The sequence below is a fragment of the Talpa europaea genome (genome assembly GCF_964194135.1).
Source record: "Talpa europaea genome assembly, chromosome: 7".
Classification (NCBI taxonomy): domain Eukaryota; kingdom Metazoa; phylum Chordata; class Mammalia; order Eulipotyphla; family Talpidae; genus Talpa; species Talpa europaea.
In genome coordinates this window covers 128,902,925-128,975,013 of record NC_140074.1, presented here as the reverse complement: position 1 = coordinate 128,975,013, position 72,089 = coordinate 128,902,925, and positions in this window count along the sequence as shown.

Genomic DNA, 72,089 nt, shown 5'->3' with positions numbered 1-72,089 from the left:
TTCCCCATAAAGAGACCTCACCCTGCAAATAAGCTTAATTCCCAGTACCCTTTCTGCTTCTTCATGTTTCATCATGAAACTGCCAGACAATTCACAAGGGCAACAGGTAAAAAAAAAAATATATTTCATAAATATTTCTACTATGAGATTTGTTCTACTTGGCCCCTTCTTCCTGGATTGCTTAGTTTCCCAGAGCCGCTTGGCTTTCTCCAACCAAGCCCCAAGGCGCTGGCAATGAAGAAGGTGCCCTGCCCTTGTTCTTGCTGGGCTGGTTGTGGGCTCAGTCCTGCCAATTCAAATCCCAGAAGCTATGTCTTTCTCTCGTTCTTATCTGTCTTATTTTTGCAGAGATTTCCTCAATTGACCTTCGTTTTCTTGGCCTTAGCATCATCTCCATGTCTACTTCTAACTCATCTTCCTCTTGCTCCCGTCAGCTCTATCACTCTGATCTCCCTGCTCCAGCAGAAACAGGATTTTGTCTTTACACCAAGCCCCAGTCCAAGAGGACAATTACTTCTTAACTATGTGATCTTGGATAAGTCATTAACATCGCTCATCTTCCTAAAGTCTCATTTGTAAAATGAAGATTCTTATTCCTCCTCTGATACAGGGTAATGATAATGACGAATGAACTGGCTTGGAAGCAAGCTTCTCCTGGGAAAAGTAAAAACAAAACACAAACACAAAATCCTAGCAAATATCATTATGATTTATCAAATGTGTGTTCCACGCCAGGCACCAGAGAAAGTGCTCTGTCATAATATATAACCTCCAGTAGACATTCCAAGGAACTAGATGAGAACAAGTTATGCCAGTTGGTACTCAAAATGTGATTTAGCTTTTGCACTTCTGACTCTATCCCAGCAGTTAGTTGGAAATGCTTCCTGTCCATTCTTGCACACACGCATCTGTCTGTTCCCTTTCTTTTCCATTGTTACTCCTGCTCCATTCTCGGGTAAACCCTACAAGTTTACAACTCATTTTAAATGCTGCCTGTTCTAATCAAATCTATCTGCACTATTCCCCTGCCCTGGCTGGCTGAGAGCCAGGTAAAGAAAGGCTTAGGCTAGGATGGGGGATCTTGTTATCCACAATAGAACTGACAAAAAGATCTGTCCTGGAGCAAGGCCACTATCAAAGCCATGATAAAAAACAGGGTTGCTAATCCAAAGTGGACATGAACTGTAGACCACGGCTTGAGCAACTAAATGAAAACACAGTTCAAAAACTCGGAGGACTCGTGGACAAGTACTATCTAAATACATCTGAGAAAAATTCAGTTGGAACAATTTTTAAAACAGGGAAGGAAATCTGACTTTTAAAAATGTATTTTTTCTAATTACTATGTAATTCACATACTATAAAACTCACCATCTCAAAATATGCAATTAAGTGGTTCAGTATATTTGAAGTTGTGCAACCGTCGTCACTATCTAATTGCAGAACATTTCATCACCACGAAAGGAAACCCCATACCCATTAGCACCCACTTCCCATTTCCTGCTCACCCCAGCTCCTGACAACACTAATTTACTTTCTGTCCTGATGGTTTTGTTTATTCTGGACACTGAGCTTCAACCTGCAGTTGGCTTTGTCCTGTGGGATATATTTAGACTCTGAGATGTAGTTAGGCCTTCCTGGACATCAGCACTGATGAATTCCCTTCATCTGTTACACTGATTTTGCTGTTCCTTCCATCAAGATTTTATCATCTGTTTCTCTTCCTTTTCCTTCTCAGATGACTGTCTGCCTAGTAGAGGCCAAACTCCTTCACTTAAGATCCTATGACACAAATTCCACCCTCTCAACAATTCTGCACTTCCTCTCCCCCACAGTTTTGTTCATAGGTACCCTTCAGTAGTTATCCAATGTCGTAAGATCAACTCCAACGCCTCCTCATCCATTACATTTCTTAGAGGAATCCAAGAAGTGAACTCTTCACCTCTGACAGTCCGGCCCCGGGTGTGCTCTGCACTGCTCTATGAAACTTACAACTGTGTGTACCCCAGTTGGCTGTGCTCATTTCTCCCCCATGAACTCTAAGTGTCCTGGCTGGCAAGACCATGTCTCCCTGTAACTCACAGGCCTGGAGCATACAGTGAGTTCCTGCTGCATGTACCTACTGATGAGGGGAAATTGGATGAAATGTCCAAAGCAAACCCAACTCAGAAAACCATTACATACAGTTCTGGAATTAAAAACCCCAATTATACTGCCTACAATATTACAATATTACAAATGCAATAATGGGACTCAAATGCAATAATTCTAAAGTCTGGATATAATAACAAATGCTAGAAGTTCTAGAAATTAGTAGAAATATACTTAAAGACACTTAAGTTATTAGAGAACTTCTAATTAAAAATGAATGTAGCCACTGATTTTAAAGCAAATGCAGATCGCTTGCCCAGTGAAGTAAGATTGTCATCTTCTTGAGATTCAGAGGTTGATTCATCTTTGGAATGAAGAATTTGGATTCAATAATTTCTTTCTTCTGGGCAAGCCACTATCTTCAGCACCATCATTCTTATTCCCTCTTGTGAAAGTGATAATAAATCACCACAGTAATTATTTCTATACACACAGGGAGATGTACTTATAACTTTAACTTTCCCCAACAGTTCCCCAACAGCCTGCTCTGTCAGCCAGTTTGTTTTGAAAGCAGAAGTTCACTTGGAGATTTCTTTTGACATAGTAATGTTCCATTAACTAATTCACTGTGCCAATGTCCTACCAGGTATGTGACAGAGATTTATAAAAATATTAATATACCACAGTCTCTCTCTATCCTCATGGATCTTATGAATTAGTGATGGGTAAAGAAAACTAAGAAATAATTTTAAAAGATACATGCAAAAAAAGAGGTTTAGATAAGACATCTGTGATTTCAAAGAATGGCAAGAGGGTTAAAATAATGGGAAAAAGTGTTGTTGTTTCTGACATGCTTGTTTTTATGTAATGGACCCTAATAATACCAGACCTGATCACTCTTTCTTCTTTGGTCTGTTTGCTAGAATGATGAGAACCAATTTCTTTGGTCTACCTCTAGCCATATTATGACACCCTTCAATATGAATTTGATGTATCTATGGAACCTCTGAATTTTCCTTATTTTGTCACCTTTATCTTCCCTTCATCTGTTCTTTTTTACTTTACCTTTACATTTTTTTCACTGATCTCTTCCAGACATCCAAAACATATTTTAAATGCAGTGAGACATAAATAATAAAGTTAAAAATAATGCTGAGAAAGCCGTACTAAAAAAAAAAAGAAAAAACTTTGGAATTTCTTGCACCTGTTCACTTGAAGCAATTACATTCTTTTAAGTGTCATCATACCATTTAGCTAAAAATTGCCAAAAATGCTAATTAGAGAGGGTGTGTGTGTGTGTGTGCGTGTGTGTGTATTCATTTCATACTGATTCACACACCCTAACATGAACTGTTGGGTGTGAAAAATTCATGTGAATGAAAAGCAAAATATTTAATTACAGGATTTGAAAACACTAAATGTGTGATTTATGCACACTTCATAGCTACCACTCAGATCCTAGCGCCTATAAAGTTAAGTTCGCTGACAGAGAGGCAAAGGCAGTTTGCATACGAGGAAAGGTCACCTGCATACAAGGAATCTACACTAATGTCTTTCAAATCAATGAGTAGCCATGTTTTCTGAGGCCACACCACCAGCTGAAGTTCACAGACTGATGTTTTACATGCAGTCTTCATGTTGAACCTCAGACATGCTAAGGGCTTATCCTATTCTCCCCAATGCACAGAGAATAAAAGGAGGCACAATGAGGCTAAGCATGAGTGGTATAGTAGCTGTCTTCAGTGCTGGGCATGCAGCATAGGATGTAGTAATGCTCTCCCAAAGCCTCTGTGTGATAGGGTCAGTTTGTTTTTACCCTCATTTTATATGTAAGAAATAATAGTCATGTCACATAAACTATCCAAGGTCACAGAGTTAGTGACGAAGCTGGGACTCAAATCCCAGCCCTCTAATTCTGGAGTCCTCAACCACCAAACTAAGTAATTCTCCAAATTTGGCCAAATCAATGGCCAACATTCATGTACTACACCAAAGTCCAAAGTCTCTATCATGTGCCTTAGGATTCAGCTCAAATAACATGTACTGTGTACTTCATTTTTGTTGAATTTAGGGCAGAATTAGTTATTCCTTCCCCTGGGTCTTCCTACCTCTCTCTGTCTCTGTCAGTCTGTCTTTCTCTTTGTCTCCATAATCACACACACACATATGCATATATATATTAATAAATAGTACTTTTAATATTTTAAATAATCTTTTAATGTGTGTATTTACTTTTAAACAAGTATTTCTTAAATGTGATTAAGAATGAAATAACTATTTTGATTAAATATACCTTGAGAACATAAGTGAATCAAGGAATGAATAAATGAAAAATCCCGCAAGATACACCTATAGCCTTTTAAAATTTCATCAGTGCCTGAAATTCTGCAATTTAAGATGGATTATCTTGGCATAAATCCTTTCATATCTTGACAACAAAGCGTTGATAGGCTGATTCATGTGTCTTTAATGTGTAAACACATCTATAAGACCCTTCCCTGAGAACATTTTTGATGGTACACAGCACAACTAGAACAAGAAGACACTAGCTCTTTGAGAGTTACTGCATGACCTCCGAAGGAAGCTGAGCTTGGTTGAGGCGGGTGCTAGAAAATGAATTTTATGATTGTGCATATTTCTTTTTTTGACCTGGCCTTTATTGACATTCACAAATCCCACCTAACAAAGTATCATTCACAAATAAAATCCTTTCATGAATAATAGAAGTGGAGGATGACAAATGGAGTTTTAAAGAGATTGAAGTTAGGCCATAAGACTTTTAAGTTGTTGGGATGTGATTCTGTTGCCTGGCGTCCAAAACTGGTTGGATCACATGGGGCTGGGTGAGGGAGGGGGAATTGGGCAACTGTATCTGTGTCCTAATCCTGAAAAATTTCATCTGAATCTCTACAGGTTTCACACATACACACAACCATGATTGGTTATAAAAAGCACATCAAGATTTTACATTTTTTATTCAAGGAGCACCATTTATTCAACATGGGATTGGGTGGACTAGCTCTTAAAATCTCTCCCTGCCCTTTAATGTCAACTCAAGCCATCACTACCCCTATTTGTGGCAGTGCTGGTGGTGTGGATGGCACCAGGGCCTGCTTCCTGGGCACGCCACCTGTGCAGTTAGCCAGAGTCCACAGTTACGACCCTGAGCTTGTCTTAATTTCCTGCTGTCACCTTCCTGAGATACTTCTTAATATTTTTACTCACATATTTATTTTGTACTGAGTCTAGCAAATTAGGTAGCTTATCTATGGTAGCATTTATTAAATGGCAGAGTTTTGTGAAACAGTCATTAACAAAAAGTTAAGCTCCAACTAACTAGATTAAAATGAATGAATTAGTATTTATAATAGCCAAGAGTTGGAGAAAATCTATGTGCCCTTCAACAGGTGAATAGATGAAGATGTGGTATGTATGCCCAATGGAATACTACCTAGCTATAAAGATGAAATTCTGCCATTTGCAACAACATGGATGGATTCAGTGGGTGTTATGCTGAGTGAAATAAGTCAGAGAAGGAAAAACATCGCATGATTTCACTTAAGTGAAACAGCTGATATATTGAGTATTAAGGCATCAACATACACATTTGGGTGGGAGTAGGGGGTATAATTCAGCCCTTAAGGACATGTGGTGGAATTCTGATGGATAAGGGTGATCATGGAGGTCACTTTTATGTCAGTTATAGATACTTTCATATCAATTATATAGAGATCTTGCTTAAACAGTCTTCCATACCCTTTTGCCCTTCCAATAGAGACCACCCTCTGGGCAACAATGAAAGTCTGTGCTGAGCACCAAGGGTCTCCACTGAAAGAAGAGCCAGTCCACCAGAAATGCCCACAAGGACACGTGACATGAATAAGAAATAAGCTGTTACTATATGAGGCTCATGATCTACCTGCTTTATAGGTTTATCTGTTGCAGCCACTTGTGCTGTCATAACAAACATTCAATGAAGATTATGGAAAATTGAGATATCATGTATACGTCACACCTCACTTAAGCAACTGCTAAATACTACGCACCAATTCGGTGATTGAGTCACACTAGGTGCTATGGGACCCAAATGGCATGGTGCTGGTCTTCAATATGGCTGGTGAGTCATTGAATATAAACCACCACTAAGAGCCAAAGGATAGAGTAATACCTCCCAATTCAAGATCTAAAACTTGATCTATCTATGAAGGCTGATGGAGTCAAAAGGACCTCCCCTGGATGTGTTGGACATTGACCTTGGCTTGAAGACCGGGAGGAATGCCGATAATTGATAGGTGACCCAGGAAGGAACAGAATCATGCAGGAAATCACAGGGGAAAAGAAGCCAGACGTTAAGTGAGAAATGGTGAGTGCTCTGCCCAACAGAAGCAGAGAGTCCTGCTGGGAAGTGCGGGTAATAAAGCAAAGCACCAAGTCTGAGCCAGACTCAGAGAAGCCCTGGGAGCTAGGCATTACTTTAAAAACTGGCTTACTTCTGTACAGTAGTCCAGCTTCAAACCTGGTTGAGAAAATGCTGCAGAAAATCTCCTTTGTGTATTTCTTTGTACACCTGCCTTCTATTTGTGATCTTTCGCTGTGAACAGGGATGTCTAGAGCTTGTCAACAGATGCTAGGAGAGACCCCTACAATACACCCCCATGGCTTACAATCTCTCTTTTGTTTCTATTATTTCCACTCTACTGTTCATGTGTCTTATTTCTAACCCCCATTTTAGTTTTTTAGACAAAAATGGCCTGGTTATAATAGAATTTTCTTCTTTCCTTCTCTAAAATGTCACAGGGACTTAATTTTGGATTTCCAAATAAAATAGCATCATCATAATCATCACCCTTAACCCCTTGCTTCTAATTGTTGCTGTGATATTTAACTTTCTTGTTCGGCATCTCTATTTTGCCTTGGCCATTTGTTATAAGACTTCAACCAGCATTTCCTGCAGCACTCAGAAATGCCCCACTAATAGTTTTTCCATTGAAAAATACCACAAGTACAATATTTCCAATGGAAATACCACAAGAACAGTATTTCCACTGAGCACACCACAACGAGAGTGCTTTTGTGGGATCTACATTCTGAGATGAACTCATAACGTTCATCTTGGTTTCATTATAACTAGAGCCCCTACTTTCTGGAAAGCACAGAATCAGGGATGGAATTTTTATTTGTAGTTAAAAAAATACAATAAAAATAAAAGTTGGATGATGCCAAGACAATTTTGCACTTGCTTTTGTGAGTAAAATATAAATAGATTTAGCAAGTAAAAGAATGAGGAAAAACTTCATAAAGATGTACAGAGAGACTTAACAGCTGGAAAAGCTAGGGGTGCGTGCATGCGTGTGCATGTGCGTGTGCGTGTGTGTGTGTTAACATTTAAGCAGCTCAGCAGCTGGGAGAGCAACAACCTGTAAAAACACTTAACATTTACAGCCACTCAGTGGCTGGAAAACCAACTTCTCATAAAATCGATTTAACATTCTAGTTGCTGTTGAAGGCATTTAATGCATGCATGTTTATATATCTGTGTTTATACTGTAGCCCCATGGATTTCAGTGGGTTTTAACGGTCGTAAGCTGGAAGAGACCATCTGAAATTGTTGCGGGTATATAACATTTCTTTACCACTGGCCAGGATGATGTTCACCAACGTGCACAAGTTGCTGCCAGATGCAATGGTGAGTGTTACTGGAGTCTGATTAGTTACGGCCACTTTATTAACTTCTGTATTTTTACCATCTCCCTGATCTGCAGTGTCCTACTTTTGAAAGCCATTTCTTTTTAATTTCCAATTGGAGTTATTCTCTTATTTTCCAGGAGTTTAAGACTAAGCTTCTTAAATCCTGATCTGCCTGTAGTTTGGCAAACAAAGTCATCTGTCAGGATAGTCCAATTTTTTCCACTTCCCTTGTAATGTCTTAAATCAGTTCAGTTAAAGAGGAAAACATTTTGCTTTTTTCTTAAGTCTTTCAATTTTTTTTTTCCTAGGTAGCTCCACAAAATGAACTCAATTACCAACTGAGTTAAAGAAAATTCCATTTTGGGGGGTGGGGTGGTGGTGGTGAGGGTTTAGCACAAGTGGAATTGAAAAAAGTGAAATTTTAAAATATTTTATTAGATGTTCAAGAGTTAATAATACCACAGCAAGTTATACTGGAAAGAGTTCAAACTCTAACACACAGCCCATCATTTTATAGATGAGACCTAGGAGATAAAATGTCCTATTTTGAAGCTTCCAGGTTCTATTAGTGAAATATGGACAATTGCACTTGCTTTAGCCACCTCCTCTGACAGTTTTGAGGCTCAAATGATACACTATAAGTGATGTGTTTAGGGCTATCTAAGCACTAAACATAAAATGCTGTTCTAAGACTTAATGATACAACTATAATTCTCATGAAAATGTTAGTGCATTACAAGTAAAAATTTAATCATAATTATAATGATGCAAATGTTCCCAGGCTCATTCCCATTAAGTGGACTTTTTTTTTTTTTTTTAAAGAGGCACGTATTTTATTTATTTATTTGTTTGTTTTTTTTTGTTTGTTTATACATGCACTGGGTACAGTCAGAAGCGTGGGAGGGTGAGAGAATTCACCAGAGCCAGAGCGGGGAGCAGAACAGGCAGAAGGACCGAAGCACACTGCTGAGGGGAGCAGCGGGTGGCAGGAGAGGTCTGCGCGCCATGTGGGACCCTCCTCCGGTGGGCGGGGAGCAGCCGGGGATCGAACCGGCGCCGCAGAGGCTGCAGGGAGCTTCACAACCCAGCGCTCAACCGCTGCGCCACCGGGGAGGCCCAGCCATTAAGTGGACTTTTAAAAAAATCTTTTCTCTTTGGAAGATGGGGAATTGGTGAAACAGAAAAATGGACAGACAGGGCCTCCAAAAGATGGTGAAATTGCCCACTCTAAATCTAGGTGGTTAATTTCATGTGCCTCCTTCTCTAATCAAGTCCACCTCTGAGCAGATAATGCAAACGAACTAATCATTCTTCACCTATTTTCTTTCACTCAAGGTTTGAATCCCTTTTTTTTTTTTTCCTGTTTGGACAAAGTTTTCATGGTTATTTATCTCAGTGTTTTCTCAAAGCAACTCAGAGAAGAGTAAAGTTTTCGGCTTCTAGTGTAATATTGCACTACAGCAGAGCAAGTATAATGTAGGTCTGCATCTTTTCCTCCCTTTTTCTTTTTCTTCTTTGTATTTCAATGACAGATTCTGCCAGATTCTTCCAGAAAAATGGACTGAAACCACCTCCTTCCTATATGATATTTTCATGCTGCAGAACCCACAGGACATTCTACTTGGTGTCATGGTCTCAGAAAGATTTCTTCTCCCTTCTCCTCCCCAGCAATGAACAGAAAACCCTTCACATACAGATGGGGACTGAGGATTGAAATTGCCACAATTCTAACAGTTTGCTGAATGTCAAGTCCACTGATTTTTCAGATCAAAAATGTGTAGGTTGATAACTAGCTGTGTATGAAATAAAACAGACAATAACTCTGGAAACTTTCTAGCAGGAGCACCAAAATTCACCCCCCTTTCATTTGCTTAAAATGGTAGCATCAAGTAGTACTAGATATACATGACAGGAAATAAAGTTGCCCGATGTTGCTCATTTGAAAGATCTTCATAGAAGACTCATGGTCAGAAGACAGTGCAAATAAAAGCAGGATTTGGAGAGGGGTATTACTGAACTTACCCAAAACTTAATAAGATGCTAATTTTGCACTCAATTTAAGACACTGTGGTAAGGAAGGGCCAAGCAACAGTAAGCTTTAGTGGTGAGGCACATATATTTCAACTTTATAGAAATCCAAAAGAAGGAAAAGATAATACATTTAAAAAAAAAAAAAAAAGTTGAACCACAGAGTCTGAGCTAATGCCACAAAAAGTCTCAACTAACGCCCTGGCTTCCAGGTCACCAGTCAGGGTTTCCATGGGGCTCAAACCGCTGTGCTTGCTCCCTCCCTGGAGAAATCCAAACAGTGCAGGTTAACCACAGACACCAGTGCTGCACAGTCATCCTCCCTATGCGTAAGCAGCAGTGCCTTTGATAATAAAGAGAAATCCAATGAAAGTTGTAAACAAGATAAATCAAGAGTTACGATGGCAGAATCCAAAGCAGGGGATGGGAGCAGGGTAGAGGTAAGTCATCCACTCCAGCTCTTCCCCATTCCAGTACTACTAAAGTCCATGAGAGCTGCTTCTAGATACATGGAGACATAACAGTAATGGATGATTACACTTATACTCCCTAGAGAGAGGCATTCCACCTTGATTTAAAAGGTAAAGGCATGTGTAAGATGGCCGTATCTGCTGATTGATGCTTCCATGACTTAAAGGAAAATAAAACTACTTATGGACAGGGTATAAGCAATATTTGGTAATGAGCAATCGTTGTCTGATATTGTACACTTCATATTCATGAAATTCTATACTACAGGTTATTTACTGATCTTGTGGTTCACACTTACTTTATGAACTTTTTTTTAACCTCTGCTCAAGAATTTTAAATTTGGAGATAAAAATGCAGTGACAAAAGAAAGAGGCAGTGTAAAAATATGAGGATAAGAGAGATTTCAGTGAAGATACAGCTGGATTTAGGAGTGAAAAAACTAAAATGAAAGAAGAGGAGGGCAGGGGAGCAGAGGGGAAACTTCTGGAAAAAGATACTCTCTTGGCAAGATGAATGGAAAATAAAACTGCAGAATGAAAGACTGCTTAAAGAGCAGTCACTAATCTTCTGCCAACACAGGCTAATTTGTATTTCTGGAACTAGCAGAAAGGATGTCAGCTGAAGCCCATGTTAGAGCCACCTTGCAGCAAAGTCTCGCTGCACATGCATCCTCAGGAGGGAGTGGAATGAATTTAAGTTTTGTGGAATGAAGGATGCCTCCAGGAACTCCAAACATCCCATTCCTGAGCTGCAGCTTCAGAACACGTGCTCTTTTATTCCAATTGCACAGGGGAAAAAAGAGAACAGGGGCTGGACCGAAAGTGAAGATCTAAATTCAGCTCCAAATGAAGAGGAATCACACCCACTCAGCTGTAAATGATTCTTTCATGAGGTCTAAGGACTAAGCTTGACACCAAGAAAAATATCCCAGGGGAGAGTTCTAAGAACTGAAACAGAGGGGAACGAGCTACACTCACTCCAAATCAACACTCCAGCTTTAATTTGTGTTGGTGATGAGTGAAACTCATCACATCAAAGTGATGAGTTTATGTTACCCTCTTTCCATCCCCCCCCCCCATGTTGCTTTTCATGTCATTACAGTAACTATTAGACTGTAGGTCCCTAGAAAGAAACTCTTCTTCAGTTTTTCCTTCTTCCTTATTTAGTCTCCGATGCTTTTTTTATGATCTTATAAACTAAGTCGAAACTACAGAAAATGTACAACCTATTGGATTTTCACAGAATAAACAAAACCTGTACACCGTAATGAAATATAAAACTTCTAATATTACTAGCTCAGGACTGTCCCCTTCAAGTTACTACCAAAGGGAACTGTGTTAACTCCTGACAGTGAATTAAATATGCCTATATTTAAGCTTTATATAATTAGAATCACCCAGTCCATTCCTTTTCATGTGTGGCTTCATTTTGCTGCTATGTTTGTAACTCCATGTAGCTTTATGTTTGTTGTATTCATGTTGTTGCATGAATAGATCATCCACATACATTCCTTCATCACTGCATGGGTATAGCTCAGCTTTATGTGTGTGTGTGCATGTCTTTTGGGTATATACTTGGGGAAGTGAAGTTGCTGCATTAGATGATTTTCTTCTTTTAGATATCTTCTTCATAAAGCTCCTATTCAAACTTTTATCCATTTTTCTATTGATTTTCAATCAATGGTTTATTTTAATAGGGGAACCAAATAAGACATCAGTGTAAAAAAATAATAACAGTACAAAACACAACAAAGCAAAAACGGACAATTATAAACCAGAGACATCTTTCAGGGGGGGAGTAGGGAGAGGGATCAGAGGGATCAGAGGGAGGGAAGGAGGAGCACAGGGGACTGAGGTGATGGTGCACGGGTGCCTTGGTGAAGGAAACTCTCTGGGGACTAGACCTGAGACGGTGGAGGGAAGCAAGTATTGTTTAAAAATGAACAATGTGAAAAATAAAAAAAAATAATATAAAACATTTATTAAAAACAAACTTTTAAGAAAATAATGGTTTGTTTTAAATGAACATACATTTTTAATTTAATGTAGTTCAATTATCCAGTTTTTCACCCTTTATGTATAATTTGCTTTTTGTATCTGACTTAAGGATTTTTTTTTTTTTTTGCCTATTTTCAGTCATGAAAATATTCTCCTATACCCTTTTCTGGATGCTTTATTTAATTTTACATTAAAATCTACATTTCACCTGGAATTGACTTTTATGCACAGCATGTGGTAGGAGGTGGGAGTAACATTTCTGCAAGCCAGTTTCTCCAGACAAATATTTTACTTATGTAGGGAAATATCACTCCAGTCAAGATAGTACAGCAGGTAGTTCACTTACCAGAAAATCAGTTTACTTCTCTGCACTCACTATAAAACACCATACCACCAATCCTAAAGCATTATGTCACAGATTTTTCTGATCTCAGTTCCGGCCTTGAAATATCTATCTTTAATCACATAGGTCCAAATATCCAACCCCAGGACTTTCATCTATGAACTTAATCTATGTTGATTCTCAACAGTGAATACATGAAACTTGTGCATGCAATATTACTTCAACTAAAAGAAATAAAAGTACTCCATTGCATTTTACTTTTGCAATAAATCAAATGACCCAGTAGTGTGTGTACTTACACTTACTATTCTGTTTGGTCTACTGTTTACCTTCTGGCACTTTCATAAATGTTGAGACATTATAATAATAAGTCTTAATGCCCAGGATTCTACATTTACCAATTTGGTGGTTCTTCTTTGAGACTTTCTTGTCTAAGAAAGAGGTTTTTTGTATTTCTTTTTTTTTTTTAAAAAAAGATTTATTTATTTATACAAACACTGTGTACAGTCAGAAGCGCAGCAGGGTGAGCGAATTCACCAGAGCCAGAGTGGGGAGCAGAACAGGCAGAGTGACAAAATACACTGCTGAGGGGAGCAGCGGGCGGCAGGAGAGGTCTGGGCGCCATGTGGGACCATCGCCTGGTGGCCAGGGATCGAACCAGCACTGCAGGGGCTGCGGGCAGCTTCGCAGCTCAGTGCTCAACCGCTGTGCCACCGGGGAGGCCCAGCTTTTTGCATTTCTACATAAGTTCTGGAATCAGCTTGCCAATTTCCAGAAAGCAACTCCAGGGATTGATCATTTGGGAATGAATTCTAATCTGTAAAACTCTTGGATCTTCTAAGTACATTCATATTTTTTCAAGTTTTTTTTTTTTTCTCTCACTAATGCTTTACAATTTTAGGTATAAGTATTTTGTATTTTACTCTTTTACTACTAGATTGATTACTAAGTACTTTGTACGTTTTGCTTCAATTATTAGTAGCTCTTTTAATTCTATTTTTTGCTTATTGTATCCAGATATCTTACTGAAACGGCTTATAATGCATTTTTTCATTTGTAGGTCGTTAGGAATTATCTATTTATGCAATCTGTGTCATCTGTGAATAAAAGTCATTTTATTTCTTTCCAATCTGTTTATGTGTATAAATATTTTTTGCTGCAAAGCAGTGTTGACCAATGTGTTTTTGGGTGGTCTTTTGTGGAGGTGACAGTTGACAGATGCAAGATTTATTTCACTCTTTCCATTTTTCATAGTCATTGGGTTAGAAGCAGAAAACTTGAATTCAAATCTATAAAAGATGATTTCAAAAGGGTAAAGTCACAACTTTTACAAATAAACAATAAGTGTAAATTTTTTAATTTAACTCATTCATTAATGAGGAAACCTGTAAGACATTAAAACCAATTCAAAAGAAAAAATCCGAACACATGCCAATACAGGCATTTAAATAAATTTGAAATAAATTGAAATAAATTTGCTAATAGATGCAAGATGGGTCAGCATCTAAACAGGAATAAAATGTAATTTTGAGTCACCTATTTCACAGGTTGGAAATTAACTCCAAAATCACACAAAATTCATATGCATCTGAACAGACAATAATTATCCCTGTCCCTCTTAGTCTTCTCTAATTTACAACTGAAATGACTCAGTTAATAAAGGGGTCAGATTCTAGTTAACAACATCCAACATTCCATTAAGACGATACCCAATAATCACAAGTCCACTTTAACACCCATTATGTTTGTTTCTGACAAATCTAAAAAATATGTGATTTGGGCATGTGAATTAATATCCTTTAATTTCAGCTTTTCCATCTATAAAGTCAGAATAATAATTCTTATCCCACAGGGTATTATGAGGAGTCAATGAAGTGTTGGTTATGAAAACATTTGGAAACTCTAAAAATCTACAAATGTAGATTTATTGACATCTACCATAATATTTATTCTTATAATAAAATGCTTATGTAAAAAGATACCAATTTCAACTTATTCCAAATCTTAAATACACTGCAGCAAGGTCCTCTTAACAGATGACTCGGTATTTCTCCAGAGTTATCCATTCTAAGGGTATGGGCTCAACTTTTACTACTCAAATTCTCTTTAAGATTCTAGTATAAATGTTTGTAACTTGTAATCTTTGTTTTCTACATACACACATAAGCACCTTTGAACAGGAAACTAAGGGTGCTGCTTAAGGATAACTAGTAAGAAGATTAATGTACATCAAGAAATGACTATGACCCAAGTATTAGACTAGGTTTTCTGTATACTATATAATTCAATACTTACAACAGCCCTGTAAGATATTATTCTCAGGGAGAAACTAAAAATCAGAAAGTTTAGGGACTTGTTCTGAAATGGCATTGGATTATAAATCTGTTTTCCTGTTTTACATATATGTGTGTCTAATTTTTTCATCTTCTGTTTCAGGTTTGGAAACTTCTATTGACCCATTTTCAGGTTTATAGATTTCTTCCTTGACTATATAAGATCAACTGGTGACTCTATCTGTGCAAGTTAAATACAGTTGCACCCCCTCCCCCCTTCCATGTCCTTCCCAGAACCTCAGAATGCAACCTTATTTGGAAATTGCATTGTAACTAGTTCACATATGTAATTAGTTAATGTAATTAGTTAAGATGAGATCATACTGAAGCAAGTTGGGACTCATCCAATCTGACGGGTGTACTTATAAGAGGAGGCAAAGAGACCAACATACAAAGAGAACAGAATGCCGTCTGAAGACACACAAGAAGAATACTGTGTGACAACAGAGGAAGACATTAGCCTCATGCTTCCACAAGCCAACAGCCCCAAGGCTTGCCAGCAACCACCAGAAACGAGAAGACAGGCATGGAACATGTTTTCCTCTGCATCCCAAAGAAGGAACCAACCCTGCTGACACCTTAACTCTAACTTCTGGCCTCCAGAACTGAGCGAGAACAAGTTTCTGATGTTTTAAGCCACCCAGTGTGTGGTATTTTGTTATGTTAGCTCTAGGAAATGAATACTGTCAAAGACATTCTTTATCTCTGTTACTGTGTGTTGTCCTTCTAGTGTTTCCATTCCATGCTTTCTTAGAGTTGCCCTCTCTGCTGAAATTTTCCATCTAATCATGCATTTGTCTTCCTTTTCATAGTTAAATTAAGTTGTGCAGAGTTCCCACCTCTTTGAATGGCATCTGAGTCTTGTTCTGTTAACTGTGTGGGCAGTGTGTTTCATAGGTTTTGTTTCTGTGGTTGCCTCTGTATGCCTTATGATTTATTCTCAAGAGCCATGTATGTTGTGTCAGATAGGTAAATCGATTTTTCTGTTTGGAGATGGGTTTGTGATCTGCTGAGTCTCCAGGGTGGGGTTCGACTATGTCTAGGGCAAGAGTTAAGCGGGGCTGGGGCTTTCTAGCTGGTATGGATGCCTTGAGTGCTCTTCGAGCGTGAGCTGCCTCTAGTGCTAACTTGTGTTGAGGGTGGTGTATGGTTTGCCAGAGAGTTTTTTCTGCGTCCCTCAATTTCAACTCCCAGATTTAAACCTCCCCTTTGCACTGTGCCTCAAAGAGGGTTTCTCTGTGTCCTTGTCCCAACCCTGGCCCGCTGCCACTATGATTCCACTCTACTAGCTAGCTATTCAGTTTATCACCTGATCGAGGTGGGAAGAATAATTCTTTTGATCTTCAATAAGCCTCAGGCTCTATCCCTGCATCTTGGGTATCTGGCTCCCTGTGCTCCACAACCAGCTCATGTCCCCAATGTGTATGCCTGTCCTTTTTTCAAGGTTTAGGGGATATTTTTTCTGTTCCCTTCCTCCAAATGAATGTGCTTTAACCAGCGATCTTATGTTTTGGGTGCTCCTTGCCTGTGCTGTACCCCACATAGTAAGGATCCTGGTAAGAAGTGGGGGTCTTTATATCCTTTCCTTAGTGACTGCTGCTCTCCTCCCCCCGAACTGCACAATGAGGGAAACTTTTCAGGATTCTGCCACCAACCAGTTTTTTTTTTTTTTTTTTTGGTCAGAATACAGTAAAGTCTGAAGAGCCTGGTGTGGGGTTGAATTCTTTCTATCCAGGCAGCTTCCACACTCTCCAGCCCATCCTCCGTCTCCAGCAGTGGCGAACAATTCCATCTGACTCCTCCTTACCGGTGTCTCTGGCAATGTCTGACACAAGTAGGCAAGACCCCGCATCTCTGCTTTCCCTTTCAGTGCTCATCAATCCTTAGTCTTTGGCTCGCTCACTGCTCTGTAACCTCAGCTCTCTGATGAGTTGAAGAAGAATCCTGAAATCAACTTGTCCAATACTTTTTGTGGTTAGCTATGCTCGTCCTCACTGATTCCCAATTAGTAGCCAGAAATCACAGATGTTTTTGCCACTGTTATTATGACCCTGTAAATACTCAGATGCTAGATTTACAAGTCTTAGAATTAATGTGTGTGTTTAACTTTGTCCTGAGACCCTGGCTGCTCATCTTAGAGGCCATCCTTACTTTGTAGAGTACTTAGATATCACTTAATTTAATGGGACTAAGATTATCACTTGAATTCAACAAAAATGTGCATGTCACTGTGATGTATAGGTACGTGAGGTACTAGATAAATGAATGAAATCAAAGACCCTGCCTTTACAGATCCTATACTGAGGCCATATTAAAGGGAAGCAATAACTTTAAAATTAAGAGTATAACAGACTATTTCAATCTATTAGTATCACTTTTTTTCCCATTTAAAATTTCCAATAACGCATCATTGTAAAAATAGATACTTTTAACTGAGAATTCAGCATTTCCTGCTGTTAGACTAGGAAGCTTCTACAGGTATAACAAGGATTTAGAATCATACTTTCAAAATTGTTTCAAGAAATGTTTTTGCAGCTAATGTTGTGTACTTGAAATGACTTCAGTTACTGAGACTAATTAGCATTGTTTGACTATTCCTTATTTTTCATATTTGCCTTTTTCGTATTGCCTCTTCAAAGAAAAACACAATTATTTGAGTATAAGTAAAATGCTTTGTCGTGATGTTACTATCATCTCTGCCTCTATTAAATTCATATTATAGTGCCCAACCTGGTACTAAAGGTTAAACTAGTCAGAGGACACAAGAACAAATCTTAACATTGGAAACAGAACTGAAAGTCATAGTAGCTGCCTATTAAACCAGTCCTGATTTAATGTATACTCGGTATTTTCTGGGTTTTACATTTTTTATTTTATTTTGCATCTTTGCTTGAGAGTTTACATAAACTCAAAGGATCAGAAACATTTCCTGAAATTTTGTCTGAAAAAATCAAGATCTTATTGGGCCTCCCCGGTGGCGCAGCAGTTGAGCGCTGGGTTGCGAAACTGCGCGCGGCCTCTGCGGCGCCGGTTCGATCCCCGGCTGCTCCCCGGCCACCAGAGGAGGGTCCCACATGGCGTGCAGACCTCTCCTGCCGCCCGCTGCTCCCCTCAGCAGTGTACTTCGGTCCTTCTGCCTGCTCTGCTCCCCGCTCTGGCTCTGGTGAATTCTCTCACCCTCCCGCGCTTCTGACTGTACCCAGTGCATGTATAAACAAAAAACAAACAAACAAAACCAGCAAACAAATAAATAAAGCATGCCTCTATTAAAAAAAAAAAAATCAAGATCTTATTAATGGTCCATTCAAACACCTACTATGTTCTTCAGACAAGATTTTCATTGTAACATCCATGCCCAGTAATTGTATAGCTTACTCTTTAAAAAAATAAAAAAAATACTGAGCCTCCCTGATGGCCTAGGGGTAAGTCTCAATGTTATCATTGCTAAGGCCTGAGTTCGATCCCCCACCAGGGAGCTACCCACATGGCACAGCAGACCTCTCCTGTCTCACCCACTGCTCCCCTCAGCAGTGTATTTCAGTATATACACCTGTTCTGTTCTCCAATCTGTCTCTGGTGAATCCTCTCATTACCCCCGCCCCCAATATCTAGTTATATGAAAAATAAATTAAAAAAAAACAATGCTGAAAGTACATTTCCTTCCAAATCACCACCATGGCTTGCAGATCTCAATGAGAGATGGAAGAATTTATAGAGACATGGAATAATTTACATAAATTCCATTTAAAATCCACATTCTGTGGTCATCTATAACTGTAAATTATGGTTGCTTATCTATATTTGCTTATTTATCATTGTTCAATATTACGCTATTCATTTTTTTATACCAGTCCTAGCTTTAACCAAGCAAAAAAAAAAAAGGAATCCAACTACATATCTCCCAGTAGAACTGGTAAATATGGACAGAACTGCTAGAGGTTTGCTCTTTCTGTTTCAAATAATTAAGTTTGAAAAGAATCACAAAAATTTCATGCCCAAGTATGACTTATTCCCACTGAAACATAAATCTGCTTTTCTGAATTCTACCTTTCCGTTGGGTTTTACACTCTTGTATTCAACTATCTAAAAGACATTTTATAAACTTAGCTATCAAGTTTCCTACCCTGTAGCCTACTCTCCCTCTTATATGTCTATTTCAGTCAATGGAACCAACATTCCCTGACTTGGAAACCAGAGAGAGATTGTGGAGTAGGCCTTGCTCCTCAACATCCATGTCCAATGAATCGCAGTCTTGGTTATTCTACCTTCTAAAAACTTACGTAATTTCCATCCTACCCTTCAGTCTTTACTTCGAGTTTAAGTTGGACAACCACCAACCAAATGATCTCTTTGCCTCTGATCTTCTCAATCAAATAATTGTTTTTGGCCCCATCTAAATGATGACCTTGGATCAAAATCCTTCCCTGACATCTACTATAAGATAAAATCCACACTTCTTAATGTGGCACTCCAGTTTTCTAAGTTTTCCTACCTATATCCCACTCATGTCTCTGCTACCTCCTGCCTTAAATTTAAATTCCAAAGGCCAAATTCCCTTCCTTGAACAAATGCACACACACACCCCCCACATTGATCCACAGATGCTTTTATTTGTGATGTCACTTTTTTCAATTATTGAATTACTGTTGGTTCACAAAACTGCATTTGAGTTAAAGGTGTAAGTTCACAGCTGTTAAGATATATATTCTGTCACTTTTAGCTAAATCACTTTTCTTTCTTATCCCTTTTTACTCATTATCTTTCCAGATTGAGGTCAGGTGCCCTTTGTTCTAGAAATTATTATTTTAAGTAACCCCTCCTCAGAATTTATATTTGACATTTCTGCCTCTGCCTCCTTTCAAGATGAAGACTACATCTCAGGAATAGGGGTATTTCTAATTTTATCTTCTTACCGTCAATGGAACTTAGAGTAGAAATGCAGCAGAATTTTTTGTTGAACGAAACAACTTGTGCAATTTGGTGAATATTTTTGGCACACACACAGCTGTCCTGTTTACCAGCCATTTCCACCCAAACTGGCCTCTAAATTCCCGGGGTTTCACCTGTCATCCTGACAGTTCTGGTGTCAGGTAGAGGGGTCTTTCCTTACACCTCAGTCACCATCCTTTTCTCCATTTTCCCAGTCCTTGGAGTTTCTGAAGCTTTGCTTTGCCATTGCTCCCTCATACCCTCAGTTAATAAGTCACTTTAGTTTCACGCACCATGGACAGAAGCGCTTTAATTCTCAGTATCTACCCTCTAGCTCTAGACAACCTGATCCAGGTGAAGCCTCGACTGCTGTTCTGCACCCAAAACTCCATCAACACTGTACTCATTTTCCTGCTCCCCCCATTCCCCACTCCCTGTGACTTGGTTCTTACTCCTCCTAGATGCTGCCTGGCTGACACCCATGGCAACAGAGAGCCAAGTCCGGCCACGATGCCTGTTCATGCACTCTTAGGAGCCAACAGGAATACCCACATCTTCTGTACCTGTGATCAATCAAATTTTTCTTAATCTAGAATTTGTGATAACCTTCAGGGTCTCTGCCCTTCCTAACTTTCCACAGAAAATCCTCAGCATTGCCAATCAAATGTGCCCTGACCATAAATTACAGCTAACATTATATAATTGGCTAAATCAGCATGGGAAGGCAACGTGAAACATGTCAGGTTCACACCTGGATTTGCTCTGAGATGATGGTCAGGTTTAGTCTGTTTGTCTTTGTTCTTTTACAATTTTCTTGCATCTTATCTTTTCAAGTTTCAGTGGCATGAAACTGGTCACTTTTACTGACTAGCTTGTATGGGTGCTAACTGGACTTCCTATGCAAATAGTCTCTCCAGAATTCACTCAGGGCAATGAATTTCCAGTATTATTCATCTCAATGTTCTTGTTCTGTGAGCCAAATAACACTTTAGAGACTGATTTATTTCAACTATAAGATTTATCTTGAGATATATTAAACTTGTATTACCTATTTCCAAAATACCTGCAAAGAAATGACTTCAATGTTTAAGCTGAAAGTGAAGAGGACATTTTCTTTAGTTTGAACGTAATTATCCCCCTTGATTCCATACAATCTAACTATTGGTTAAAAAGTTTCTTTGTAATAGACTTCTCCATATTTCATCCTTGTTAAGAAAAATATTTAAGATAAAGAACGAAAGGATCATGCAAGCCGGAAGCTAGGCTTTGTCTGTTCCTCCCCCCACCTTCATTTGCAGAGAGTATTCTTTGGGGTGACTCTAGCCCAGCTCGCTGGTCACCCTGGGTGCAGCAGACCCTGAGTCAGGGGGCCGTGTGTCCTACACTCCAGCCCTTGTGGCTCAAGTTACCAAAGAATTTTAACATCCCAGAGAGACTATTTACATAGGAAGTCCAATTAGCACCCATACAAGCTAGCCAGTAAAAGTGACCAGTTTCATGCCATTGAAACCTGAAAAGATAGGATGCAGGAAAATCACAAAAGAACAAAGACAAACAAACACAACCTGCCCATCATCTGATGCAGCACTGTCTGTGACCTTGCCAGAAAGCCAGAAGACTACCTTTGAAATAACACAAGTCTCCCCCCGCTGCCCCCCACCCCATTTCTTACATCAGGGTTTTCAGGCAGGTGAGGTGACTTACTCAACCTATTGGTAGCAGAACAAGAACTTTTCCCAGACCTCCTGGCCTGCTTATCTCTCCCATAATTTACTTGTAGGTATTCACCTTTTAAACAAATATTGATTCTAGCTCTGCTTCACGACAGGCACACTGTCAGCCCCTGTAACCAGAGATGAGCTGGGTGAACACATAGCCCCGGCCTCCAAGGTAGCACATCCGAGGTGGTTCCTCCATGTAGTCACACTGGTGAGTAGGGGGCACATGAGGCAGCTGAAGACTGATGCCACCCAGCACCTGGCCTATATTCACTCCAGGATTGTTGCCCTTGTTGACACACATGCCCCCCCACCCCCCCTCCCCAGGTCCATGGGCATTTACCCCCACCCCCAAAAAACATTGATACCTCATTACCCACTTCTGATTCTAACTGAATTAAACGTGCCTTTTAAAACAGCTGCTGGCGGCAAACATGGATCATTACTCAACGTTCCTTGAACCCTCACAACTGATTATGAAAATTATGAACGTGTTCAAGGCAAGGGCTGTCTTTCCCTGAGCCCAGACGATCAGGTTAAGCAGATGAGAGCAACTGCCCCAGAGACATCTTCTGTTTACACAGTGACTGTCAGTGGGGGGCAATTTTGCTACTGAGGAGACATTTAGCAATGTCTACAGGTATTTTGGGTTGGCATCACTGGGGAGGGGTGCTACCAGCATCTAGAAAGGAGAGGCTAGGAAGGATCTTTCCATAGTGCCCAGGACTGCCATGCTTCTCACCACCAAGGGATTATGCAGCCCCAAATGTCATCAAGCCCAGGTTGAGCAGCTCTAGGTGAGAATTTAGTAGCCTCACAAGAATAACATCTAATCCATAACACAAGACTGTTCCTTCAGACCCACTCAGGTCCAGTCTAATTAACTGCTTTAAATAGAACACTTTCAGGCTCTTTAGAGAACCCCAAATCACCCTGCTTCCTCCAGCTGTATCTCTAATGTGGGACCATTGTATGTTATTCCACTTACATTCATACTCATATAAAATAAAGAGCCTCAACCATTAATAAGGGATTTGTGTATCATTAGATTTCTTTGAAGTCCTCAAAACCACGAAATTACTATTAATATTAGCTACATTTTCTGTTACACTTAATGAAAGTAAATTACAGTTAATATAATTAAGTGACTAGCAAAACACAACAAAGATACTTTCCCCACACACCTGGCAAAAAATACTCTAAGAACCTGGAAGTGACAAAAAAGTGAATTTGCTCTACAGATATACAATAATGTCATTTTAAAATAGAATACTACCAATCCAAATTTTTAACTAAGTCAGTTCAAGAAGATGTGCTAGATTAAGGTATTCACTCTAAATATCACCAACTCATGAATGAGATTGTGTGAAATAAGTTTGAAGGAGAAAGATAAATACCAGCTGATTTCACTCCTGTATGTGATACAGGGAAGCAGAAAAAAATGCGGAGACAAATCTAAACCAAAACAAACCTTAGAAATATGACTTCAGAAGGGGAGAGTGGGGGTAGGGAGCACCTTGAGAAGGGAGTGCCATGTATTGTGGTAGAGGACTATTGGAGGATGGATGTGATGTGGTAACTTCCATCTGAAGAAGTGTGAATCCATATCCCTAAATCATACACAGTGTTGTAAACCAACCTTACCTCAACAAAAAAAAATAACAGACATAAGGATAAATATCACCAGCTGCTGAACTGAGTGTTTTAAACCTTTACTCTCTCTTTGGCAAAAATATTCAGAGTGGTGATGTCATGGCAATATAAGTCACAAAATCAGTTCTTTCAACATAACTACCAAATAATTGTCACATGCACAGCTGCCCCAATGGAAGTCTGATCAGTATCATCCTAGGTAACCATTCCTCAATGAATTCTCATGGTGTGCTTCTTCAAAACTTGAGATTCACACACAACCTTGGGTGGCAGGTATTATTTCCTCCAGGCTGAAGATTAAAAAAAAAAAAAAAAAGCATCAACAGATGGACGAAAGTGGCCCAGCTCATATCAAAGGAAAACCAAGTGAGCTGAATCCAGAGCCAAGTTACGTCACTTCCTCCATAACCCCTCCCTACAGGTCAAGTCCTATTTCCTGCCATCAGGATTTCACAAAGGCACCTTTCCTCCATTGTCAGGTTGCTCTTATATATAACCCATGGCCTCTAAAAGTCTGCAGCTCAAACAGGATAGAAAAATAAGAGTCTGCCAGGGCCAGATCCCAAATCATGTTCAGTCACATTAACTCTGCTGACATAACTGCCTCTTAAATCCTCCTTCTGTGGAGTGGATGACACCATCAGATTAGGCACGGAGTGGGCCTGTCCCACTCCGCCAGTGACCTAGAATTGCCTTTGATCAGAAGTAAAACGTGGTTTGTGGAACTGACTGGGTTTAGATGCCAAAAAAACAAAGACAATGAATTCTTTTTTTGGAGCTAGACCAACACCGGGGACACTTACTAGCAACCACAAGTGAGAGTGTTTGATCTTGGATACTTGACGTCAAGACAAGGATTTTAAATATCCTAGTAACTGGCTTGTTCTCAATTTAGCATTTGAGATGTTTGTAGATATCGAAGATAATATTGGCACATACAAGGGAAGAGGGTCACTTGCAAGAAGAAAACATGCAGCTAAAAATAATCAACTAGCACAAAGACAAAGAGAGTTACCCTCACCCTGGACACACTACAAGAACCTCTTGGGCAATGAATGGGCTTTTTTTCAAAAAATGCAAATGCAGGAGTCCCAGTCCAGATCAACAGAGTCTGAATCTTGGGGTTGGGGGAGCAAATTTTTACTATTTTTCAACTTCCAGTTTGATTGAGATGGACAGGAAGTGCTGAAAAGGGTGACTTGAAAGTGAGTCTGAGACAGGCAATTCTGTGTGTGCAAAGTTCAGTTCTCAAGTTACCAACCACACAGATAAAACCCACAGATTCTCTGACCTTAATTATCCTCACCAATAATGCATCATAAATGGTACCTACCACTTCATGGTGTTGCAGAGGTTAAGGCAAGATGTGAAATCTACCTGTCACATAATGTGGGTCAACATTACTCCTACCCTAAGACCCAACAATGTTCTCGTTAAAGGAAAAAAAATATTTAGTCCTGCAATGGGAGGAAGACCCATTGTGGCTCTAACCCAAGAACCTACACTCTGTCTGTGTTTTCTTCCTCTAACTGGTTGAGCCATCGGGGACTTTGGCTGCCCTCACCCTGCTCGCTACTGAATTACGAAGGTAGAGACTTGTGGTTCTTAATTACACTCCTGTGCTTTTGGCCCAGAGGCCGAACTTCTGAACTTTCCCTCACTATCACATAGGCTGACTTTTTCTGGGATTCTGAATGGAACAAGTTTCTATTAAGTACATAATCAAAAATGGGTAACAACTGCCTCAAATCACCTGTTTCATAGTGACTGTTGATTAATAACTAGAAAACATGCTACATACTTTATAATCAATATTTCATGTCTTCCTAACAATTCCTCACAATTTTAGGTGCCAACAAGCTTGACTTCATCAACAAGGAAACTGAAATTAAATAGCAGGGAGCAGGGCATAGAGGAGACCCAATCAAGTATGGTGAAGAAATATGGGTACCTTGGTGTTGGGTGTGGTGTGGTAACACTCACCTGAGGTGTGACCAGTACCACCACAGGATGTACAGTGTTGTAAACCAGCGTTATGTCAATTATTAAAAAGTATATTAAACTTGCATGTGTTGAAAAGGAAGGAAAGAAAGGAGGGAGTGAGGAAAGTGGTATTTGCCACATCTGAAGATACGTTTGTTAATTCAAAAACTAGTTCCCTCAACCAATTCCTTGAACCTGGAATTAAAACACCCACTTCTGGTTCGTCACACAAAGGATATGAAAACATTAATTCAAAAAGATGCAGACTTGCCTATGTTCATTGTGTCATTATTTACCACAGCCAAGATATTGGGAAAAAATTCAATGGCAGATAAATGGATTAAGAAGTTGTGGTATATAGAGATTTTACCATAACGAAAGATGCAATCTTGCCATCGTCAACAACATGGATGAATCTTGAGGAGATTATGTTAAGTGAAATAAGTTAAAAGAAAAAAGACAAATACCATATGATTTCACTGAATTATGGACTATAAAGAAAAACAAGAACAAAGACAGAGGAGGAGAAAGGGAGAGAGAGGGGAAAGCTAAAGCCATCAAACACAACAAAATGGTGGTTACCTGAGTGGGGGAAGAGGGTAACAGATAGCTTAGTGTTGGTCACTCAACATTTCGTGGTAGGAATGGTGTGAACTGCATAGTCTCTGAGGTGAGAAACCGCACATCTGAAACCTAGCAAGCCTAGGTTTGCTACTTTATTTGTAAGTTAACCTACACATCAATGTCTCTAGATCATAGAGGTTCTAGAGTTGTGCAAAAACTCTAGCTATTGCTTAGAAACATATCTAGTCTGGGATGCTGACTGATATGCAGATTTCTAGGTCCAATTTTCCAGAGATTAAAAAATTGTGGGTCTGTGATAATGCTTCTAAATTTGCATTTTTAAAACTGTATTAATAATATTGATGGATACAACAATTGTATGGTACATGACTTAGGGGTAGAGGTGCACTCCTCTCTGTGTGTGTTATCACACCCAACCTTGAAGTCACATTATTAGCATCCATTCCAAGCATCTCTAAAACACATTGCTTCTACTTTGTTTCTTTTAAAAAACAGGTTTGTACAACTCAAATGCCCATTGAAGAATGAGTGGAAAAAGCAGCTGTGGCATACATACTCAATAGAAGACTACTCACTTATTAAAAAAGATGAATATCTTGCCTGTTGTGACCATGGAGATAGAATCTGAGGTGATTTCGCTAAATGAAGTCGATGAGAAAGTGAAAGCCAGCTGGCTTCTCTCCTATGTGGAATGTAAATCACTAAAGCAAATGGAGCAGCGAATCACAACAAAAACAATTCTTAGACTCTGCTTAAAAAGTACAGTGGTTGCCAGAGAGGAAGGGTTAGAAGGGCAGATGTCAGCCAGACAATGAGGTTACTAGAATTTTGGTGGTGGGTGAGGTCAAGATTGTACATGTATGGAGATGAAAATTTCCTCCAGAAAATTATAGTTTGGTAAATCAATGCAAAAGAAAGATGTTTCTAAGCAATTGCTATGGTTTTTTATGCTATTGTTTTAAACTTATTACCTTCAACTGGGAGCTTGGGCCAAAACAAACCAACCATCTGTTTTTGAGAATAAAGTTTTATTAGAACACTGCCACTACTGTGTGTTTAGGCATCATCTATGAGTTTTCATGACTGCAGAGTTGGGTTTCTGTGACAGAGACTATACAGCCAAGCAAAGCAGAAAATATTTACTATCTGGCCCTCTACAGAAAGAGTTTGCCAACCCCTGTCCTAAAATGACTCTACTGCAAGATTCAGGCAAAAAGTGTGGGCCACTGGTTAATTTGGAAATACTTTTCCATATCTAACATGATGTCAGCTTCTGCAATTCAATGAGCATAAGAAAAATACACTTTATTCATGAAAAACATGTCACTCATTATGTCTTGGGGCACACTTGACAAGTGAGTGCTCAAATAAATTACATTATCTCCTTTTCTTACCTTCTGATTAGTCACAAACTCTAAAGCGAGAGAATCAGAATTTTCACCAACATATGAACAAGAAAAGCAGGTGTTCTGCTTCAAATTTGCAAGACAAATGGAGAAATATCTGAGGAATCTATTAAAAATCTCTCTTACTCGCTTGAAAGAAAAGTTAGTAAAGGCACAGACCTTCCCCTGTTGCCATATACTTTTAAAAAAATGGAGACTGAGGGGAAGAGCCAGTTGACATTGGTGGCGGTAACGCCTTCCAATTGCTGACTATTAGGAAAGTTAACCCACCTCTTTCTTCCCAACCCATCATTATGTACAGGAAATAGTTGCCACATTAGGTCAAGCTCCTTTGGACCAGAGAGGGAAAAAGGGACAAATCATCAAGCCATAGAAAAGAAAAGGAGAGGAGTAACCTATAGTCTAGTGACAAAAAGGAGGTAGTTTACAGTGTCAGAGGGAGGGAACAGCAAAGATGATATAGACCAAAATGAACTCGGGAGATTATGAATGAGGTCCTTATATGGCAGAGGTATGCAAGGGGTGCTCAATGTTTGTTGAATGAATGCACTTAGAAAAATAAAGTTGAGTTGGGAGTTCCAAAGAGAAATGGAATCCTAGGAGTTCGAAGAAGGAAAAGACAAACATTATTTTTATACAAAATCACCCAGTATCAGATGAATGATCTCTAAGTATTTTCCCACTAGGGAAAACACAAGTCCAAATTCCTCACTTTGAGTTGGTTTCCTGGAGGAGCTGAGGGCTCGACCAGGTCTAGACTACATTTTATTCTCGCTGGTGTGCCAGCTCCCCTGGCATGAGTGGTTGGGTCCCAGGGAATGCCTTGCTCTCTGTGTTGGCTTGGTCCACTGCAGATTTCTCCATCTGGTTCAACAGGAAGTATGTACTGTTTGTGGGATGCTACTTAGCTATTTTTAAGAGTCGAGCTACATACAGGTATTTATGACTCTCAGTCCGATTTAGGGAAACAAAATATCTGCCAGTGTGAGTGTAGTGAACATTTTAACAGCCAACCATACGGCTTCAGGATGGAAATGGTCAGGAAGAACAAGGCTCTGAGCTTAGCCCTGCAAAACCCATCATTTCTTTTTGCCAAGCAATAGTGTCAGATTCTAAGAAAGGGTCATTTACTGGCATGAGTGGGGTGTTGTGCTCTTACCTGGATTACAAGAAGGGCTGTGACTCTTAAACAGTATTTTTCATACCAAAGAAGTCATGGAGATTCTATCTTTACATACATATGTTAATTAGCAAACCTAAAGATGTTATATTAAGATTCTCCGGAGAAACCCAACACCCTATGTGTCAGGTTTATAGATGGAGCAAGTTCCTCTATGTCTACAGAATTGTGCTAGATAGACATCAATACACATCTTATACACATGATGTAACTGCTCTAAGCCCAATCAAAGACCTTCTACACAGAGTTACATTCCATAACACATATGATATAGGATGTTATGTAGGATAAAGGATATATATCCTATAAATGTGCATATATAAATACATACAGATGTTAATTTATTACAAGAAATTCTAAGGAATTGACTAACATGATTAAGGAGGCTGGTAAACCCAGATTCTGCAGAGCTTATGTCCCAGTTCAGTTGCTATGGAACCCAGGACATGTTGACATCCCAGCTCTAAGGCTCTTAGGCAGAAAGAGCTGATGTTTGGAGACTTTCAGGCAGGACAGTTCTCTTGCATTCCAAGGAAGTTCAGCCTTTTGTTCTATTTAGTTTTCAGTTGATTGGACAGGGACCATCTCTACCAGGAGGACAATCTTTACTCAGTCAACCAATTAAAAATGTTAATCTCACCTAAAAATGTCATCATGGAAATAGCCAGAACAACGTTTGTTTGACCAAATATCTGGGCACCTTGTGACTCCATGAAGTTGACACCTAAAATTAACCATCACAGGACTGATGCTAATTGGGCTGCAATGAAATATTCTGGGCCCAATGTAGAGAATTAGCTAAAGCAAATTGGCTGACCTTGACAGAAACTATTTTTTTAACTTTTTTATTTTGTATTTTTATTTTTTTAATTTTTGTTTTTCTTATTTTGGTTTAATTTTGTATATTTTTACATCATTTTTCATTTTTGTACAATATATGCATTTTCTTCTTGGTTATCATCCCTGTACAATTCCCACCACCCTTGTTTTTATCCTACTCCCTTCTCCCCCACCCACCTGCCCTGGTAGTGTGTCTCTGGTTTATAGTTGCTTGCTGATTTTGATTTTTACTTAATTATAATTAGTCTTTCTCCTGATCACTTATTTAGGTTTTCTTAATTCCTGTTATGAGTGAGACCATCTGGTATTTTTCTTTTTCTTTCTGGCTTATTTCACTGGGCATGATCCCTTCCAGCTCCTTCCATGTTGCTGCAAATTGCATGAGTTTATCTTTTTTGATTGCTGAGTAATATTCCATTGTGTATATGTACCACATCTTCTTGATCCAGTCATCTATTTTGGGGCATTTGGGTCCATAGCTTACCTATTGTAAATAGTGCTGTGATAAACATAGGGGTACAGGTGCCCTTTTGAACTAATGTTTCTGTGTCCTTTGGGTAAATACCTAGATGTGGAATTGCTGGATCATATGGAAGCTCCATCTTTAGCAGAATGAGGAATTACCACACAGCTCTCCATAGTGGTTGGACCAGTTTTAACTCCCACCAGCAGTGCAGGAGAGTTCCTTTTTCTCCACATCTTCATGTGGAGAGTTTGTTGCTAGTTTTTTTTTAATATGTGCCATTCTCACTGGTGTAAGATGGTATCTCATAGTAGTTTTGATTTGCATTTCCCTAATTTTAAGTGATGTTGACATTTTTTCATATGCCTATTGGCCATTTGCATTTCCTCCCGGCAAAAGTTTCTTTTTACCTGTTCTGCCCATTTTTTGACTGGATTATTTACTTTGTTTTTGTTGAGTCTCATTAGCTCTTTATAGATTTTTGGGATCAATCCTTTATCATTAGTGTTGTGTGCAAAAATTTTCTCCCAATCCGTGGGGAGTCTCTTTGTTTTGGTTACTGTCTCTTTTGCTGTACAGAAGCTCTTTAATTTGATGTAGTCCCATCCCATCTGTTAATCTTTTCCTTCACTATCACTGCTTTGGGTGATGTGTCTCTGACGGTGTTACTGAGGTACATGTCATGTAGTGTTTCACCCATATTTCTTTCTATATATTTTATGGTTTCAGGTTTTATGTATAGTTTGTTAATCCATTTTGAGTTGGTTTTTGTGCATGGCATGAGGTAGTAGTCAAGCTTCATTCTTTTGCATGTGGTGACCCAGTTTTCCCAGCACCATTTATTGAACAAACTTTCTTGCTTCATTGCATATTCTTTGCTCCTTTGTCAAAGATTAGTTGACCGTAAATCTGTGGGTTTATTTCTGGATTTTCTATTCAGTTCCATTGGTCTGTGTGTCTGTTCTTGTTCCAATACCAAGCAGTTTTGATTATTATGGCTTTGTAGCATAGTTGGAAGTCTGGGTGTGTGATATGTCCATTTCCTTTTATTTTTTCAGGGGAGCTTTGGCTATTTGGGGTTTCTGGTGGCTCCATATGAATTTAATAAATATTTGTTCTATTTCTTTGAAGAATGTCATTGAAATTTTTATTGGAATAGCATTAAATCTGTAAATTGCTTTTGGTAGGATGGCCATTTTGACAATGCTAATTCTTCCAATCCATGAGCAGGGAATGTCTTTCCATTTCTTTGTGTCTTCTTTTATTTCTTTTAACATTGTTTTATAGTTTTCTTTGTATAGGTACTTTACCTCTTGTGTTAGGTTTATTCCCAAGTATTTGATTTTTTTTTGTTTGTTTCAATAAGAAAAGGGATAGTTTTCTTGATTTCTTCTTCTTCAGATTTATTGTTTATGTATAGGAAGGTTACTGATTCTTGCATGTTGATTTTGTATCCTGCCACTTTACTAAACTGGTTGATTAGTTTGATTAGTTTTTCCTTGACAGAAACATTATTAAGGCATTGTAGCCAATTGGTAGTTATGAAGCCACTTAAACTACAAAAAAAAAAAAAAAGAAAAACAATCTGGGTATTTAGAAAATACTTGCAAATAACCCATTTATATTCCATTAGGCAGCACAGAACATATAAAGAGAATATAAGGACACTTTCAGATTTTTCATTTTTCTCTGCTCCTGAATCTCAGCTAAACTAATTTTAAATAATTCGGTGTTCCCTAAGCAGTCTCTGGATTCTCCTACTACATACTTTTGTTCCCTCTCTCCAGCTTGAAACACTTTATCCTACCATCTCTGGATAAATTATTCATTTATTTTTGCATTTAAGTTTCTATCTCAAATACCTACTTCTCTATTAAGATATAGTCGAACTCCCTCCCAAAGAAAAGGCTGTGACTTCTTTGAAAAAATACATACTGTATTTCTATCTTTTGAGTTCCATTTACCTTTCTCAATTTTCCTTTTTTTTATGTAGTTTGAATGTTTACACTAGTCTGTAGAGTCCTTGAGAATAGAAAGATCACATATACAATGATTTTATCAAATGCCTTGATCTGAACAAGAACCCTAGAACTTGATGAATATTGCATATGAATGAACAGATATGTAAGTGAAAGGAAATAAATGAATGTATTTGACTGGATAGTTATTTTAGTGACACATCACCCTCCTCTGGATTTCCTTTCCATCACCTGATATGCAGGTGTGTCTGACATCTTAGAAGTCCTAGAAGGCTGTTAGTCATTGCAACTGCCTCTTCCCCAGCCTGACTTTTGCTAGCCACTAAGTCAGCAACAGAAAGATCTGTTTTCACACTTCCAGATTTCTTCATTAGAGATAGCAGATTTCATATTTAGTGAAAGGACTCATGTAAAATTCAGCTATGTCCCTCTGCTTAGGGTGTTCAGGCACATCTTCTGAATGAACAATGTTCATAAAGATTGTAAATTATGAATTTATGAGAATATACCTAGTTTTCTTATGCATGCTAAAATTTTAATTATCTGACAATATACTTTTTTAAAGTTTGCAATTACTGCTGCTAAAAGAAAGACTTTGATGCAAGGACTATTCATTCTTACAAAAAATCAGGCTACCCACAACGATATGAAGACCATCTCCTTTTAGTTCTGCTGGGTACTCAAATTCTAACTTCATCAGGTAATTGGGTGACTCAACAATGGATAGAAGTGATTTTTATTCTGCAGCTCACTTACATCTCTGTAGCCACTGAACTAAATGAGAAAATGTGGGCGACTATGTCCCTTCAAGCAGATATACATTTTGACAATAACTGCAACTCATTTGGAAAAAAATTTCCAAGAACATCACAGATGCTAGGCAGAGAAAGGTGTTAACTGCAGGGTTGTTCACATCATATATCAAGGAAGCTCAAGAAAAGCATTAGCTTGACTCAGCAATCCTACATCCATCTTTGTATTTAAAACTATTAAGGAAATCAATGCAACATGAATCATTAGACCTAAGCGTAAAACATAAAGCTATAAACTTCTGAAAGAAAATATGAGAGAAATCTTTGAGTTATGCAAAAATTTCTTAGCTGCAACATCAAAAACAAACTGCTTACAGGAGAAGATTGATAAACTGGATTTTACTAGAATTTTCTGCTATTTTAAAGACATTTGTTAGAAAATGAAAACGCCACATAGAGACTGGGAGAAAAGTTATGCAAAACAAGCAGTGATGAGAATAATGACATCGTATGTCATCAGAAACAAAGCTTGGTAGAATGTAATGAAACAGAAATTTTTAAGTGCTTGGGAAAATGAATCGGCATTCTAAAATTCTATATCCAGCAAAGAGAACTTTCATAAACGAAGACATTTCTCATAATGAAGCTTGAGCAAACTTGCCAATAGGCCACCTATACAGGGCCTCCCCGGTGGCGCAGCGATTGAGCGCTGGGTTGCGAAGCTGCCCGCAGCCTCTGCAGCGCCGGTTCGATCCCCGGCTGCTCCCTGGCTACTGAAGGAGGGTCCCACATGGCGCGCAGACCTCTCCTGCCGCCCGCTGCTCCCCTCAGCAGTGTACTTCGGTCCTTCTCCCTGTTCTGCTCCCCGCTCTGGCTCTAGTGAATTCTCTCACCCTCCTGCGCTTCTGACTGTACCCAGTGCTTGTATAAATAAATAAATAAATAAATAAATAAATAAATAAATAAATAAATAAATAAATAAATAAATCTTTAAAAAAAAAAATAGTCCACCTATACAAAATAAACACTAAAGGAGTTTTTTCAGGTTCCAGGGAAATGATGTCTGTGGAAAACCAAGCACTGGAAACTATACTTATGTGGAAAATTATTTTATAAAGCTTCTTTTTTATCTTTTCTCAATTTCTTGAAAGGTAATTTACTCATAAAGCAAAATAGAGCAGCAATGCATTGTGGGATTTATACCACAGACAAGTCAACTAAGGAAGATATTTATATAAATCAGTAGCAAATTACATAACTATTTAAGAAGTAAATCAATGAAAATAGTAGTCTAATGGACAGAAGGGCAGAAGTAAGGATAATGACAATATGTAGAAATGTGGTGATAACTCCTAGGAGACCAGGGTTAACTATGCATGTTATAACTTCAGTACTAAACACAAAAGGGAAGGGAGTAGGGGAGAGAAGGAAAAACTAGAAAATGTTACCACAAATTTTGAAAGAAAAGTAAATATAACTAACTATCCAAAAGAGAAGATAAAATGGAAGGCCAGAAAAATGTGATTAATCCAAATGGAGAACAACAGTGTTAGCAACTAACTACAGTGTTTGCAACTTTTCATGTAATTAAAATTTATACACTCAACTCATCAAAAATATTAATGATCCATTAGCCACAGCAACTTTTTAAATCCTTTGCATGTCTTGAAGTACTAAAGATAGTGTGTTAGTGTCTCTTTATGAAATCCAAGTACTGAAAGATGCTCAGGAAATCCTAATTCTACTCTACACGGACTGCGGACGAGCAACAAGGACCGCAAACGAGCAATTCCCTGCAAAGACCTGGAATGGTACATCTCTGTATCTCATCAGGGTTCTAAGCCTCCTCCCATTTATCTGGGGAGTTGGGAGGGGGGAGTAAGGTTTTGATTATTTCTCCTTAAGTTGCTCTTTGGGAGAGTACCAGCATCTTATTCCCAGAAAATGGATAAAATATATCCAGTTCTCAGTAGATCTCTTTTTCTAAATAAATTGAATTGTGGCTTATTTGATTTACAAAAATTTTGAAGGAATAAAAGATAAATATACTGTAGCTACAAATCTAGTTTTTAAGGAATTGAAGGCAAATACCCTCAGAATAACCCTGAGCATTCCTTTGATGATGCATATCCAAGGAAAATTTTTAAAAAATAAATAATTGTATATGTATTTGGTTAGTACAAAAGCTGATTGTCTTTTCAGGCACGCTTCTTGATGTGGTTGGAAATTGGAACAAGTTTGGAAAGCAATTTGACATTTTATAGCTTAGATATTTCCTCCTTTGCTTTCTACGCTCAGAAATGGAATACTTCATGATACAGAGAACAGCCAGAGGCATAAAATTCAACTGGGAATAAACATTACAAACTACAGGTAGCCTGGATTCTTTTGAACCATATTCCTTCATATGTTTTATGCATTTCCTTCCCTTGCAATTCTACTCAATTTCCGCTGAAAGCTACAGTAAGCATAAGCACCACTGAGAAAATGTCACACAGTATTTTGAAAGTACCAATGACAAATATGTTTTGTGTGTTCACTGCTGTACTTTGATTTTTGGTTGAACCTGGAAAATTACACTGGGTTGGGTGGTTTTTCTGTTTTGCTTTGGTGCAAAAATGACTCTTTCCAAAGGGGGTAGGAGGAGATGAAAGGAAAGGATATTCTATGAACGTAGCATTACTACATTAAGTGACCATTGTGGGGGAGTGGAAATTGCTCCCCACGTGGTTGTGGATTTTGCAAGCCAGAAGGCTTAACTTACTGACTGCCCCATTCAAACACCAAACAAGAATCATTGGAAAATGTTCAACTTCCGCAAGAGGAAAGTAAATTTTAGTGATTGAATGGGCAAGGGACTTGTCCAGTTTTCGTTACTACAACCAAAATGTACTGCAGATGTCTTTTTTATGTTAGCAGGGCCCTCCTGGTATTTGAGCAGATTTAACTGAGCCATGAAGCTCTTTCAAGGATTTCTCTGTGAAGTCTCACTGTTGCTTTGTGGCGGTGGAGAGCAGAGGGTGCTCCACCGTCATCTCTGCATGTGTCTGCCTTTCCAAGGAACGCCCCAAATCACCTCTTCACACCTTCCCCTACTTAGGTCTTCAAGAAGAATGTAGTGGAATTTGGCCATCATTGTTTTACAAGTACCTAATGAAGGAGTTATTTGAAACTATTCCATTGAGTCACTTTTCATGGGACTGCATTTTGAAATCAGTTGAATCACACGGGGTGGGGGAGGGAGAAATTGCCAGTTAATGCACATAAAGCTCAGGACAGCATGCCAACAGATCCCAGAGATCTCCTAGGACACGGTGCCCAGAGCTAGTATAACCATTCTACATGCAAAATTTTGTCAGGTAGGTAGATTTCATATTATCATCATAATGAAACAGAATTTTAAAGAAATTGGACAACATTGAAATAATGACATAGTAATAATACGCATCTTTTCTGCTTCCTTCTTTAAGCTAGAAACTAAGCCAACTCTACATACGTGTGTTTCATTTCTCTAAACTACTCTAAATTAAACAGGAGTAGAGTCGCTTAGATTAACCAACAGGCCAACCATGTACAGAAGAAGCGAAGCCTCTACTGGCCTCTCAGACTGCCTGATTGCAAAGGCTGGGCTGAAACTGAAATTTAATGCAGAAACTCAAATCACCTTGATAGACTTTTTTTCATAGACTAACAGCTTGTTCAGATTAGGACACAATATTAAATGTCACAAGATAGAATTTCCATGTTATCCCTGAAAAATCAAAGGATTTTTTTGACTTACGGTATTTCCCACCCTAATTGCATCTGATTCTGATTGCTCCTTCATTTTTTTCTTTACTTTGTGTAAATACATCCATTCTGCACTGCAAAGAAATCTTATTAATTCAGACCCAGCGTACTTAGAATTTGTGATAATTTGACTGGGACTGGATGGGCTTACATTAACTTTTCTATTATCGATGAAGAAAGGATTTTTTTTTTTTTCAGAAAGTGAACACTGCTAAAATGACTTCCTGTAGTTTAATCTACCTAAGAAAATAGAGTAATTCTCAAAACCTAGCAGCTACAATTTGCATATAAATGATTAGTTTTCAAATATCTTTTATGAAATGATCAAAGACAGCCCAGTAAACTTGGTAGCATTCAAATATTCTTTCAAGTTATCCTACACAGTTGAAAGGACTTACAAAAATAAAAATTAAAGAGCTCATCTATAATAATACAAGCTGTCCATCCCCCTGATTATTTTCAATGAGTGAAAATGTTACAAAATCATTTGTTTTATACAATGTCTTTTAGCTGTGGTTTTGAAGTGTCTTTGGGATCCACTGTCTGGAGCCCTTAAACGAGCTGTACATTTTATGGCTACTTTCATCTGTTTTCTTTTGTTTTATCCTGAACTAATCTGGCCCCTGCCTTTGATACAGTTGGAATTCAGGCAAGTCATTTTATCTCTGAACCTATTCCTAGTAAAAATAGATTAAATATCCAACCAAGGAACAGTGACAAAGTAAAGCAAATGGAAGCTTCAATCACTGCACCTGGCAGGGAGTAACAGCAGAAGAAAAGAGCATTTACTCCTCTTCATCCTTTCCTGCCACTCTCTAAGCATCCACGTGCCATAAAGGGGCTTTAAAAGAGACCCCCAAGTGCAAGTCCCTCTAGTTCATTGGTCAATTGAGCCTCCCTCCTTCTACAAACCCCGACACTGTCCTGCCCCTCTCCCTGCCCCAAGTGACCCCAACTTCTGAGAAAGCCTCCTGAAGCCTAGCAATTTTAGATAAAGGCAATTACAGATTTTAAGACTAACATAATCTTTTTTTTTTAAAGAATGCATTCATGATGAGCACCTGAGAAAGCTGTTCCACGGTTGTGAAGTTCAGGTTCCAGTTCCCACTGGAAAATGGGTAAGACAAAGAATAAAAGGAAGTAAATTCAAGGAAAGAATGATGTGGTTGGTGGCCTGGGACCCAGGGCTGTGGCAGACCCGGTGTCCTTCCTGCTGAGACAGGATGAGGGGCCTGGTGAGACATGAACGGCCAGCTGTCTGCACCCAAACCCTGCCATTGAGAGACCCAGGGCTGTCCCATGGCCATTTTAGCCAGATACTTGCAGCAATCAGCAAGTGTTCTTGACGCCACTGTCATCAGATTATGTCCACAGTGACTGAAGTCCTGGAAAACTCTCAAAGACAGACGGCATTCAGTGTGAGCTCCAAGTCCTGGCGTGCACACCCTGCCACAGCCTTGACGGGGAAGGGACAAGAAGAGCATCTTTTTGTGTCAATCTGCACTTAGGAGATGTGCCATTGAAACCGAAGCACTGCTACTCCCTGGACAGTGCAGAGGAGAAAAAGGGAGAGCATTCTGGAAATCCTAGGTGAACGGGACTCCACTCACCTTACACCTGCCATCAGGCCAATGATTTCAGGAAGGAATCATCATTATCATCCTTGATCTGCAGATAAGATGGTGGAGAATAGACACAGGGTAACATTTCTGGCTCCCTTAAGCCACAAGCTCATTTCTGCCCATGGCCTTACAGCCTCCTGGCTTAAACAAGGCAGGCTTGGCATTGGAGGCAAGCCCTTATGCCCTCATCCAGATGTCTGTGACCCCATTAGACACTCTCACCCCATTTTATTTGGAAAAATAAAGAGGGAGTGAGATAACAAACGGCAGAACTAGAACTGTGTCTCCTACAGTAGATGCCCCAAAACTCTACTCTCCACTTCCTCCCATTGTCTGTCTTCTCTCTTCTAGCTAACAGAGGAGTTGGGAAAGAAATCAGAATTGACAGCACATAATAGTATTGCTGCCAACTCTAGAAGTTTGGAGGACCGTTCTTCCTCTTGAAAACACTCAAGCAAACAAAGAACAGAGACTGTATAAACAGCTCTGATTTTCCTGTCTCTTGCTGCACTTCTGAACTTCTCGCTGCAATGAAGTCCGCCAGCCAGTGCAGTCTGAAGCTGCTTTCTGATCTCGGGTCCAGTTCAAACACAGGGCCCAAATTATATTTCCAACCAATCAATCCAGGTCCTCTGAAAAGGAAACAAATTTTCCTGGACTGACAGATGGACTTGAATTAGAAGAGAATGCCTAACACTCACAGGTGGGCCAAGGAATTCAGAAACCACAGGACAGGGCAGCAGCGGTTCCCCTGGGATCTCCGGAGCCTGTCTCGGGCGTGAGCCATTCGCTATGGACAGGGCTTTTAAAGAGTCATCTTCACGCACTAAAAGGGCTGGGAACGTACAGACACCTTTAAATAGAAACATCGGGATCTCAAGAAACACAATTCATCATCTCCATTTTTATCTGTAAAAAGCCTTTTCTGGAGGTCTGTCATAAATCAACATAGTCACATCATTGGGACTCTATTAAACTGACAAAATATCAGCAATACCGAATGATTTGGGGAAGATATTTGGCAGAAAATATAAATATCTCCAGACTAACATGTGGGGTTGGGGGCTGGGGGAAAAGATTCTTTTGGAATCTTTATTAGCTCAGATATCTGGCACATATAGAATTTTCCAACTTGGCCCAACACAGAGGAACAAAATTAGTAGGGCCATTAAAGGACATGCTACTCAGCTCTTTTTTTTTTATCTTGTAAAAAAATCAAGTGTTATATAACCATTGCAGTAAAATCAGGTATAAACGAAGCGTAAATACTTAAAAACAAAACAACATTGAATCCCGTTCATCTAGCGATGACTGCTATTTACATACTGGCATATGGATTCCCAGACATGTTCATATACATAAAAAACTAGACTTGGGTGCTTATTGTTATAAATCATTCTATTTGTTTTACAAAGCTGGAATCCTAATATATGCACTCTTTTTACACAAGCTGTCCAAGACCCACTGCTGAAAACAAAGAACATTCAGAACAAAAAGGAAAACGTTTTAAATGTTCTTCAATCCTTGATATCTACCTCCCCGGATACTTACAGAGTACCTTTATATATTAAATAGAAAAGGTTAGTGTCTTATTCTAGAAGAAATATTCTAGTACCTCATTAGCCTTATTTTTCATGTTAAAAAATATGAAGTACATACACATCTTTACCTTTCATGGTCTATTAAACCATTCCTGAATATTCTTTGTACTTCTAGAAAAGCAATTTTGGGATCAGGGTATGATGTTCACCATCTCCAGCTCATAGTGGGAGAGCAATCATTTTCTCAGAATCAGATCAGTGTTGTCCATTTTTACTGCTGTGAGTTTCATAGCAGAAAAATGCAATGTTAAGTGTTTGTGCAATCGGCCAAATTCACCCTGAAAAGTATCTTTATGCTTTATTGCTTTTTCTATGTTCTAGGTACTTATAATTATGCACTAATTCTCCTAACAACCCTATAAATAGGTGCTACCATCATCACTGCCATTTCACAGAAGGGAAACCTGAGGCATAAAGAGGTGAATTAATTCATCCAGAAGCAACTCAGACCAGGTAGCTGGACGCCTGCTTTCACTCCCATATTTGGACACTTGCATCCCTTGCCCATGCCCATTCCAGCAAATACGTTCTCCTCACCCATTTCTTTCCCTTAGTGCCAGCAAAGCACTTCTTACAACTTCCCGGCAGATTTCCCCTGATGTGATAACAATGTTCCACGGCTGCAAGGCTGCAGAAAGACTGGAGAATAAACTGGGAGCAAAAATGATTAGGATGCCTCACAAAACGATGCATCATCCTGGGGACTTGGCTTCCTGCCACTCCAAGATTCAGGGCTCTGTTTACAAACAAGAAGTGGGGGTGGTAGAGACAGCTGTCAAGTGCCTAGCTTGAGGCGCCTGCCGCCCAGGCATCGCTGCTCAGGGTCGGCAGCTGCAGGTGCGGGCCCTCCACTGACCTGGCTGCAAAGGCAGCAGCAGTGGACGGTGGTGCCAGCAGAAGTGGAGGCCCCACAGCAAGTCATGGGGCTTTTCCCTTCAAGAGGGACATAGCAGAGTTCTGGTTCCAGGTTCAAGATTTGTGAAAATGGGACCTGCCTTTCAGTAGGGTCCAGTTCCACTCTGTGTGCATACACCCCTCCGGGAAGGAATGGTACTGTCAGAGGGGGGACTGCCCGGGAGGAGGGAGCAGGGCGAGAGGTCGACCCCACCAGAACACACAGGGCTATAGCAGTACACATGGCATGTAACACAGCTGGGGCAGCGCCATAAAGATGACATGTCCTGGGGGTGCTTGGGACTAAAGGTACAACCAAGGACCAGAATCTGTGGCGACAACTCTAGGATGGGAATCCAAAGCCTAAACTTCTTGAGAGTAGGAGGAAGAGATGTGTCTTAAGATCAGAGATCTGAACTGGCCAGGGGGAGAACCTGAATGTACAAGCACCAGGCAAAGTGTTGACTACTTACTGGCTACAAAGACAGGCAAAGAGAATTCAGAGCAGCATCTCAAGTTCAAAGGCAGACACCTCAACAGGATAATGTAGCCCAGGAGGCTGGTGCCTCCTGCCCTCAGCTGCCAGCCAGCCAGCATGGGCTTCTTTGCAGGACAGCCAGGGCTCTGAGGACACACAGAGGGGCTTCTCTCCACCATGTCCTCACATCCACATGCAGTGACAGGGCACACATTGACTTGCCGAGGCTTCAGTGGGTTAAAAAAAAATGGGGGATTCACCCCGATGACTCAGCTTTTTCAAAACTGTGAGCTGGAAATCACTGCAGTGTTCTTTTTGTTTGCATCCTCGCCAGCTCAGTCCTATATAAAACCTCATCACACCATCCGATCCTGTTATGCAAGCTGTCAGCCGCTGTTCAAAGCCCCAAGGAGTTTCCTTCCTCCTGAATTAGTACGGAATTAAGACCAAAAAGGTTGAACTGGGTAAGGTGCCTCCTTCTTCAGTCATACATTATTAAAGCTGTATAGTAAGTCACAAAAATTTTAAAGGAATAAGGCAGGATCTTTGCCCCAGAGCCAGGACATCGTGAAGACCTCCAGGAGACACATCCACACGCACACAGGCACACACACTTCTGCTAATTTAAGCCAGCAGGGAAGCTTTTCTTCTGAGTATCACCACCCTGCCATAGTTCACGTCTAACCTTTAAAGGATCCGAATATGTTTCTTATTGGAAAATGTAAAAAAAAAAATAAATCCCTAGAAATGTCCCCCATGATTGAAAACAGAAGCTGGCCATTAAGACATTCTCATTGGAAAAAAATAATAATAATGGAAAGTCAAATGAAATGGAACACCACCGATGCGTTTTATCAACTGCATGTTGAGAAAACCACACCCAAGACATTTTATCAGAGGAATGACAGACACGCTGGACTGTTAATTACCTGCAGGTTTCTCGTCTAAATTTATATCCCTCATGGGATAAAGGCTGAACTAGGAATATGCTGGCTGTATCGAGAACGTTGCGGAGGACGGTGGGTTAAGCCAGAGACTCAGATACGCCTGGACCTGGCTTCTCCACCTCCAAGCTGGGCTGGGTCAGCTGAGCCTCAAGATAAGAGGCCCCTGTGGAGTGGGGTCAGCCTCTTGCTGCCAAGGCTGCATTCCTGCACCCCAATGACCTGACAGCAACCCAGAGGTTGAGGGGTGTGTTTGCTTTGTCACCAGGGTGTTTTTTTTAATTAATTAATTTATATATATTTTACATCATTGTTCATTTTTAAACAATGTTTGCTTCCCCCGCCCCCAGGTGTAGTCCCCATAGAGTTTCCTCCACCAAGGCACCCGTGCACCGTCACCTCAGTCCCCTGGGCTCCTCCCTCCCTCCCTCTGATCCTTCTCCCGCCTCCTCCCACCCCCTGCAGGATGTCTCTGATTTGCAGTTTTTGCTTTGTTGTGTTTTGTCCTGTTATTATTTCCCCCCTGATGTCTTATTTGATTCCCCTATAGAATATAAGTGAAGCCATCTGACATTTTTCTTTTCCTTCTGACTTATTTCACTGAGCATAATCCCTTCTGGCTCTATCCATGTTACTACGCATGGCATGAGTTCACCTGCACCCCTATGTTTACTGCAGCACTATTTATAACAGGTAAAACCTGGAAATAAGCTAAATGCCCAAAAATAGATGACTGGATCCAGAAGATGAGGCCTAGACACACAACGGAACACTCTGCAGCAATCAAAAAAGATAAACTATTGTCACCACGTGTTTTTTCTTTTTTTTTTTTTTTTAAAGACCAGAAGAAAAATCTCAGAAGGAAATTCAAGATAAGTCTCACAGAAGCCACTCAGCTGAGGTTTTGTTCTTGTTTTATTCAGTCCCTGTAACCTGAAGACCGTCTTGGATTCAGAGTCTCCTGCGGGACGTAGCCACGAAGTCACTCATGTTCTATCCCCAACTCTCTTCTCTTCCTCCATCTTTCTCTCATTGCTTCTCTTTTGCTCTCTCCCCACCCCAAAGCCAAGAGAAAAGCAACATTTAGCAATCCAGATGAAACGGCAATGGTATTTTGAGGAAACTTATTTTTCGTTGAGACTGATAGGGGACTCTTTCTCACGGAGGGACCAGCACTGCAACCTTTGCCAACAGGAGCTGGCTGTGAATTTGGGAAAGATTGTGGCTGGAAAGCTGACAAAAGAGAAGAGTGTTTATGCGTGTGGGAGAGGGTGTGTGTGTGTGGCGTAGGGAGGAGACAGGGAGAAAGTGAGACTAAAGGGCCTTTGCTGCTGGGGCCTGTCCTGAGGGAGGGAAGGTGCTCAGGCGAAGGCCGGACCCAGCTCTGCAAACCCCCCCCAGCGTCCATCGCACCACCTGTCATCTCCCGGGCTCGCTCTCCCTCTAGCTGGCTTTGGGGAGCAGAACACGAGCAGCTCTTTGAGGGTATCTGATCATGACAACCATCCAGAAGCATGACAGAGATTTGTAGACAAAACCACTGCAGGCTTCCCTTCTCCTTCCTGGAAAAGGGGGGGCAGAGGGAACCCCCTAACTCCCTCACTTGTCTTCATTCTTAGACTGGAGGGACATTTTTAGATCCTTTCCAACAGACCTATCCCAGAGCCATCCACTTCTGTCTGCCCTTCTCCTGAGGACAGGAGGCCTGTGGACTCCACTCCTCTGCTCCCAGGAAGCAGGGGCTTCCAGGCCAGCCGCCCCTAGGAGCAGACCTCGCTCCACTGGGGAGAGGGAAGCCGGGCTTTGTGGATGGAGCAGAGCACAGCAGCCAACAACAACAACAGACTCTGTGCCAACACGGGCCTGTGCTGATGTGAATGAAATATAAATATTGCACAACGGACCATTTTAAAAAATTCTTCAAAATATTACGCTCTTGCATTACGGGTGGCTGAGTGGAGGGAGGGGGCTTGTGTTTCATCCCTGCAGCCCAGGAGCTGGAAAACCAACTTCAGAAACACTTAATGTTTAGATCCACTTAGTGGTTGGAAAAAACAACTTTTTTTTTTTTTTTTGAATGTTTAAGAGCTGCTCCAACAAGTGGAAACAGCAATTCCTTGTAAACAAACCTTTAACATGGAGCTACTCCTCAGTGGCAGAAAACCTAACTCCATAAACTCAGATTTTTGAGATTTTTTTTCAACTCCTCGGAGACTACCAAAGTAACCACATTCTGTCAGTTGATGCATCGAATAAACAAATGCGAGTGAGAGATTTTCCGTATCCTATGTCAACTGAATGTGTGTCTGATCGAGTTCATGCAAACGTGGGGGCATGTCAACTGCGGGGAAAATCAGTTATGATAAAAAGCAAGCGTGCTTTCAGCCCCACGAGCTACTCCCCAAGGGACATTAATGACAGTTTTCAAAGTGACGTCAGCAATTTGGGGCTGTTTGCAGATGGCTCTGTTTCCAGCTACCTCATGGTTCTAATTAACTGTGTCCATTCTGAAACACTGCGGCGGGCTCCACTGTAAATCCCCTGTTCTTTCCACGCCATATCCCTAGACCAGGCCAGGGTCAGGGAGGCCAAAGTCCATTAGCAAACCACGTCCCAAGCTCAGAGTCAGCCCCATGTCTGTGGGGCTGAGCTTTACAGGGAATAGCATTAGGAGGAGCCCCTCATCAGAAACCTCACTGAAAACCCACATTGAGAAATCGACATGGCTCCTTCGTGCTAAAGAACCACTCTTGATGGGCAAAGACATCTTGGATGTCATCACAAGGATTTCTGGTTCTGCCACTACTTTCCTGCTGAGTTAACGTGAGCAGGTGACTTAGCCTGTTCAACTCTGGTTTCTCATTGTGATGGAACAATCGCCCCCATTTCTGTGTTCATGGAGATAAGTGAAACTTAGTAAAGCACGTGGCACATCAGTGGATGTGTGTGTCATCAGAGTTCAGTGAAAGAAGAATGTTCTCTGTGAATTGATGCAAGCAGCTGTTTTTAGTAAGTAACTTAGCCCCACTTGCAAGGAAAATGAGTCTTTTGCTGGGAAGGGGTCACTGTTTGGCAGGGAGCTAGGGGGGCTTGAGGCTTCCGTGGGGTGGACCCAACCGTGTCTCCTTAGAGTTGCGGGGAAAAGATGTGTGTGCCTCTGCTGGGATAGATTAGCTCAGTCTGAATTTCTATTTTGTGTGATTTGTGATGTTTTAAATGGGTGTCTCTAGAGCATCACATTATGTAACACATAAATAAAACTAACAGTGGGCAACTTTTTTTTTTGGCTGTGATTAATAAAATATTTGGAGACACAACACCAGGCAGCAGCCAAGGGTCTTTGGTGTCCAGGAATATAATGTAAGGGGGAGCTGAGGTGGGGTGGGAGGGGGATTCAAATGTTGGGAGACGCTCCTAGAACCCAAAGAAAATATCAAGGTCCCCCAGAGACTCATTGGATGTGCCATTGGGAAAGGGTCTGAGGATCACCTTGTCCTGGAGCCAAGGACCCTAAGTTCGAGATCATGGAAGTGGCACCTGCAAGGTCAGCCAATGGCAGAGGTGAGTCTTGAGCCCAAGTGTCCAGAATCCCATCCCACAGTTGTTATTCAGGACCTCATTCTGCCGACTCACTTTTGGATCTACAACCACTTTATAAACCAACCCAAGCAAGACAGTGGTTGGTTCTCAAATTTTCACTTGCATCAGAATAGTCTGGTAGGCTTGACAAAGCGCTGCTGGGTTCCTTCCCAGTATTTCTGATTCAGCTGATACAGGGTGGAGGCCAAGAATGTACATTTCTAATTGTCCCCAGGTGATGTTACAGTGCTAATCTGGGGGCCCCACTGCTGCACTCTCTGGTGTGCAGTGAGAGCTAACTTATCAGTGGCCACAGATCTTCACAATTGAAAACATTCTGATTCCATAATATCAGACTGAATAAAATGATGGGAATAGGGCGAGTTTATGTCTAATGAGAAAGCGCTACAAAAGAGGAGACTAAGCTGCAAACAAAACAGTTCTTTGGCTTTTGTAGTGAAAGAAAGACAATAAACCATTCAAATAGGTAAATCACATAATGTGCAGTAACAAGAAAAGCTAAGCTGGAAGATGAGGGAAAGAATAAGGAGGGGTAGGGCCTCCCCGGTGGCGCAGCGGTTGAGCGCTGGGTTGCGAAGCTGCCCGCGGCCTCTGCGGCGCCGGTTCGATCCCCGGCTGCTCCCCGGCCACCGGAGGAGGGTCCCACATGGCGCGCAGACCTCTCCTGCCGCCCGCTGCTCCCCTCAGCAGTGTACTTCAGTCCTTCTGCCTGCTCTGCTCCCCGCTCTGGCTCTGGTGAATTCTCTCACCCTCCCGCGCTTCTGACTGTACCCAGTGCATGTATAAACAAAAAAAAAAAAAAAACAAACAAACAGACCAGCAAACAAATAAATAAAGCATGCCTCTATACAAAAAAAAAAAAAAAAAAAAAAGAATAAGGAGGGGTAATCAAATTGTATTGACAGTCATCAACTAACAAGGGATCAACTTTTTCAACTTTATGAGTGTGCCAATGTACTTTCCATCTTGAATCTTCCATCTATCCCCAGGCTACCAGTATGTGGCAAGACTCCTTGAGCAGCGCCCCCGACCTGCAGCTTTTAGTCAGGCATGTGATCTGACAGTGACCAAGAAACCCTACAGACTCTTTCTGCATTCCAGTGTGGCCTTCAGTAAGTTGCATGAGATGTTCAATGCTTCACTCCAAAGGAGGCTTTGTGTGAGATGAGTGTGTCTAATGGTAGGCTAAGGTGAGTATTTTGAGCATGTCTGCAGGGAGCTAAGGAGGCGCCAGCCTGGAGGTCTCTAAACAAGGGTCTTCCATGCGCACTGGGCACTGACTGTGGTCCTTAGCACAGGGCAGGAATTAAAACACCTTTTCTCTTTGAAATAATCTTTTATAGTCACTATAGGGGGAGGGAAAAAGATTTACTTTCAGAAGCCCAGCACACACGTGTGCCCACCCCCCAAAAAAATAAAATAAAATAAAAAAGATGCCGGGGAAACTGGATTTCTTTGGTCGTGTGCCTAAAATGTGCCTCTTCTTGTTTACTGAGAAAGTCCAAGGGCCTCCCTGGTGGCTCAGGGGTTAACGACTGCGCTATCAAGCCATCACCAGCCACTGCAGCACGAGTTCGATCCCTGCCCAGGGAGCTGACTCACATGGCGCAGCAGACCCCTCCTGTCTCCCCGCTGCTCCCCTCAGCAGTGGATTTCAGTGGATCTGCCTGTTCTGCTCCCCACTCTGTCTCTGGTGAATCCTCTCAGCCCCTGCACCTCTGGCCTGCACCCCAGCTCTTGTATGCATAAATAAATCTTAAAAAAAAAAAAAAGTCCAGCTGTCCCAGCAGGACAGACCATATGTCATATCTCGGGTGGGGATGAATCAAAAAAGCAGCAAGGCTGGGACCACTCCCCTCCTGTCTGCTCCTCCATGGTCCATCCTCAACCTTCATGTCTGAGAGTAAGTGTTCTTTTCCTTCCACACCATGGTGGCTACTTATTTTTATATAAGACATCAAGCCAGAGAATTTAACATTTTGGGCTATGCTGGTCATATCATCTTGGTTCTAACCACTCAGTTCTGCCGCGGGAGGGAGACGGCAGGCCTGGGGAATTCGTAAGTGAGTGTGCAGGGGAAATAAAGCCTCATGAAACTGGAATCACAGATGTAGGTGGGAGGCCAGATTTGGCGCTGGGCTGCACTGGCCGTGGCTGATTCTGTGACAGAGCATTAGCGATGCTCCTTTCCAGCCTCCACCCTCCCCATTGTGCTCTATCACTTCCCTCAATGCCTGCCAAGAAATAAAAGTCTGGAGTTATGGGGCAAGGAGTATTTTTAACCCAGGCTACAAGGCAACATCACAGAGATATGAGTTACTGCTCTCACTGTCCCCATCAGTGGCCTTATTAGACATAAGGCTGGTCAGGGTCAGTGGCAACGATGTTCCCTGGGGGTGCAGCACCCCCAGCAAGGGCAGGTTGCCTTGACCAGGCATCTGGCAAGTGCAGGTCGGACAGTGTTCATCCCTGGACTTCTGGAATCTCAACAGTTAAAGGTGCCAGGGAGAAACAATGTCTTCCCAGCAGGTTTCAGGACTCAGGGGCCCAAGTGGAGCCTGCCCCATGGCTCAGTCCCAGCCTCCCAGGGAACAGGAAGGCTTCCACGCCCTTGGCATCTGAGGCCCCCCCCCCAGCCCTCCCCAGCAGCTCTGCAGCCACAATTCCCATCCTTTGACCTAATCCGGGCTTTGATTTGCAGGCCTTGAGGGAGAGGCTGCTGGGCTGTTCCCACTGGGCTATTTCTGGGACCTGGAATGAGAGGGGGAGGCAGAGAGTCAGCATCTGAAGCACCGGGCCCTGGTGAGCACGGAAGGGCCTCTGCATAATCCCTGGAGCAAACTGAGGTCATTTCCTCTCATACAGCTCAGAATCAGGCAGCACCAGAAAATCTGGAGAAGGCAGATAGGGAGGAAGCCATGTCTTCATTTTCCTTGAGAAATGGTATTTTTCCTCCTCATCCATTTTCATCCCAAATAATCAGAAAAGGAATTTCAATAAGATGTGCCTCTCTACGGAGGACAGGTTGGTGGCCAAATGAATAGACAATAAGATAAAAGTGTGGAAATCAAACTATAGAAATGCTTAGCTTCACTTAACCCTTGGCTTTTGTTTGTTTGTTTCAGCCAAAAAGTAGGAGAGTTCACCTTATATCATGAAGATGGGGTTCAACTCGACACAGCTCCCCCTCCAAGGTACGGGGTGATGGGGAGGAGATGGTGGCATGTGACTGGCTCCATGGCGTGTGAGCTGGGCTCTTAGAAGGAGCCAGGTTTGGTTTAAAGCTCTGCTGTCACCATCCTGCACGTGCAATACTTTCTAATCAAGGGACCCCGCATCTCTGTTGTGCTCTGGATCAGCAAATGATGTAGCCCATTCTGTTCTTCCAAAACAGTGTTTCACAACTGTTTGTTATTTACATGGTTTTCCCTCCCAAGGAGTGTTTTTAGATATTTCCCCCTAGTCAAACCGCCTCCAAGAGATTGTGATATATATGTACTGTCTAGGTACTATCTGTCAGTACTTCGCATATTAAAAAGGAAGGTTACTTGCCCCTCACCCCTGCCATAACCCAATTTTCATTTGCTAATATCGCCCCCACTAAAAACGCATGTTCTAAATCTAGAGACCAAGCCCAACCCCAAACATCTACCCAGGAGCATGGTGAAAGGAATAATAGTAGTAGTAGGAATCTGTTACTGAGCTAGGGGCCATTCCAAGAGCTTTCTATATGTTAACTCAAATAATATCCAAAAATATTCTAACAGTTCAGCTTCACAGATAAGAAAGCAGTTGTTTCAGTAACTTGCCCAAGGCCGGTTAATAGTAAATGACAGGACAGCATTCGAACTATTTTACCTGGTTCTCCTGACTCGAACGCAGAAGGGCAAATCCAATTGTTGAATACACATATCTGATCATCCCTACATTTCAAGAGGGGTGAATTTTGCAGCCTTCTGTGGGTAGAAGGAGACCTGTTAAGCTGAAAGAACACTTTGGAGATGCCCACACAGCAAGGGGCTGAGGCTTTAGGACCCAAGAGTCGCTTGCAGTCTCCAACCAGCCCACACTGGGTCCTCAGCCATTCAGCTGAATTCAGGCCAATAACTTCAACTGGACCAAACCCACAGCAGCAGAAGCAAAAGTTCTCCATGGGTCTGATGCACAATTTTCATGGTGGTTTCTAATATTTGAAGAATGATAAGTTTTGCTGGAGAAGGTCACAGTGGCCTTATAAACAACCAGCTCCATATTCTTTCCCGGGATGGTAATTGACCAAACCCTCGTTTCTTTCATTCTCAGAAAAGCTGCAAGGTTTAAACAGAAGGAAGCACTTGTGTAAATCTGGTCAATTCATTTCTCAGGGACTCAAACTGTCTCTGTAAAAGAGGTACATTGAGTGATCACTAGCCAAAATACCATCATGCCTTCTGAAAAACACAAGCAGAAGATATACGGTATTTTTCTAAGAAGTTATGCTGAAATGAGTTTAGCAAATGTTACTACAGAATGTGTAACTGTAAATGATCACAGGATTGAAGAAGTAACAAAGTGGAGGGGCCTCCCTGGTGGCACAAGGGGTTAAGTCTCAGCACAATGAAGCTAATGGCAGCCACTGCAGCAGGAGATAGATCCTTAGCCAGGGAACTGACCCACATGGAGCAGCAGACCTCTCCTGTCTCCCTGCTGCTCCCCTCAGCAGTGGATTTCAGTAGATCCGCCTGTTCTGCTCCCCACTCTGTCTTTGACGAGTCCTCTAACTGCTCCCCCCACCTCTGGCCTATACCCTAGTTCCTGGATGTATAAATGTTTTTTGTTTTTTGTTTTTTTTAAAGCAGCAAATAGAAAAAAAAAAAAAGAAGGTAACAAAGCGGATAAAGAATATACAGAGGCAGAGAACAGAATAAACAAAGCTCAGGGGAGCAGGTCCCACCAAGGGGATTGTGAATGGTTCATCCCTGCTGGCTGCTCCCTCATAGGAATGTGGGTCCAATTCCTCCAGATATCCCAGTCTTTCCAAAAGAAATGCTAGAGTCTTATGTGCAGCTGATAATCTGCAGATGTGGCCAGCTGGCCGGCAGACCTGCTGGAAGCCTCCATTCCACCTGTGGCCTGGTGTTCAAGGCCTGTGTCATCCCTCCACCTGGGTGTGGGCAGACCCTCTGACTGGCTTCCAGTTAATAGGATACAACAAAGAGTGAAGATATTTTTCAGATGTAATTAAGGTTCCAAATTTTGTTATTTTTGGTTCCTCAGAAAGCAAATAGTATAAAATACCCAGAAGAAAACAGGCAATACACTCCCTGACGTCAGTCTTAGAGATGAGCTTGGGGACTTGACTCCAATAATGAGAAACAAAAGCAAAAATAAACCAATGGGACTTTATCAAACCGAAAAGCTTCTGCACAGTGAAAGAAATGTCCATCGAATCAAAAAGATGTCCTACTGAATAGGAGAAGATATTTGTATATGATACTTCTAACAATGGACTAATATTCAAAATATACAAAGGATTCAAAACCTCAGCATTAAAAACAAACAACCCAATTAAAAAATGGGCAGACCATGTGAATAGAAATGTCTCCAAAGAGGACAGAGAAGTGGCTAATAGCACGTGAAAAGGCATTCGTCATCATATTAGAGAAATACAAACAAGGATCTATCCCCTCATGCCTGTGAGAATGGCTATTATCCAGAAGACAAGAAGCAAGAAGTGTCTGACGAGGGTGTCTGACGAGAGAGCCCTACACCCTTGACAGCAACTTGAGTTGCTGTAGGCATGTGGCTAGCAATATGGAGAGTCCTCAAATAATTAAAAGTAGAAATTCACATGATTTAGTTCTCCCACTTGTGGGCATTTACCCACAAATACAAAAACAGCAACTTGAAGAGGTCTATGCACCTGTATGTTTGTCACAACATTATTTACTAGAGTGAAGAAATGGAAACAACCGAAGTGCTCATAAGGAGACAAATGAATACAGAAGATGGGGTATATACATACTGGAATATTACTCAGCTATAAAAAAAGATGAAATTCTGCCTTTTGCAATAATATAAGTGGATGTAGAGGGATTTATGCTTAGTAAAATAAGTCAAACCCATAAGACAAACACCATGTGACTTCACACATAGGTGGTATATTGAGAAAACAAAGAAACTGGTGAATTAAATAAAACAAAAATAAGCTTTTGGATTATAAAACCAATTTGTGATTACCAGGAGGAAAGAGGGAAGAGTGGATAGGTAAATCGGGGCGGAAAGGAGATAGCGGTATCATGGAGGATAGAACTAGACATTTAGTCGATGAACTTAATTTTAATGTCAATCATCCAGGGTTAGATTTTCCTAGTTCAAAACGGTAACTGATGGAACCAAGGCAGTGACATCTGGGTAAGTGACAGCCTTGGGGATTGTGCCTATTTCCAAAACTTCCATGCAGCCAAAACAGATCAAATTACCGAGTCTCTTGGAATATGAACCAAACATATACAGTTTGAAAGTAGTCATGCAAACTACCTGAGCTCATACAACCTCACCAAGTGACATGTCACCTGATATCAAAAAAAAAAAAAAAAAAAAAAAAAAACCCTCCAAAACAAAAGCAAAAAAATCCAACCAACCTCCATGCCTTCAAAATACCTTCTCTAGGTGTCAGCCACAGTGACACACTTGAGACATGTAACTTATATTGTTTGAGTCCAATGGCTTCCTATCATGCTTGGATTAAAATCCCAACTTTTACCACTTGTGTTACCCCACACACACAGACACCAACTTTCCTTCCTTTTCCAAGGAAGAGGAAGCTTCCTCATAGCTTAAAATGCAATGTTTCTCTGGTAGTATCCCCCAAATTAATGTCCACCCTGGAAATCATCCAGTATACACTGGTATGAGCAGAAGAACACTGAAATATTATGCATTAATATTTCCATGCTACTTGGTAAACTTGCTTTCCCCTTAATCTGCCTCCCTCCCAGATATCCTCTATCCCTTGGGGTCCCTAGAACACAACATAATACCCCAGAGGGTCCCTGGTTTTATCCACTTGAATTGGTAGGTATCTACCCAGCACTAACTGTTCAGTATTTGAGTTGAGGTTAAGTATTTGTTAAGTACTTGGGTTGCCACCATCCCCGGTAGCAAACAAGATAAAACAAGATGCCATATAAGAAGGCACCTAGTCACCTATCAAGAGGAGGAACTAGAAAGGAAAGGAACAAAAAAGCTTCCTGAAGCCAAGCAGAGATCTTTCAGTGTGGTAGAATAAAACTTGCCCTATCATTCAGCCCAGGGAACAATAAATGGGAAATCTGGAAAATAAATACAAAGCACACACTTGCTCTTTGCACTACCAATACCACATGAAGAGCAGAGTAATTATGTATTCGAATATCATTGCTGGGAAAAGCTCGGTGTGACCCAAAGTTCAATGCTCAGACACATTGGTTCCAGGCGGGATTGCCTTTCATGGTGGTGTACTCTTTGTCCTCGCCTGCCTTGCTTCCAAAGGAAATTAGATACTGCTCCTATTTACCGGAATGGGATCTAATAAGGGCGTCTTCTGGATTAGAGAGCTATGAGGATCAGCACTTTCTTTCTTGCTCAGAAGAAACCACATGAAATGGAACAACAGAAACCTGGAAGTATGTCCCCAGCCGATCGCCCTGGCCCAGAGGTATACACGTGACTGGAAGTTTCTCGAGGAAGGCGTGGCCCGACTGGAGATGTCAACACCATCTTCATTTTCCTTCCTGCGGTCTCCCCCACCTCTGTGTGGTCCCAGATGGGTTCACATTGCCCAGCCCCTGCAATCACTTTCCCAATTAATTCATACCCACTTTTTCTAGGGAGGCAGATGAGGAGACTCAAAACAAATCAACATTCTCAGTTCCAGAACTGGTGGCCTGGCTAGACACAGATGCTGTGTTCCCCAGTCTCTACCCCAAGTCTCCTTTATCAAACAAAGGCGTCTCCAGGGTGACACAAGGATGAACTGGGTCTCTTTGAAAATTCTCTCTCTCACTCAACTCACAAAACTCCCTGCCTCCATCCTTTCTCAGATACTGGCAGTGGAATTTCATCGAGGGTCCATGCTAAACAAAGCAATACTCTTATTTGCCCTTGGTGATGACGGAAGGGCCCAATTTCTAATCCTTGAATCTTACAGGTGGGACCCTACTATGTGACCTGCATTTGTCAGTCCACTTGCATGGGATGGAAGCTTAACAGAAGGTCACAGTGGCCACAGCAGCCCTGTCGCACACCTGATTGACCAACTGCATGACTTGCTGGCCCACTGCTCAGCTTGCTTGTCTTTGGAAGCCGGGGCCTTGGGTTGCCCAGATGCCACTGCCAGGCTCCATCTCCCCAGCAATCGTTAGCGAGGCTCACCTGCGCTATCTCAGTTACTAGGTACGGACCAGAGCTTAATGCATGCCTGCCCCACCAGCCCTGCCTCTCCAGCCCCTTTACCCTGGACCTGTAGGAACATACTTTTCGGGATCACAATTATACCTTGAGGATTTTCATCAATTGGGAAAATTCAAATTTGCTCATGACGTCATTACTGGCAACCTGATCCCCCAAAACCAAAGGGGTGTACTGCCCTCCTCACTAAGTGTAATTGTGCAAAACTGTGTGCCCCTTGGTGACTCGGATGTACATTTCCATTTGCCTCATATTGTTACAATAAAATGCAATTTTTGAATATTTTGCTTCCAAATGTATTTAAGAGGATTTTGCTCCATTATGTAAAATAAAACAAAACAAAAAGGATTAGTTGAGGGGGCAAAATGTAACCCAAGTCCATCATTTAGTAAGCTTTTCCAATTATATCTATTTGATTCTGACTTTATGCCCAGATGCGAATGGAAAGTTTTTTTCCATGTTAAATAAATAAAAAAAAAGCAAATATCTTTCATTGCAAATAGTGCAAACCAAAAGCGTGCTTTTTTTTTTTTTCCCGAGCCATATTTGCTGTCTTTATCTCGTAATGACCTTTCCCCAACATATTTTTCTGTTTCTCTTTAGTGCCCAGTTTCTAAAAATAAAGTGGCTAGTGGATCTCTGGATGGAGGGATAATATTTTGATTTCACTGGTACATACAATCAGGAAATTTATTTCTGTTTATACTCTTAAAATCAGTTGAAAGTTGTAGATGGGGCCTCGTTCTGTCAGCACATTTTCTTTTTTTCAAACCTGGAAAATGTAACAAAATCCAAAGCAGCTGTAGGAAGTATACAGTCCATTTGCACTCCACAGGAGGAGAGCGAACGGATAGTTTCCACATGAAAAAGTTACGAAGAATTTAACCTGCAATGCAAACTCTGATAATCTGCAGGAATGAGAAATACTTAGGTGATGGACTTGGGTTCTCATGAGTTCAAAGGATCTGATTTTCCCCATAAATGCTGCACAGGAACAGGAGGTTTCATGTGGTCATTGTTATGTCTGATGGCCAACGAGAGTTCAGACTTCATCTTCAAATCATTAAAGGTGACGGCATGTGCATTTTAAGACTCTGGATTAGCCTGCCCTGCCTTTCTCTGAAGAACAGAGAAAGCAGAACCTCATTAGTTTAGTACCAGTCACCCAAGATGGGGATGCTGATGGGCAAGTATCAGGTTAGTTTGCTTTGAGATTCATCATTCCAGTCGACCAGAGCTCCGGCAGCTCTCAGGCAGCTAAAGGGCTCTCTGGACCTGGTTGAATGTGGATTCTGATCCAGAAGGTGTGAGTCCCATGGGATTGAGATTTTACATTTCTGTCAAGGTCACAGGTAGTCTAATATTGCCAGTTCCTGGAGCACCACTGAACACCAGGCCCGCAGAAGAGTCTGCCTTAGTCCCAGCATCTGTGGCACACCATCTCCAAAAAGTCTTTAAAAAGGTGACATCAGTGAATACCTAATGAGCTATTTACTACGGGTCAAAAAAATTTTTTTAAGATTATTTATTTATTTATACAAGCACTGGGTACAGTCAGAATTGCAGGAGGGTGAGAGCATTTACCAGAGACAGAGCGGGGAACAGAACAGGCAGACTGAAGAAATACACTGCTGAGGGGAGCAGCGGGCACGGCAGGAGAGGTCTGTTGCACCATGTGGGACCCCTGCCGGTGGCCAGGGATCGAAATGGCGCTGCAGAGGCTGCGGCCAGCTTCGCAGCCCAGCGCTCAACCACTGTGCCACCAGAGGAGGCCCTACGGGTCAAATATTTTGATGTTCAAAATTCATCTTCCTGCTGTCACCTTACTCTTGAGGGTCCCCATGTTACTCTGGGGCTGGATTCTATGCACCTTGGACTGGGATCTCTTTGGGATTCAAACCAGTCTAGGGAGTGCTGACCCAGAATGCAGTTAGCTCAGGGCCCTTTAATCACATGAAATTTGGATTTTTTTGAGGATGATTTACAAGAGGAAGCCACTGTACCTGGCTTTTAGAAATACAGCCCTTTCATCTAGCTGCTCTGGTTTCTGCTTATCTTTTAGAACTTTCTAAAGCAGGGGCAAAGCAATTCCACTTTAAGAAAAACAATGCATATTTACAAAAAAGGCAGGGCAGAAAAACCAAAAATAAACCAGATATGGCTTATGTCCTTTGCCTCATGGGCTTGTTTTTGATTTTGGCTCTTAGGCACATGGGTTCCCACCCATTTGTCTTAAGCTGCCCTTGAGCTGATCTTATTCCCAAAAGGGCACAGCATCAGAGAACTGAAATCCTCTTGCTCCGGATTTCAGCATGAAGCTGTATGTACTTACTTTTTTCTGTATTGCCTCATTTTAATGCTCTCAGATTTTTTAAAGGGGAGGAGAAATCAAGGCAGGAAAAGTGTGATAAATTTTGATGATCTAATATCATATGTGTATTTGAATTTTGTAATACATTGACATAATTTTTTTTTTTCCTTTCCTGCCTAAGGATATGACAGTAGCTTTGTTTTGTTTCACACAGAAGAACTGGGGTACAGGTCAGAGGTGCAGGGGTTGAGAGGACCCAACAGAGACAGAGCTGGGAGCAGAACAGGCAGATCTACTGAAATCCACTGCTGAGGGGAGCAGCAGGCGACACAGGAGAGGTCTGCTGTGCCATGTGGGTCAGCTCCCTGGCTGGCAATTGAACTCAGCCAGTCATGATGCTAGCACGGAGACGTAACCCCTAGGCCACCAGGGAGGCCCTATGACAGTAGTTTTTTATTGTTACATCTTCCAGACCACACTGCAATCTCCGACCTTCATCTCTTGATTTACTAAAACATGGTGTCACGTTTCCATGCCCCCAGATGTGAACAGTGTCACACTGCCCACAGGAAGCCCCATCTGCAATTCTAGAGTCAAGCCCCAGGCTGCCTTTCCAACATCACCCATTCAATTCTGCAAACGCTCTTTATGCCACCGTTCCCCCTTCCCATGCCTCTTCTTTCTCCACACATGAAGCATTTACCCTCCGTGTCCAGATCTACAGCACAAATGCCCTACCCGCAGGTCATTCCAGTTCATGACCCATGGCCCTTCCCTGCCAAGAGTGTTGTCAGTTTGCACAGCTCCTGCTTATCCCTCTTCCTTTATCCCTGTATTTGGGTTTATGTTGTAGACAACCATCATTTCTCTCTAGCATGGTTATGCACAGTACTTCAACAGTCAATGCTAACAGCATGCATCATTCTTCAACCACTCACATATTCCTTCCTCCAGGAAAATGTTAGTTGCTAGATTAAAGCGACTGTGCACTTGTGTTACTCATTTATTATGCCTTTCATGTCTTACAGTCCAGATACTTGTTTCTTTAATAGATGCTTATTAAGGATTTCTGAGTCTAAATAATAGAATTTACTTTTTTCAAGAGTCCTGAGCTTAATGACAATGCAAGAGTGAGAAGCCTTTAGTCCTGTCCTTCAATTCCATCACTTCAGTTCTCAAGCACCATAGTTGAGTGTTTGTCTCTGATGTCGTATTATTTAATATCCTTATTCTCTTTTCTGTGAAGAGGTCGTGGTTGGGGGGCAGGAGGACTCCATTCTCAACCCAAAGAGCTCAGAAGATGAAAGTATGGAATTTTCCCTACCCACCTGGAGATCCAGCCACACCGCTGTTGCCACCAACACGCAGCCAGCACACTGTGACTGTAACAAGTCACGTGGGTGGCAGCTTGTGAGTATGTATGTGAGTGTGAGTGCAAGTGAATGTACATATGTGCACACGTGAGTGTGTATGGCTTTATGAATGCACATATGTACATGTGAGTGTGTGCTTGTGTGAGTGTGAGCACACCTATGAACAAAAGAAAATCTTCCTAAGAAGGAAATGGAAAATTACTGGCATAGCTGGAACCTAAAAATAAAAATTTAGCATGGAAGGATTTTCTTACATCTTACTATAAGTTACTTTGTGCCATGAGCTTATGCCTCAAATTTTCTTCAATATTTTTAAAGAAGATTGTCGCCAGCACTATTTAAGTTTGAACCATGGTAAAATGCCTTGACCACTGAGTCCTGTGGCAGCTGTGAAGTTAGTGTCTTAGAAATTGTCAAGGATCTCTCATGTATTCACAGTGGAAACTGTATCCACAAAATCCCATCAAATGCTCCCATCTGTGGCAGGTGTAGCTGTGCTAAACCTCTAGCAGGGGAAACCAAGGTACAAAGAGATAAGTGTCACAGGACGCAATGATTTTAGTTGCAAAACACACTGTTGAAGAGAAAGGGCTCTGGGTTCAAATCTATGTGATCTTGGGCAAGATGGTTAACATGTCCATGTCTCAGTTTCCTCTTCTCAAAACTGCAGCTGGTTGTGTGATGGCCTGCATGATAATGATATTTTGAGTACAAAATGAGTTCATGCAGGTAAATGATTAGAACAGAACCTGGCACACAGAGCACCTCCTCTGTAAATGCTTATATTATTATTGTTATTAATTTAGGACTAGCCCTAGGACTTTTAATTTCTTTCCATATCCTTCCCATTAGCAATGATATATAATGTCTCAGTTAAGACCGCAACCTACAGATAGAGCTGGTTTCAGAGCAAGGAAATTTAGGTAACAGGCATTCAAAAAGCATCCACTGAGGGTGTCCCCAAGGCTTGCTGAGTGTTGGAGGGAAGATAATGAACAAACAGACATGGACCCTGCCCTCTTTGAATTTCAGCTCCTCTAGCCTGAAAGAAGTTTATTTGTTGGTTCTATTCAAAGGGAACAATGGTGAATACTTTCAGATATCATTCTTCTCCTGTTATCATGTATGTGGTTAAAGGACATTTGGGTTACTCAATACCCTCCTTAGAAGCAATCTGAAGTACTTAGAGAAAATGTGAGGTGAGAATAAGTTCTTGAAGGAAGCAAATGTTTCTTGCATTTCATCAATCTTCCAAAGCTCCTCTCTCCACCTTCGAAGGAGCTCATGCAGCCAACCAAAACGTGTCAAGGGAAAAATGTGATGTCCCACAAGAGACAAGATTGTTTCTCTAGAAGCTTGCTGATGAGTGTCCTAAAGACAGGAGAAGAGAAAGAGGGAAGGAAAATAACCTCAAATTTCCTTTGGATCAAGATGAAATAATTCAGCAATATGAACCAGAGGGAAGCAACTAAGCAAAATGGTAACAAGCAACTCTTCAATGTTTGCAGCGAGAGTCCCTGCTGTGCTCAGTAACAATCTCTCCTTGAGCGCCCCTGTGCTGTTTCATATCAAGATTTCAAAACCATTACAAGCTGCATAGGTACTGGAGGCTCAACCAGATGTGATGAAGTTTCCATTGTTTTACTTAGTGCATGGAAAATATTACTAATGGTAGGTGTCAGGGGAGGTTTAACTGACCCCAATTGGCCAAACTCATCTGGGCACTTTTCTTTAAGTCAGACCCTTTAAATACTCTCTCCTGTTTTTTCACCACCCCTTGCCCCATTTTATGAGACATTTGACTGTATATAGCTCATTTTAGGCCAAGGAGAAATTCCATGACTGTACAAACAGGTGGGCTGGGGGTTGGGGTAGGAGGGGGATGTCTTTCTTGGAGACTGAATTTTATTTGCAGACAATTCTTGATGATCTTTGGCCAGGCAAGACAAAATCAAGAGCAGTGAAGAAATTTAAGTTCCCAAATTCCATTCTATCTCGCTGCCTGTCATTATCCTCAGAAGCATCAGAGGTCACAACAGTTACAAATCTGAGTAAAATTTCATGTCTTTATTATTCCTGTTCCTCTCTCCAATGCACTTGAGATATAGCAAAATGGTCAGACAGAAGAGAAAGAATCTTAGAAAAATCCCCATACATCTTAAGCGAGAGTTGACAGTTGAATTTTGTTTCTGATATATGATTTGTGCTTTAAAATTTTCTGGGGCATTGACCATCACAACTATCAGAAAAATACTTGATTTCCATTTTCATAACATACTACAGCTACCAAAACAATGCACTTCTTGCTACAGTCATGGATAAGTCGTTTTCATTTAAAAAACCTCAGAAAGGACCAAGATTTTCAAAAGGTGTCCTTCATTCCCATCTGTAAGCTTAACATTGTCTCCAGAAAAGAGCGCATCAAGACCCAGGCTCCAGTCTCAATTCAGGGGAATATGCAAAAATCTAAATGCTTCTCTCAACCTTGAATGACTTTATCTGAACCTCTTTTGTCAGCAATACTGGAGTGGGGATTCCCCGAGAAAAACCTTCCTTGCAAGAACTTCTCTGGCTCTTAAAATATAGCCTTGACATAGTAAGTGAAAAAAAAAAAAAGGTCAAGATAATAAAATGTGACTATGATTTCAGAAATGAATGGTGTTTTATTGAGTCCCACATATATTTTTCCCCTTAAATGTGCTACTTGTTAAACAGGATTTTAATGACGTGGCATTGAATTTTGAAATTTTATAGCTATTATAAAAAAGTATAATAGTCATTACTTGTTTGAAAACATCAACACTCAGACATACCCTAGTTCCCCGGTTTACAAATATAAGACAAAGGTATCATTAATGAAAAATTAAATCCTAATAGACTTTACAGCCTGTGTCAAATTAAAGCTCAATAGCATCGTCCGTCATGCGAGAAAGATATTGGTATTTGCTCTGCAGTTGATCTATTTTCACTGGCATCTTGGTTGTTTCTGGTAACAGTTCGGCGGTGGGGGGGGGGTTCCTACAAATTCTTGCTGTCAAATTTGGGGGGAGATAGTTGCTTCTTTGCTTCATATTATGAAAACTGATAGACGTGACGATGGGGAGGAAAAACAGGGTATTCACCCAACGAGAAACAGCACCAAGGCGGAAAACATCTAATGTCATCACAAGTGGTTGCTTTAAATTCCACTGTGTTCTCCAGTCCTGTTTTTTAATGATCCTGAAAAACCCAAGGTCTCAGAGCCGGCTTAAACACTTAGTGCCTGGAATAAATTTAAAACTTCAGGGAACAAATGAATGTTGAGTGAAGGAACGCTTCTCTCTACAAGTACCGTGCGCAATTCCCAGGGCGCGCTGCTGTCAGAACTCACTGCAGAAACATAACGGAATTTCTAATTTGCTTTAATTAGAAAAAAGTAAACACCACCCTCAAGATGTCATCATGTTTATATAGGAGCCCAACCAGCTGATTTTCTGCTGGCATGGCCCTGGAACCACTCAATTAAATCTCAGGGCACAACTCCTTTTTATGAATGAAATACCATTAGTCTGAAGCCAGAGATTTTTTTTTTTTTTCCTGTCTCATTGGCTGTGACTCTTCTAAGACCAGTGACCAGACCCAGTACCTTCCAGTTTTAAATTAACCAATGATAATTTAAGACTCGCTCATTTAGAATCCAGCAGTTTTGTTATAGAGCAACCCCGATATTAAACGGGTTCCTGGCTGTGGGTCCTCACCCACGCGCTTTAAAGGGACTTATGAATACTCTACTACAGACACACGCAAAAGGGTTAATAAAAGGTTTATTTACAAGAGAAAAAGAAATAAGGAAAATGTACAAGTCAGGGAGAAAATAGGGAAATAAAGTCTTTAATGCGTCCTACCCGATCCGACGACCTGGAAACCCAAAGTCACTCTCAGAGCTGACCGGACGCTCCAAGCTGGCCGAGAGCCCAAAAATGGAGAGCCCCAAAGCCCACGTGTCTGCCTTTTGTATCCACCTGGCTGCTTAACCCCACCCTCAGGTCCCAGCCACCTTCCCTTTGGTGGTGATGGGATTTGGAGTTCCCAGTGTCTTTGGCTTTGACCTGGGGTGGGGGTAGAGTCCACAAAGCCTATATGGAATTTGCTTTGGGACTGCCTTTTCCCCCTAACAGTTTGAGGCATCAATCTCTTTACTATAAAATTTTTCACCCTGCATGACTAGAGGAAAAATACTTTATTCCTAGGATACAATGCTAGTAGTCCAATAATTTTTAAAAAGGGAGGGAGAAAGAGAAGTTTACCTCTTAGCAGGTTTCAGGCAATTGTATAAGGAAAAATCCTAGTTAAGGTTTATCATAAGAATTAGAATATTGACAGATTTTTTTTCAGAGCTGCAAGGAATCCTGGTGATTATCTTGAATACAGGGACTTTTACAATAGTGCTGAGTCAATTACCCTGTAGTTTTTTTTTAGATCCATGAAACATGAATCAGTTACATTAGGAAATTTTTTGTTTGAGAAGTTTAGAATTAATAATCTTACATGTCCTTTTTTTTTTTTTTACTTTTCATGCCAAAGGGACAGCAAAGATTCCTAGTACTTTAGAGCAGGGAACAGTGATTAAATGTAACGAAAAGTTAGTTTTCTGCTTAATATGAAAGCAAACAATAATTCTTAGCTGCAAAGTTTCCCAAGCAGCTGCATACTTTAAGCAAAGTAATAGGAGACAAACCTAATTCCAATATGCTAGGAGAATTTTCGTCAACTGATCAGCTCCACATCAGTTTCAAATGCAAGGTAAATGGAGCTGTTTTTTGTGTATTCCAAGGTGGGAAGGAAACCATTGCAATTCCCAAATTCAGCCATTTAAGTTTGTTAAACACATGTTAACAACAGCCACACTCAGATTTTGCAAACACAGCCAAACGCTCTGGCATCAAAGCAACATCTCCAACGTAAGACCAACGGACAGTTGACACTTCTCACTGCCCTTGCCACCTATGTGGAATCTTCTATACCCCACTCTCATTTGTAAACATGTGGAATAACAGCATTTGCTCCACATAAATGTTGCTGCAACTCAGGGACCACAAATGCACTTCATAATATGTGTATTGTTTCTTTCAAATTTCTGATGACCCACCAGTCCAGCTATCAGGGTGAAAGGCAGCTGGATCAAAGTGAAAATGAAGAACAACAACAACAACAACAAAAACAAAGCTGAGTATCTTTTCCAGGAAAGCACACAGAACAATCTTGGCGTGGTTTACATAATCCCCCAGTATCTGATCTATATGTGTGTAAAATTGCTGCTCACCTTTCATTTAAAAAATGCAAGATGGAATTTAATTGAAATATTCAAAAGCCAAGTTAAACCTAGAGTAAGTGAGAAAAAATGACAGTGTTATAACTTCTCTGGGGGCCAACCTATCTATCCATCCATCCATCCATCCATCCATTCATCCAAAAAGTGAATTCCCAATCCCATCCAATACACACATACACACACACACACAAGATACATGGGGTGCTCATTTATATTTTTGCAATTATTTAAATTATTTATTTAAATTTATTTTTAACAAAAATCTATACCTGGGGTCAGATACCACTGAGCCAATGGATACTACATATTTCATGCCCAAGTAGAATAGGCCCTGCACTAGAGACTATAAGGGATGTTTTATATTTTACTTACAACATCAAAAATAATCCTCAAAAAAATATCATTCTGTTCAGAGTTGAATTCAGTCAAGGCAAAATACACCTTCCATTGGCATCAGATCTCATTATGTGGGTTCATCAAGCACATGGGCTCTTAATTTATCAAGACTATCAGATCCCAAAAGGGCAACTTATAAAACTTTTTATAACTACCCACCACACCAGATCTTCAAACATCTGACCTGGGAGGTGAAGTTTCTAGTGCATTTCTTCAGATGAATCAGCATGAACACACAAAATCAGATTATATTTCTAACTCTTGAGTCAAAAAGTATCAGGGTTAAGTTGTTGACAGCATGAGAATATAAGTAAAGTACTTGATATTTCTACAATTGGCTTTGTAAATCTTGATGCCAGATTCTTCTGGGTGCCTAATGGCTATCTTCAACTCAATCTGTACAATCTAAAACTATGCCCTTCCATCTAAACATCTTCAGTTGTCTCATCAGTAAATAGCTACAGCATCCACTCAGTTTTTTAAACCGGATGCCTGGCATACCTTCTCTCTCTCTCTGTCCCCCCGACCAGGACCCCTTTTTATCTCAGTCACCAAGTTTTTATGTTCAGTCCTCAAAATAACTTATATTTCTCTACCTCTCCTCTCTTGACTGCTCATTATCGCCCAAATCATCATTTTCTCTCCATTATCTTCATGCAGTCTTATTCCATTGCATCCCCCAGATATCCTAATGCAGGCCACCAGAACAACAAGAACTTATACCTGTAGCCTCATCACAACTACCAGTTGTAGTCCTTTATATTGTGTGTCATGTCATACTTTGGATAATAAATTAAATGATGATAAATTATGCATATATGCGTACTTAATTTATATTGTACTTAATGTATATTAAGTACACATATATGCATAATTTCCTGTTGAAACTGCAAATCTAATTATACCATTTCCTGCCTAAAATCCTTTAATGGTTTCTGCCAGTCCTTGGAACAAGGTCTAAACAACTTGACCTGCTTTCAAAACTCCTGCATAATCTGGGCTCTGTCTTACTTGCCAGCCTTGTCTTTACCAAATCTTCCAGCTACTTTTCTTTCTAGGGTCTTGCATTCCCCCTATGATCACCTGCATCTCAATTTCTTATAGTTTCTTTGTTAGTTATTTGTTTACCTCCTTGAGTTTAAACTCTGAATACAAGGATGGTGTCCCAGTGTTCATCAATGCACAGTACAGTGTGCTATTAGTATGCTGGTCATTCAAATTCATCATGATCCCAAGCTAAGTGTTACATGTCAACCTAAAGATTTATGAATCAAAAAATAAATATTAATGTTAAGGAAAAAATAAAAAACAAACAAAAAAAGCTATCCATGCTCCCCAAGACATCTGCCACCTTCTCAGGGTACATACTGCAGAAGGTCAGTCTTGAAAGAAAACAACACATTTCCTTAACACCACTCCACTGTAAGGAAACATTTCTCCAGGTTATTCTTTCATTCCCAAGCAGTGAGAATGCAAAAAAAATGAATAAAAGACAATGAAAAGTAGGATTAATGCCCCTAGGAATGAGACATTAACAACAAAAAAAAAGTGAGTAATTATGAAACCAGTTATATTTTTAGATATAACTCATACCATCTTTGAAAGCATACAATTCCGGGCCTCCCCTGGTGGTGCAGCAGTTGAGCGTGGGCTGTGAAACTGCCCGCAGCCTCTGCAGCGCCAGTTCGATCCCTGGTCGCCGGCAAGGGTCCCACATGGCGCGACAGACCTCTCCTGCCGCCTGCTGCTCCCCTCAGCAGTGTACTTCATCAGTCTGCCTGTTCTGCTCCCCACTCTGTCTCTGGTGAATTCTCTCACCCTCCCACACTACTAACTGTACCCAGTGCTTGTATAAATAAATCTTTAAAAATAAATAAAGTATACAATTCTGTGGTTTTTCGTATATTTACACAATTGTGTAGCCACCACCAATATCTAATTCTAGAACACTTTCTCATCACACCCAAATGAAACACTTTGCCCATAATCAGTAACTCCTCAGTCCCCCAATACTCACACTTTGCAAACTGCAAACACTAATGTACTTCTTCAATAGGTTGGCCTGCTCTGGACATTCTCTCTCAGTAGAATCAAATAAAATGTGTTCTTTTGTGTCAGCTTCTTTCACTAACTGTAATGTTTTCAAGGTCTGTCCATATTCTATAGCATGGAGCATCAGCACTTTATTCTATGACTGAATAATTTCCTGTTATTACAAACAATGCATTCTGTGTTCTCTTTCAGTGATGGACGTTGACATTTCTACTTTTTCGCTATTATGAATAATGCTGCTATAAACATTCATGGACTAGATTTTGTGTACATATGCTTTCAATTCTCAAGTATATTCCTCAGAGTGACAATGTTAGGTCATATAACTCCATGTTTAGCTTTTTGAGGAACCACCAAAGAATTTTCCACATTGACTGTACCATTTTACATTCCAGCCAGCAATATGCAAGTGCTCCAGTCTCTACAGCCTTACAAACAATTGTCATTTTTCATTTTTGAAAGTTATTATAGTCATCCTAGTAGATCCGAAGTGGTAGCATGTGACTCTGATTTGCAATTTCCTTAATGACTAGTGGTGTTAAGCAGTTTTTCACGTTAGCTATCCATTTTTCTAAATAGAAATGTCCATTCAAATTCTGTCGCATTGGTCCATTTTTAATTCAGTTTTTTAATCTATTTACTCTGGAGCTGTAAGAATTCTTAATGTACCCTGGATACTTATTCCTCATCAACCATGGGATTTGTAAATATTTTCTCCTGTGCTGTGGGTTTCCTTCTTGCTTTTTTGATGGTATCCTCTGAATGTCATAATTTTAGGAAAGCTCAATTTATCTATTTCTTCGTCTGTTGCCTGTGCTATGGTGTCATATTTAAGAAATGACAGCTTAATCCATTATCAAAATTGACTGAAGGAAGCTTTTATAAAAAATTTTATAGTTTTAGTTCTCACAATTGGGTTTTTGAATCATTTGGGGTTAATTTTTGTATTTGGCATGATATAACAGGCCAATGTCATTCATTCTTTATCTTAAGGCTATCCAGTTGTTCTGAATCATTTGAAAGGAAATTCCTCGCCCATTGAATTGACTTGGCACTCTTGTCATAGACCAATTGATCATAAATGTAAGGGATTATTATTTCTGGACTCCAAGTTTTATTCTATTGAGTGTGTTTGTGTGCACATGTACACACTTGCACGTGTATGTGTGTACACCCTCATGCTAGTATTATCCTGCAATACGTTTTGAAATAGGAAGTTTGGGTCCTGAAACTTAGGTCTTCTTTTTCAACATTCTTTACTTCGAATTTCTTCCATTTCTTATAAAACTATAAAATACTACTGAAAGACACTGAATTATCCCTAAATACATGGAAAACCATCTAGTGTTCACAGATTGGAAGACGTAATGTTTTCAAGAGGGCAATACTCCCAGAATTGATCTGCATGTGTTTAATGAAAATTTCAACTGCCATTTTTTATAGAAAGTTACAAGTAAATCCTAAAATTCATAAGAGGGGTGTGTGGTAAGATAAAAGTTTGCTTGAGGACACAGTCATCATAGCTCTTAGATATAAACTGACTTCTTTGAAATAAAATGCATGTCAACTGGTGTTATGTGTCAATAGGTTTTGGTTGAATAAATGACAGTTGACTTGAGTAAGCATTGAGTGTTTGCCATTTGCCCAACAGCATCCTGGTATTATGATAGGGATGGGTTTAGAGTGCCAGAGGTGGGGCCTCCCTGGTGGTGCAAGGAGTTAAGTTTCAGCACTATGAAGCTACCAGCAGCCACTGCAACATGAGTTTGATCCCCCGTCAGGGAGCTACCCACATGGCGCAGCAGACCTCTCCTGTCTCCCTGCTGCTCCCCTCAGCAGTGTATTTCAGTAGATCTGCCTGTTTTGCTCCCCACTGTCTCTAGTGAATCCTCTCACCTATCCCCCACCCCCTGCACCTCTGGCCTATGCCCCAGCTCTTGTATGCATAACTAAGTCTTTAGAGTGCCCATGGTAAGAGGGAACGTTACTGACATAAGTCAGTAATTTGGAGACAGTGCTAATTCCTATGAGAAGTATCAAACAAGGAATTAGAATAGAGAATTCTTTGAAAGGGGGAAGGGTGACCACTTTAGCCAGGACAGTAGTAACACCCTCTGTGAGGAAATGACAGAAGCCAGACTTGTGAACATCTAGGAAAGACTATTCCAGGTGGAAGGAGAAACAGTTGCAAATACTCAGAATTTAAGCTGTTTTGTTCCATCAGCCCCTACATGGAATTTCTACCCAGAAATAAAGGAGAGTAGATGGCCCTTAGATTATCCATTTCAATTGTTTCGATTTAAATTTTCTGCTGCTGAAAAAGAAAGTTTAAGAGAAGAGGATATTTCCCAAGACATGAAAACAGTTTTGTTCCTTGCGAATTCTCTTACTGGCTTGGTAGGAGGTACTAGAAGAAACTATTTACTTGAAATTCACTTTGGGACCACAAGATTAACAACAATTTACTAATAGAATCATATTTCACTCTCATCAGATTTATCTGGTTGAGTTTTATTTTATTTCATTGTAAGGCTAATTTAGCTTAGGTTGTTATTTAATCAGAAATATTTATTGAGTTTCATTAATAAAATGTGTTTTGCATGAAATATTTTTTTCTTTATTCCTCCTCTCGAGTATATTCCAACTAAGTTTTAGGCAATTTTATGGACAATATGGGGTTATTCCTTAAAGTGGAATTCCTTTGAAAGTGGAATAGAGCATGTTTTCAACTAATTCCAACGATTCAGAATTCTGACCCAAATCAGACCTTTTGGGGTTCAAGCTCATTTAAATTTCATAAAAACGCAACTTCCTATTTCCAAAAAAAATAAAAGACTTTAAAAGTCACAAGGAAATATCTCAAAATGCATCCAGGACATCAAACAGCTTTAACAAATCCTGCTTGATGAGTTAGTGTACAGGAATCAGAAACACATGGGTTCTATTTTCCTTAAAGTATACATAAGTTTAGCAGTAAAGAAGAAAAAGTAGCTGGCCCAGTGTGGTTTGGGTTTTTCTGAACCTAAGACATTTGCAAAATAGTTCACTATGGTTAATGAGCCCCAAAGCAAGCCCTGTCTGCCCTTCTTACTGTAGAGGGAACTGTGCTGGTTTTCGATTAACAAGCAGGTTCCCACTGGATTACTGACAACTCTATCAACTTGGTGCCTCTTAGAGAAAAACAGAAAGGAGGAAGAAAGCAGGTCTCAAGGGTGTAAGGGGTTGGACTTGTCTGAGAAACACTGAGCCCTCTGGGTCCCACTGTCAAAGTTCGTGTTTCTTGCTCCCACTTCCTGCAGACAATGCACCGTGACGCAGTCATCTGAAGTCCCAGCTATGAAAATGGAAAGGCCCTTCCTCCCATGCTCCCTGCCATCACACCTCCCACCCTCCCCCAATAAAAAAATGAAAAGAATGAACATTTCTAAAACTGAGACTGTTATAATTTGAACTCATTTAGGAAATGAGGAGGTTGACTAAATTGCATTCCCATGCCTAAATTACCATGTCATTCTTATTGTTACAATGAACCCTTTCACCTGGCATTGTGTCCTAGGAAATGACAATCCCTGCCTTGAATGATCTGCCAGAGAACAAGCCAGCACCCAAGCTCCAAACAGAGGGTCAGTGGGTGGACATTAGTCATTGGAGGCCTGACGCCCATGATTCAGGACTTCTCACGTGGGCAGGAAGCCATCTCGGCCACTACCCCACTGATTTCCTCAGCCCCACTCACAGAAGGCGAGCACCCAGCGATCAAGATGTAGTGTCCACAGTGTGACTGCTCTGTGAGCGCCGGGACAGAGCTCCTCCAAAAAACTCCAGGCAGAACCAGCCTCCTTCTTGGGGATCATGTTGCAGGAAGGACCTTAGAAAACACTCCATTTTCTTTAACTTCTAAAATGTTTCCTTTTGAGGCTGTCATCGACTTTCTCTTTATATTACCGTGACTTGAACGCAGGTATCCTGAGTCCTCCCGCACTGTGTGTATCTGTCAGATACACAGGGTTCTCCTGGATGCAGTCATTTAAATCTCGCTTGGACTGGAAGGTTTTGGGCTCAATGCATGCTCTCATTGTGCTGTGTGCATTACATGCACCTGACCATGCCTACCTGTCACTACAGCAACTCAAGAGGGGCGTGTGCAGGCCAGCACCTGGCACTAGGGAGGCACTCACTGTTAATGCAAACTCCCTTGCAGTTCTCCAAACCCATGTTTCTCAGTTTCTGGCAAGGCCTCTTTCCCCTCTGAAGTTCCTGCTATTTGGCTCTCCTCTACTCTCCTGTGCCACCCAGCAATGTTCCAGTCTCCCTTCTTCATGCATCAAGGTCTTTAGCATAGAGTTTCTGTCTTTCTCTGCACCCCAGTTCACCATCCCCATTCAGACATCAGTAACCACACAGATGACATCCCCACCACAGTAGTATCCTCTTAATTTCTCAGCTTCCTCATCTCCAACACCATTCCCTACAGACTTCTTTGGCTCTTCATTCTTAGTCCACTGTAACCCTCATTACATGAAATGTAACATCTTATCTTCTCTGGCCACAGCCTTATAAACTTTCTGCTCACTCAAAAATTGTTCTTTACCTGCATTTCCCCTCCACAAAAGCTCCTTAATTGTTCCCACCACTAAGTCCACCTTCTTTCCTATACAACTTGGAGATAAGTCACAATGACTTGCAGGTCAAAGTTTCAGAAAACACAGAGCCCCACCCTCAAGGTATTACTGATTCTGCTCAATTCTCCTTTACTTTATTCAGCCCTCATTCTCCAAAGAACCTATTAAGACCTTCATCAACACCTCACCATTTTAAATCCCTTGGCTTCTGTGAATCCCCTGCAGGTGACCACACCTCCAATTTCCCAGAGGCTATAGCTAGTGAGTAGGAACAATCCACTGCCTTCCAGCACACCTACAAAGAAACCTGAACTGAACTCTATTTGTTCTAGGAAGCAGTGTCTCATCACCTGCATTCCAAATCCCATCCTTACTTAGCCCTTTTAATAGATTAATTTCTCTCCCAGCCATCAACGCTCTATTATGTTGACTCCTTTTCAACGTGATGCAGATGCTTGCATCCTACCAATGATCTCAGCGTCAGCTTGATATTTCCAAAGCATCCCTCTTACTCTACACAGAGGTCATAACCACGAAGATCTTTAAGCAGCAACCATTTTGCTTTCCATTAATATTTTAGGCAGAAAGGATTGAACAACAAAGAAAATGTGATCTCTGTTCTCAAAGCCTCATGGTCTCTTGGGAGAAGGCAAAGTTGCACACATTTAGAGTACATATATGGTGGTGGTAACGTGATGGCTTTTAGTCCATCCAGAAGGAGTAATTAATCTGAATAACCTCTTTTTGCCACATTCCAATTACCCAATTTACAAAATAAGTTTTTATAAAATTTCTCAAAAATGCAATGAAATAAAAAATTAATCCTCTTTAATTTATTCTACTGCAATAGCAAAAAAACTTCATTTTATATATGTATTATATATATATATATCTTATATGAGACCCCAGATATACTTCTAAATTAAACAGCACTCTTCAAAACATACAATTTTTATCAAATATTTTACCATGCTACTTTGCAGTGAGAACCAGATATTGAGACAAATTTAGAAGCTAGTTGGCTGTCAAACTATAATTAATTTAGTTCCTAGATGTATCAGTGTAAAAGAATTGCAACATGTGTATCCAATTATATATGTCACACCACCAACAAACAGCAGCCCATGCTGAGAATACCATCAAGTGTTTTGACAAATTACGTTCCTGAGAAAAAAAATTGAAAATGTATTTTCTGAAGGAGCCAAGTAAATGAAATACAGAAAACATTTAAGAACTTAAGCACTAATATTTAATGTTTAGTGTGGAATTCCTCTCTAGTGTTATCCTAAGTTTGTTTGAGGCAAGTCACCAAGGCTGAGTTTTCGTTTTTTGTCAATTTTGTATCTTGGGAACAACTTTCTCTTTAAATGGAGTCATCATTTCACTCACTCCAAGCAAAGAGAAAAGGAACAATTTAAAGTCACACCTATTGTGCCTATGTGAAGGAAGTCCAACACCTGCGGGGAACAATGTTAGCAGGTGACTTTCTCTCAGATGGGGTTCAGGGTCTTTGAAGGCAAGTCTCCTTGTTGCAACATTTCCTCCCACACAGACTCCCAGGCATGCCACAGCCTGTAAAAAGTTAGTGATGGTGGCCTTCCTGGTGGCACAAGTGGTTAAGTCTCAGCACTATGAAGCTATCAGCAGCCACTGCAGCATGAGTTCAATTAACATCTCCTGTCTCCCTGCTGCTCCCTCAGTGTATTCTGCTCCTCACTCTGTCTCTAGTGAATCCTCTCACCTCCCACACTTTTGGCCTGCACCCCAGATTTCGTATGCATAAATAAATATATCTTAAAAATAAGTAACTAAAAGGTTAGTGATGTATGCCTTTTGTCAAAAAGTTTTAGGCTTTATGATTTCCCTCCCAAACATAACAAGCAATACTAATAGTAGAAAGAGAATGATCTTTTTATTTTACTCAGGATTAAATCCAAATAAAATTAACTGTAAATATCAGGTAATAGTTACGATATGCTAGGCCCTCTCTCAATATAGACATAGAAATATATATATATAAGCATATACTTTATATCTATATACATGAATATACACTTACACACATGTATATAAACGGATGCATTTTACAGATGAGGATACCAAGGTACCAAAATATTAACACAGTTGCCTGGAATCATAAAGGTAATATTTGTGCTGTTGGGATTTAAAAACCTGGACTTGGTAGCCACTATAACATGGTGTCTTTCTCATCAGGAGAATCCATTTG